The sequence below is a fragment of the Ostrea edulis genome, chromosome 7, assembly GCF_947568905.1.
Source record: "Ostrea edulis chromosome 7, xbOstEdul1.1, whole genome shotgun sequence".
Classification (NCBI taxonomy): Eukaryota; Metazoa; Mollusca; class Bivalvia; order Ostreida; family Ostreidae; genus Ostrea; species Ostrea edulis.
Genome location: NC_079170.1, coordinates 82,381,400 through 82,453,488, shown reverse-complemented (window position 1 = coordinate 82,453,488; position 72,089 = coordinate 82,381,400). Strand labels below are relative to the sequence as shown.

General features: G+C 35.5%; 4 protein-coding genes and 2 long non-coding RNA genes across 11 annotated transcripts in view; 4 read left to right on the top strand and 2 right to left on the bottom strand.

The window, feature by feature from the left end:
• Positions 1-16,788, bottom strand: part of LOC125654770 (neuroglian-like) — a 71,952-nt gene extending 55,164 nt beyond the window's left edge. The window contains exons 1-3 of one of the 5 annotated variants that reach the window (XM_056145508.1): positions 16,477-16,788; positions 16,063-16,291; positions 15,799-15,837 (exon numbers count right to left, since the gene is read on the bottom strand). The gene's annotated coding sequence lies outside the window, so the exon portion shown is untranslated. Of the gene's footprint in view, positions 1-5,957; positions 6,193-6,556; positions 6,734-7,432; positions 7,503-15,798; positions 15,838-16,062 lie in introns of those variants that run through there. The other 4 variants (XM_056145510.1, XM_056145511.1, XM_056145509.1 and 1 more) reach the window with 4 other exon arrangements.
• On the top strand, positions 10,973-14,531 carry LOC130048589 (uncharacterized). The gene is made up of 2 exons (XR_008797366.1): positions 10,973-11,414; positions 13,017-14,531. It is a non-coding gene; the product is annotated as an uncharacterized LOC130048589 (long non-coding RNA).
• A 1,750-nt stretch (positions 16,789-18,538) lies between the features above and the next one.
• Positions 18,539-21,847, top strand: LOC125654771 (uncharacterized). Its single transcript, XM_048884812.2, has 2 exons — positions 18,539-18,549; positions 19,997-21,847. The coding sequence occupies exon 2, from the start codon at positions 20,010-20,012 to the stop codon at positions 21,663-21,665; it is 1,656 nt and encodes a 551-aa protein (XP_048740769.2). The 5' UTR covers positions 18,539-18,549; positions 19,997-20,009; the 3' UTR covers positions 21,666-21,847.
• Positions 21,848-29,587: 7,740 nt separating this feature from the next.
• LOC130048588 (uncharacterized) lies at positions 29,588-32,264 on the bottom strand. The gene is made up of 3 exons (XR_008797365.1): positions 32,112-32,264; positions 31,727-31,876; positions 29,588-29,934 (listed from the first exon to the last, which is right to left on the bottom strand). It is a non-coding gene; the product is annotated as an uncharacterized LOC130048588 (long non-coding RNA).
• A 4,292-nt stretch (positions 32,265-36,556) lies between these two features.
• LOC125654776 (uncharacterized) lies at positions 36,557-44,201 on the top strand. 2 transcript variants are annotated; one of them, XM_056145501.1, is made up of 2 exons: positions 36,557-36,665; positions 41,613-44,201. In XM_056145501.1, the coding sequence occupies exon 2, from the start codon at positions 41,626-41,628 to the stop codon at positions 43,279-43,281; it is 1,656 nt and encodes a 551-aa protein (XP_056001476.1). In that variant the 5' UTR covers positions 36,557-36,665; positions 41,613-41,625; the 3' UTR covers positions 43,282-44,201. The 2 variants fall into 2 exon arrangements, with proteins under 2 accessions (XP_056001476.1, XP_056001475.1); XM_056145500.1 differs by lacking the exon at positions 36,557-36,665 and adding an exon at positions 37,865-38,019.
• A 20,631-nt stretch (positions 44,202-64,832) lies between these two features.
• On the top strand, positions 64,833-69,927 carry LOC130048587 (exostosin-like 3). Its single transcript, XM_056145502.1, has 4 exons — positions 64,833-65,240; positions 66,984-67,128; positions 69,020-69,148; positions 69,583-69,927. Exons 1-4 carry the CDS (start codon positions 65,122-65,124, stop codon positions 69,769-69,771), a joined length of 582 nt encoding a protein of 193 aa, XP_056001477.1. The 5' UTR covers positions 64,833-65,121; the 3' UTR covers positions 69,772-69,927.
• The last annotated feature ends 2,162 nt before the right edge of the window (positions 69,928-72,089 follow it).

Genomic DNA, 72,089 nt, shown 5'->3' with positions numbered 1-72,089 from the left:
AAACATTGAATAAAACGTGGAATAACTCCAGTCAGTTGCAACAAGCTCTTAAAGGACTACCTCTCTTCAGAGAGTGCCTTTAGCCTATAGAAATATTTCCACAGAACAAAAACACGGATATTGGAGTTTAAAGTTTTATAAAAATGACAGCTTTCCCTCCAGGATTTAGTCGGGATCATCACAAAAGCTAGCAGTAAACCTATTGAACATTTTAATGTCAAACCTGCACTCGGAATATTTTTCATTATGGACTACTTCAAAGGTGCACAAAGCCACTCTGTGTTAATTCATTAAGATCTACATGTGACAACATACTCAGTTCCTGAATTCTACCATTTTCCTCTCTCATTTTGAGAAAACAATTATCAGATTTTTGCTTTCTCTACTAATGACATTAAAACATATTCCATCAGATTCACTGGACCTTTGATACATCATATGTAATTCTCCTAATATCATTAAATAAAATTCTGTTTCAATACTTTTGTACAAATTTGTACTAAATTCTACATTAATTCATTTTAAAGAATTCCTATTCTTATATATATAATATGTTTATATTGTGATATATATATAATCTCCAATGTTTTGTGTCCATGCATGTTTCTTTGTTTTCATTTTTTGATAAAAGCATTAACATATTCATAGAACATAATTATGTAAGTGACCTTTGACACCGATGCCAAAAAGAACCTATATATACCTTACTTAAATCATGAATAAGAAACAAATATCTATAGTTTGTCTACAACATACATATAGGTGTATATTTCTGAAAATTACATCATGCATGCTTCCATTGTTCATAGAAACAAAATGGACATTTATTCCTTGATGATTAAATACTAAAAGACAACCAATGCAGGTACCGGCCTTGACAGAAAGACAAAATTTAACATTGGCAGCCAAATATGTTGTCTATATATGCAAAGTTTCAGCCATTTTTCATTGTAATATTATGATACCTTCCTACACATCTTTTAAAATGTGTAGATGTATCAACAATCAATAGTTTAATCCTTGGGAGTTTTCTTTCTTTATTTATTTCTATTATAAATCATAAACAAAAAATTCCCTCTTTAAATTCAAAGACAGTAATCTCACACTCAATGCATTCCTGGTTTCCTATGTAAATCAGAATCTTCGTTGCCAGTAATTCATGCTAATTGTCTCATTCCCTATGTACAGTTCTGTTAAATAGTTTTTATCTGTGCTATAAAGATGTGTGACGCATCCTAAAAACCATAACAGATCACTGAATCCAACTTAAACTGAAGCTGAATACAAATTAAAATCAAAAACTTAAAAAAATCCAAGCAATTTAAGAAACAAAATTGTAGGTTGATTTGAAATGTCAGTCCCAGCGCGAGTCCACCCAGGGGAATCTTACACACAATTTCCCACTGTTATATCTAGAGAAATGACAAGCACAGCGTAGAAAATCTATATCCTCTTTTATAGACACAGGGACTTTAAAGGGGAGATAATCCCTTCATGTTGCCCCGATTACGTGTACATGAAATGGCCATTAATGGTTGCTGTGTTCAGTGATGTGTGAAATCTTCTGTTTGTCCATCCCTGTATTATCTGTTCCTATATGTTAATGCTGAATTCTCTTCCATGATCATCACTTTGTGTTTTCTTCATTAATTATCATTAGTAAGTGAATTGGCGAGTGCTGATGTTGGATAAACATCTGATGTGTTTGCAAGCATTCACCGTCACAGTGTGCAAGACAAGAGCTTTAAAGACTAGGATGGGAATAGACAATCAACTTTCTCTCAAAGAACGAGAGATCTAGAGAAAGAAATAGAGAGAGAGATTACATTAGAAATAAACAGAAATATAGAGAAAGAGAGAGAATGAAGAGATAAAGAAAGAGAGAGAGAGAATGAAAGAGATAAAGAAATAGAGAAAAAGAGAACGAAAGAGAAATAGAGATCAAGAGAGAGACAGATAGAGAAACAGAGAGAAAGAGAAATAAAGATAAAGCTAGAATATATAAGAGAAAGAAACAGCTATCTGAGTGAAAGAGAGAAAAAATAAGAGTGAGAGATTTTACTTCCTATAAAAAATACAGTATTAACATGATCTACCATTAAAGATCATTCCTCAATAGTGACTTCAGAACAATTAGTACTTTGTCAGTCATTACGCAAGTACAGCAATAAAACCACAGCTCCTGTAGACGAAACACGAAGATTCTCCTCCAAGCTAAATGACCAATCAAAAAAAAGCCACCACAATTCCAGCATCATGCAGACCCATTATTTCAACTAGTTTTCTTTATTCTCAAAATTCTTATCCATGTAGAGACCGTACATTTTAAAATTATTAATGAATAAGCCCTACATCATACCTGATTGAAAATACAAAAGTACAACAAGTATAATTTTCTTTTCAATTTACATTCTAAAGCCTGGTCGTGAACTTGCAGAGAAATGCTGTGACCATTACCGTATTAATTTCCATGTGGATTGCTGATGAATTCCTATAAATGACGACAAAACTTGTGATAGCCATAGACTTCAGGCTGTCAGTAATTGTTTTCTACAAACCAACGAGAAAGTAATATCATCGCACAGGAAGCTGGCAATGAGACAATATCTCCCGTTCAAAAAAATTCATTAACAAGGCACAAAATTAAAGAGAAATCCCCAGACGTCTGCAACACAAATTAGGCTAATTAACAGGTATACTGCTTAGTACCTAGTTCCCCTTCATTATTAACGAAGGCAAGATTTACAGACCCTACATGTCTTTCACCCTTTATATCATTTTCCAGAGGTTCATACTCTAGTGGTTCATTCTCTAGTGGTTCATTCTCTAGTGGTTCATACTCTAGTGGTTCATTCTCCAGTGGTTCACCCTCCAGTGGTTAATCTTTCAGTGGTTCAATCTCCAGTGGTTCATCCTTCAGTGGTTCATCCTTTAGTGGTTCATTCTCTTTCGGTTCACCCTCCAGTGGTTCACCCTCTAATGGTTCAATCTCCAGTGGTTCATTCTCCAGTGGTTCACCCACCAGTGGTGGTTCATCATCTAATGGTCCAATCTCCAATGGTTCATCCTCCTGTGGCTCATTCTCCAGTGGTTCATTCTCCAGTGGTTCATCTCCTGTGGCTCATTCTCCAGTGGCTCATTCTCCAGTGGTTTGTAACTTATCATGAAATCATGTCACAATTTCAGAATATCCCTGATCCTTTTTTTTGTTTTTTTTGTTTTAACAGAGCAGTACTATGTATCAATAACTGAGCAATCCATATCAGAGCCCAGACTCTTTGTAGTATATGTAAATACTAATTACATTTATATGCACTTTGGGTGATTGATTTCTCTCTCAAAGAATTGATATCTCTCCAGTCTCTGACTTATCAATAATGTGGAGCTGCTGTTCTGATTATAACCTGTTATATCCTGTGTCAACAATAAAATCTTAGTATTTCAGTCTTTAACTTTACTATGACGTCATACGGACAAGATATAGAAACTGACTCGTCCTCAATGATAAACTCGATAATCAGATACAGTAAACTCAGCCTGATATACAGATAACTCTCGATAACTCGAAGTTCAGGGGACATCGATAAAACTTCGAGCGATCAAGATTTCGAGGGTTGAGTCAAATGCAGAAATTAAGATTTTACAGCAACGTGGGGTTCATATTTACATCACCCTGGCTTGGTTCTGATGTAATGCACTCACTAGTACATATTTTTTGTTTCAAATTTATTTACTCCATCAGAATAAAAAAGGTTTACTCATTTCATTTTCATAAATTTTGCAAATTATAATATTATAGTTCAGAAAGATCATGAATTCAATTTGTTATCTTGGTTATAATTAGGGTAAAACAAAGAAGTATTTCAATAATTTCTTGAAAGAAAAAAAATTGCACTCATTGAGATGCATTATTACTTCGTGATTTGAAAAGTCTAGTTTAAGCTAACCTCATTAATATCACACCCTGATAATGGCTCTTTTGGAATTGGTATAATGTTCTGATACAGTGTACAATTTCAGAATAAAATTGATCCCCACTGCTAAATGCAAATTTTTTTGTTCATTAATCAATTTGTTATTAATTCAAAATCACACAAGTATCTCATAATTTTCTCAATTTTAGTTCAGTCTTCATTCAATAATTATCTCACTATCACAATTTTAAATCCGTTTTTCGAAATAATTGCTTTTTCAGTAGTTAATTGCTAAATGCTATACATCAAAAACTCTAAAAGCCATGCATGGTCTGTCCATTAGATGACATATATTGTTCAATGATTTTCTGTATTTCTTTCCTTCCATAAAACTCTCTGTCTTGAAGAAGAAGCATTCTATAAATACATATTTTTGTTTGCATCGCTAAAGCTTGGGGATTCTAGTTCCCAATTCCATCATTATGCGAAACAATTCCTAGTTTTCTTCAAATCCCAAACCTTCCAACCAACTTGTTCTACCAAATGAATGCAACTGCTACACGTACGACTTCCAATTTCAGCTGCCAGAACGGACTTCGTTTTTAACAAATGACAATAAAGAAATCCCTGACTTAATTCTGGTTTTTGCGGTGAATCTGACAACATAGTCTTTGGAGGAATATATTGCCCTCCACATGGACACCGCAGTCTTTGATTTCATTGTAAGAGGAGAGGCTGACCTAATCGTATTTGAATTACGAATCAGAATTTTTCAACATCTTTATTTAAAATCAATAGCATGAGGGATGATGAGGTGCATAAGATTTGACTCCATTTACATAATTCTCCTCACTATATCCAATACTTCACAATCGCATTTACTGAACCCGAGTTCCCCTAATGAATTGTACGGAAATCTGAGAAATCCCAGCTAACCAGCATTATCGCACTTATAGGTTATTCTGCGACTAGACAGAGAAAAAAAGAGATTTTAGGAGTCATTATTCATGAAAATGAGTGTACATTCCTCTTCAGAATCTAATACACTTCTGCTTTTATTCAAAATCGGAGCAGAAGAATGCACAAGCATGCATCACATTCACTGAAGGAAATAACGGGCAAACAATAAGCAGGTATCAAAAGGAGAGTGCATTACAGATGTCTAATAAAAAGGAGAAAAACACACACACATACAGTATGTATATAGTATATTACTCGGAACTTGTTATGAGGACCACTACATGACATAAAATAACCAAGAGACAATTTATAAAAATCATACACAACATATTCCATCTACTGATTTTTCATTTTTCTTCCATTTTCCCCTTCCTACAATTTTGATCTCCTCCCTTAAAGTGGCCAGAAAAACCTGTTGTATTATTAAGTATGCCAGCCTCATGATTCGTGGAATTTTTCTATAAACATCCTTTAAACAATGGCTTAGGATACTTCATTTGTTACCGGGAGCTGGGCTGGTGATGGAATAGTTATTATAGACAGAGGGCACCTGTTTCACAGGTGTGAAAATTCTGTTTATTGAATTGGTTCAACATATATCAGCGTGCATTTCAAGGGAGACGACTCTTACACTAGTAATGGTTTCCAAATATTCCCTACATACTATTCAATAAACCTCATCAAACTCAATTATTTAGAGATAGGTATTAAATTGTATTCTTTTTAAAAACATTTTATGTGCCTCATGAAACCATAAGTGTACAAACAATATGATTTCAAAATTTTAAATTCATAAATGTAAGAAAATGTAAAATAGTGAATTAATATTAAGTTATCCATTTCACTGAAAATTTTATTTTTTATCTGACATTGATATTATCGAAGAATTTTCTACAGTCAGCAATAATTTCAGTATTTGGGTATAAATAAATGCATATCTAATTTATTAAGCAGAAAGTGAATTCAAGAATTTAATTGAATATTCATGAAATACTGATTAATTTACTATGTAAGAGATACATTTGTAATTCTGTATTTTCTGTGTTTGTGATCAAAATTAATTTATAATCGATGAAATCTTACCTTTTTTTAATATTCTACTTAATGTACAAAAGCCATATGTCTGATGATGCACTATACAATCCCAAACTTTCAGAGATCTCTGACTAAATTCTGTAATACTTAGTACAAAGCACTCACTCTTGGAGAACTTCCGAGAATGAGATAAATATCCACAGAGAGGAAAAAAGAAACAAAAATGACTTCATCCCATCCAATGACATGTGGTCTTCATTGGCGAAACCCATCAGATACAACTGCTAATGTTTTGAAATGTGAGAGACAACAGCTTGAAAATTAGCTGTGGGGAAGAAAAACACTGAAATCTCTGTTAAGTCCAACAAGTGCAGGCTAGCTCTGCAGGAGATTGGGGGAGATATCCCGAGGGACGTCGCCAAATGTCAGAGAGTTATGAGGGGTGCTGAGGTGAGAACAAGTGTTATACCAGCTGAAAGCATCAGGCGGAAAGTAAACTATGAAACCCAGCAAATTGAGGAATTTTTGTGAATGGTGCTCCGGCATGGTTTGGATTTTATTACATAATTTCTTCCAGATCATGTACACTGACTTTGATCAAGTTGAAAATTTACACATGTATCAAATGATCAGAAGTTCCTACTTACCTTGGGTTAATGTTTTCTTTTCAAACAATTCCATGTATTTCATTCTTTCAAGTAAAGTATGTGTAATCACCAAGCCTAGCGGTGGAAAGTTGAGGTGACGGGTTCGATACCCTAATGTGTCTGGCTGAAACCATTTCACTGACAGAATACTACAGAACTACTGCTAGCTGAGGGCCCAGACTAAAACCACAAAAAATTTTGTTGTGTCTCTAACTGTATAATCATTCAGCAGATCTCTGTTGCTGAAATCACTTTCTTTCATCATTTTAATTCAATTTAAGATAAGTTTTTCTGCATATGTCTGCAATATTTTAAACTATCATCTATTTCATGTAATACCTCAGTTCAGGTCAACTTTTAAACAATTACATATTTATCAAAGTCCTATAATAGTCCTTAAACCATGCTAACGTTTTGAAATTTTACATTCATAACCACATTTAAAGTTGTTAAACAAAGAATAAATAGAGAAAAACAAATCAAAAAATAATAGCATCATCCATTCCTTCCCTTCAATCATAGGGACATAAATATTAATGTCTATAAACTTTGTAATAAATTACGGTTTAATCTATATCCAGCCAATTTCATAAAAACCATGCTAGCTTTAACAGAAACCCTGACTTAAATAAAACATATGTCAGCTGTTTCTTGTTTTACACATTTGTAAATTCACAGTGCAAACAAATTGACAAAATCTTAAAAGAGCCAATTATCAAATCTTTCTTCTCTGTCTGCTCCTGAAGAGATGGTGATGATAAATAAATGAAAATGATAAAAAACGAGATTGCCCTCCTTTTGTATCACAGGGACCATTATCAGAGAAATCAGGGAGATAAGTGGGGGTGATAAAGACCTGATAGAGTTTAAATTAACCTTCAAAGGTGGATCTGTAGAACTCCAATCAGGAATCTTGTAACATCAACAGCTCATAATGTTCCAACAGCCACACACTTCAGGTTTGTTTTAATCACTAAGTATGAGGCCATAATGTAGCGATGATAATATTAAAATACTGTTGGATCTGTGGGAGCGCTGGCCAAACCCCCACTGGTGTCATCTGTCTATGCTCCTAACAATGAGTTCCACATGATGCTGGTAAATTATACTAATGCGAGTTCCTGTCCGAGTGCATGTCTGAGTGCTTTAGCAGCTTATAATATTACATATTGTACATATTCACACAGAAGGTGCCCCAAATGCTATGTCAACTGTGTCACATATATTCACATATAACATGAACCTGCAGCATGTGTAGCAGGGAAGTTACTGAAACAGTGAGTCGGTGTCACTATTTTTACTGTCAGTGCTATATACATATGTGTATCTTATGTAGTCTGAAATAATCATCCCATACAATGTATTTATGAAAATTGAGTCGCTTTTCTCATCATTTATGACATTTTAAAATTTGAAATTTGAAATTGACACAGTTTAAATGATTTTTGTGAATCAGTTTTAGTAAAAATAATTGAATGAAGTTGATTTATGAAAATTGAGTTGCTTTTCTCATTATTTATGACATTTTAAAATTTTAAATTTCAAAATTGACACAGTTTAAATGATTTTTGTGGACCAGTTTTAGTAAAAATAATTGAATGAAGTTGATAAACACAAAGAAAATCTCAGTATATGTATGGGAACGGGTATACACTGTCTAGGATGTTTAAACTCTCAACCACTGTAATAATTTTTTCTTTTGTGTAATGAGCATTTTTTTTTTTTTGGAAATGTTTCCTAAGTTTTCACTGTACATGATGAGAAACTGTCATTTTGGCAATTCCATGTTTGAAAAAACAAGTACTATAGTCAAGTAAAATAAGCAGGTTTTATGTTGCGCTGTCTGCTCTGTGATTTATGCTTCTCCAGCTTTCAAGTGACACATTCCCCCCATAATCCCAACCTACTGACTTTCCCAGTCATGGAAAATAATTCAGCAGTCGCAACTCAACATGCTACTGCTACATTAATCAACATTCCAAGGGTCAGCCAGAAAAAATCACATTGTCTAAATGAAAATCTCTTGATAGTCGGCCAGTATTTCTGTCACATCCGTCTTATTTATGTGGTGTTCTGTGGAGGCCAGACCCTGTAATAGCCCATTGTGACCCCTAAAATTACCCCCCTCTTTCCCTGCCAACTTCCAACAAAATTTGCAATGCCACACAAATCTGTCAATAAGGAATGGTAAGCTCCTCAAGGAAGGTAGATAATAAAATTTCTCCCCTTCCCTGATGAAGTACTGTGTGGTAATTTGATTTTCCTGCAAACGCTGGGGTTAAAACCAGCGTACAATGAAACAGAGGGCACCAGTAACCATGTTGGTGGATCTCTTTTGCCATGTTCATTTATTATTTACTTATCTTATCACCTGGCTGCAGTGTCGTTAATCAAACTATTGAGCAGCTCCATATATCAAAGGACAATGAAGGCTGTTAAACAAACTGAAGGTGAAAGCCTTCTCTTAGAAATCAAAATAACAAGAGGCTCGTGGGCCTAAATGGTCACCTGAAGTTCCACACACCAAAATCTTGCATGTATAAAGACACAAGTCCTGCATGATAATGGTGCGATGCAAGCATCTTATATGATCTCTGAGCAATGAGTGGCATTCAGGTTATTAGAAAAGGAAGTGTTGTACATTGTAGCCAATAAAAATTATTTTCAATCTTCAATGCTAGAAACCTTGACCTTGGCAACAGAGGATGTACAAATTCGACAGTTCCAATACCGTATTATACACAGAACTTGTGAGTAGAAATGTATACTTAAAGAAAATAGGATTTCATTCTGAACTGTGTAGTTGCATTATTATACCTCAGTATGAGAATTCTATGCAACGCGTAATCTGATTGGTTTAGACAGTCACGTGCCAGGGATGACAAAACTTCATATCTCCGTCTCAAACATCATATCTCCCCATCATATTTCGCCCCTTGGGTACCCTTGTGCATTTTCGATAAATTTAATGTTAAAGTAGATGAAGTGTATTATGATGTCACAATAAGTCCAAGTCATTCTACTTTCATAGTTCGAAAGGCACAAATTATGCAGGTCTCTGTATAGTTTTAAAATCGCCAAGCTGAATTTGGTTGATACAAAAACAAGCAATTAAATCAGCATTCATGGAGAATGCATGAAAATACCAAAATTGGTCATCATATCACTAATTTCGTTGTTTGTACCTTTTAATACGTCGACAGCGCGGTGTTAATGTTAGGGCAATCTCATATGTATATAGATGAGCGGACTCCAATTTCAAATGCATTTTTGTAGTCTTGCTTTGTTTCGGTATAATAAGTAATTTATTGCATGAATGTTCAGGCATTGCCCTAGGGGAATATGATTTTTCTTGGGTAAACAAATCTTCATATCTCCCTCACTATCATGCAATAAATGTTTAATATTTATCCAGGAATTATTCTTTAACTCACTTGTTCTGTGAATGTATTTTGTTGATATTCACATTTCCAATGTTTTTGCCTTCGATATTTTTACCAATTGAAATGATGGCCATTTCCTCTTGAATGTGAATAATATGCATATGGATCTTGATAAATGTACAATGAGAACATTTCGAAAGAAATGAAATTAAAATGTAGATATAGAAAATAAGTAAATTTCATTTTTGAATATATGACCCTCAGGGTATGAACAGCATCACTTCACACGATGAATTATGGAATAAATTATTCAAATAAAAAAATATATATCGTAATGAAATATATCAAATATTGGCTCATCATCTACAAGCACAGCAAATAAGAAGTTTAGTGATTAATTAGGAATTTTTAAATTGCAGGGGGAACAACTTTGGTGAGAAGTCAATCAATATAAAACTCTGAACTTTTTCTATAAGTCATCCATACAAAGATAATACAAACACAAATTTATCTCAAGAAAGTCTATAAATATATATGACACAACAAAGGACTCAGAAAGGGGGGAAACTACTATGTCCACACCATTTTATGGCCAGTGAAAGCATATAAATCTGCCCACAAAATACAAAGCATGTGAAGTCAGAAGATTGCATGAAGCCACATCCATTCTGTAACATTATGTCCAGAATAAAATAATATTATTATATATATACACACAGGATCCAAGTCATGGTATTTTCATTGTGACATCATAATCATGACTAATTTCCTGGCATTCTCCAAATACCTGCATTGCCAGCGAGTATATTGATAAAATGGCTTTGAAAATAATAGGTCCACAATATGTTACCTCCGCTATTTTCATATATATTAACAATTTGTGCCATTTTACATATCACAATTCAAACTGTGATGGTAAAATTCATACGGACCATATTTGATATTCAAAATTCTGTGACAAAAAACTCTATTTTCTACATATTTGATATTCAAAATTCCAGGACAAAACCCTTCTCTATTTTCAACAAAGGACTAAGACCATGTTTATCAAAATTCGGCCTAACGTCCAAAGTGAATAATTTTTTGTTAGAAATATTCTCTAACATGTTCTTTTCCTATAATGTACTGGTTTTTATATGTAGAGTTCGTGAAAGAACACTATTTTTAGGTTTACATTACTAGTATAAATCCTATAATTTGCTCTACTTTTTAAGATTGCGTCATACAACGTCGCTATATATTATTAGAAGTGGTAACGTATTGTAAAACATAATTATGCAATGAGCGGTTTAATATATAATAAGATCTTGAAAAAGAAATTTTCTTTCAAAATACGCAATAAGGTTATTTTACTTATAGCCCGAATGGCACACCATATTTTTCAATCCTTCATTCGGCAATTTTCACACGCCGCGCCGTTAGCCTGTTTGTACTGTTCGTGGACGTTGCAGAGGATGTACTCATCGCATTTCAACGTAAGTTTTAGAAATATGAATATACTTCACCTCTACTCGTTAAACTGTATAACGAAATAGGTGTACCAATTGCTCTTAAAAATAATAAACAAGTCGCATGGAACGAATAGTATGGTGCGCCTGTGGTGTGTTGACAAACACGTAATATTCACGCATTGGGCTGTTGGAAATCCCACAACAAATCTGTTAACTGTTGTCAACATATATTTATTGTTTATCTATTATAATTATATATTGTTAAGATTTAAAATTGTATGTATATCAGCTGATCAGAAAAATCAGCTGTTTCACGATCATGCCATTTTCAATTCCAAGTGCATGACCTTCTCGGGTCTATTTGAATTTTCTTACATGATGTTTGACTCACTTCACACTTTGAACTTTCCATGTATCATTGTATGGTCTAAAAAGTATTTGTATAGTTTAAAGAAACATATAATTGTATATAGATGTATATTTCCATAATGGTATATGTCTCTGGGGTAACATGTAGGCCTGTGGGGGGTTATAGGTTGAATAATTTTCGAATGATTTGGTATTCTACTATGTTTAAACTTAACTTAGTGATTATTTAGTAATCAAATAAAAGTTATATGATGAATCGATACATTTCTTCAATTTACTGTAAACAAAAACTGTTTCTGTGGTTTGGAATCTGTCTGGTATTAGTGCATAATAAATAACTTCATATTAAGTCAATAAATATATTCTTGTTGTAGTGATGACATTTGCAAAATCTGTGAGAATAGAAAAAAATGTGTTAGGGTCAACAGAAATTTTTAATTAGGGTAGGTCGGGAAAGTGGAAACCAATTAACATATATATATTTTTTGGCCTTACGTGGAAACATGGATTAGAAAAGTCGGAATGATTTTTACATTCAATAATTTTTAAATACTTAAAAGCACCATTAAGCCAGGAAAATCATAAGAACAGTTTGGTTTTATAATTTAAATATGCCTTATTTCAAGATAAATTGTAAACATGTCAAACTTAATTTCAACAATTACACTTACAACTTACATGCCTGCATTGGGATTAGATATAGAATCACTCAGAGAATGTTGAATTTCATGGGTACTACCATGATTTAAGCATATATTTTTTTGTTAGCTTATCTCCTTTATATTATTGAATATTAAATTTTTCCATACATCTACCACAAGAAAGAGCATGAAAGATAAAAATATTTTGTGAATTTGCTGATAATTGTGAAGTAAGATACATGTAATATATCAACATTAACTACAACAAAAATTATTAGATGGGGAATCAAATTCAAATGAAATGTTTGTGTATATAATTATTTATGCAGAAATGTACATGTAGCTAAACTGTCCTCTATTGTTTAGTTGGAGACATGTCAATCTCCCACCGAATACATAAATGTAATTTTTCTGAATTCTGCATCAATGAAAATACATGAGGGCATGAAAGTACAACTTTTATATGAATATTATAATACAGGGGTTCGTGTTTGCCCAACTATCTATTTTGTATTGCTTGTAGGTGTTATGAGATTGATCACTGTTTGTTATCTTCACCTTTCATTTATGATATAGTTTTGATAATGATATAATACTGGAGTAATTTGAATTTCAGGATGATATAATATGTACAGCAAAAATTGATGGCAAGGGTGACATGAATCAGATTGACAAGAATCCATATTCGTACTCCTCAATAATGCTATCATCACTGCCATCAAATTCATCAATGATAGTGGCATCAGTGACACATGCGGATAAGTGTTGGACATCACTGAAGGAATAGCTTCCTTGTTGTGCCTGCCAATAGCAAGGTACCAGATTATACAGCAGTTATGTGGAAACAGATTCCCACAATAGGGGGACCAGATTGACACCTACATTGTACAGTATCAGGCAGTTATATCAGAACTGGAAAAACTGGATCCAAACAAGACTATATTGCTTGGAAGAAACATGTCGACTCTGAAGTTTAACCCTTATTAACCCATGGCACTTCTATGTCATTTGAAATATACCTGTGGAGGTTTTTAAAGTGTTTTTTTTTTGGGGGGGGGGGGGGTTATGGGGGGGTTATTATTTGGAAGAATTCATATTTGATGATTGATGATTCAAATGAAAATCTGCATGTTGAATTATGAATGTCATAATGTACTTTTTGAATGATCAAAAGTGTAGAGTCAAAAGTTATCAAATTGTCAAAAACATTGGTCAGGTCTGAATTCATCATCTTGGACACCTTGCATTTGGAAGTATGATCTCAATGAAGAAATGCTGAAAATCTTGCAAAAGAGGAAATGACAAGTTGGGGTCCAAGGCACTTGCATATATGCATGAGAAGGTGTTCTATCCAGGCTTGAGGTCAATTACATAGCAATGTAACGCCTTACATTACCTAGAAAATTTCACATTACCATTACTCCTATTTTGAAATATAATGTATTACATTACTTGAGAGTGAATTTACATTACACATTTACATAACATACTGTCAGATATTAAAGAAATGGCAGAAAAATTATTTCTGTATTATGATTTTTAATTATACATTAACATAAGTACACAAAATATTCAGCAATGTTAGGAAACATCTATTAAGTTATTCATTGCATTTGATTGTCATCAATGTTTCAAATGCTTCAGTCAATCACTAATAAAATGAATTATTCTAAATCTTCGAAATATCATCAAATATTTGAAGTAGTGTAAATGTAATGAAAAATAATGTGCAGTACAGTATGCATTACATTACCATTACTTGTTATGCAAAAATGGTCCATTACACCCCCATTACATTGAAACTGGTTGTCATTTAATTACCATTACCCCAGGCCTGGTTCTGTTGAGAGGTATTGAAATTCTCTGTAGAGACTTTGTCTCAGGAAGTGGCCGAGATTGGTGGTGACAATTTTGTTGGATGTGAATTTACTGACACACATGTCTACACTTGCTACACAATATAGCATGTGGTGGTTTCAACAAGAAAGTTCTTACTCTGCAGGAAATGACGAATAGCTAATGGATTCACATTTTTTCTGACTTTTCTTCTGTACATTAGATGTATTGTAAAAACTTTCCTTTCCATTATCTTTTGCTGGTTCATTCTTTGAAATAAAATCAAGTCCGAAAATAAAGTATTTTGGTTTGGGTTTTTTCAATGAATTTTAAAAAATGTAATCTGTAATCCTTGCATATTTTCTTGGTGTTCTTTGATTACATAGGCCTATTGATTTTTATTTGTATTCAGGTATAATTTCATCTTCAGTGTCTTGAAAGAAATTAATTTTTCAATAACGCCAAGAAAAATGTAGTTAACAGTATGATTTAAAAAAAAATAAAAATATTGACACGGGTAGGAATTGAACCCGGATCTCCCGATCGAAGGACGGGCTCTCTACCACTAAGCCACGACATCTATGACGTCACACGCTTAAAAATCCTTCATACATTTACTTGCCCTAGTTAACGTTATACTTTCGATATATCGGCAATAGTTTTAGTTATATCAATGCATGTTCTATAAATTCTTTTCATTTTGATCTTAGTAATTCTGTTGGTGTCATCTAAATAAAAACTTTCTATAGCATTGAAGGTCCGATTTGTCGGACAGCAGATTCGTTTGTTTACGCATCAAAATTCTATAGCTTTTAGAATTCCTGCAAAAACCACATAGGGGTGTATTCTGCATGGAAATGATGTAGACTCCACATAAGTATGTTGTTTTAATTTTTCAAAGCAACATAATTAATAAAATACCCACAACTCTCACAAAAATAAATAATTCCGGATTGCTCTCGATTTAATTCAAAGTTGATATTCATCAACAGCACACCTTTCGATCCAAAAAATCGTTCGTGCAAAATTTATTTGTATTGATAGATTTTGATAGACTACAGTCAGTTTCTGGATCAAAGGTCGTGTTTTATATGAATTATATGACTAAATTTGAAAAAAGTGGAGATTTCTGCAGAAAACCAAACCGATACCGGTTTTGTCTTGTATAGAATTCCACAAGCTGACGTTTTGGCGGGGAAATCTTGGCACGTCGCGATGGTATAAAGATTATATTATCAAATGATAACAATTTTATTTCAATTCATTCTGCTTTATTTTTTAACACACCACAGGGCCGATAAAGCTAAACATGGTCTTAGTCCTTTAACAGCAAATATGACAAAACACTGAAAATTATGCATTTCATTCTTAGTTTGATCGAGGTGAACAAGTGTTTAATACTAAACAATAAAATGCTTAAACCTCATTCAGACCTAGCTACTTTAAAAATCAGATGTACACTGCAAAAGGGAAAATGATTCAAAAGCATGCATGAACACTCAGACAGTCATTGATGTAAGCTGAACAGTACCAGATAAAAGAACAACAAAAATGAATCTTACCTCCTCCACGTGGAGTCCACTCTTTCCAATGTTCACTGACTGACAAGAGAAAAACATCCAATGAGAGTAATCAGTTCAATCTTCAATAAACAGTGACCGATAAGACTGAAGTCAACCCATCTCTTTGACTCATATCAAAAATATAAACTGACCAACTCAATAAATATTCCAAGCATGTTTGTCTACTAATTAGTCTGTTAATCTCTCTCATCAATTCCTTATCATTTTCACATTTGTAACAATTACCCAGCCCTCTGTACTGACCCGCTGAAGCTTGGATGTCAATCTGAGAATCTCCCACCTGGCCATCATCTTTAATAAAGTTTCTACAAATGATACTGTCCATGGCTTTAATTAAGGAGGCCCTTCGGTCAGTTTCCTATTAAGCAAGTACAGAAGTGCATGGTACAGAAAAATTATCTTAAACTGGATTAAAGCTGTCCTAATGGAATCAAAATCCCCACTCACTGGACACACCCCATACTGTCAATATCTGAAAATTAGAAACAGCCTGTAGTCTTGTTAGTCAATGGTGTACATTTTACAATATGATCTCTCAAAGTAAAAAGTTTATAACTCAAATCCTAAGTGTATCCTTGATCTCTGATTGAAAGTTTATATCTCTCATCCTAAGTGTATCCTTGATCTTAAGGTAAAAGTTTAAAAACCCAAACCTACCTAAGTTAAAAAACACCTTCATATTCTGGAAGCTCCTCCAATACAAGACATTCTGGGAGTCCTCCAATACAAGACATTCTGGGAGTTCTCCAATACAAGGAATTCTGGGAGCTCCTCCAATACAAGGAATTCTGGGAGTTCCTCCAATACAAGGAATTCTGGAAGCTCCTCCAATACAAGGAATTCTGGAGGAACTACAAGGAATTCTGGGAGTTCCTCCAATATAAGGAATTCTGGGAGTTTCTCCAATACAAGGAATTATGGGAGACAGATTTTCAATTTGTTGAAAGATGATGAAGTGGATTCTTATTTCACTGTTTTCTGTAACTAAATAAAGGTTGATGTTGATTACAATTTGTGTTGAGCGTGTTCACAAACAACTTCCTTTTCTTTTTCAAATACATAACAAGTTTCGCAGTGGGGTTAAGGTGTCCAGAGCAAAGTAAAACAAACATCATCAAAATGTACCTCAGTGCACTTAACACTACATGACGTCACAATATAAAAGTACGTCACGACGTACATGTCTATAGTTATATCGCGGGGAAAATGTCATAATAGTTTGTCAAATAATTATTTACTTACCGTTATCAAATGTTCAAGCTGTGTATATGTGTAAATCTGTTTGTCAGATGATTTTATCAGTTCTATTTGATAATATATAAGTCTCACGTTTTTATACATAGTGTGCACTATAGTAATCTTAATATTACATTGTGACCTTGACATCGCCCCTGGTGTGTATAGTCATTCAGAATAAAGAAAAGCGTGTGCACATATCGTCTTGGCACAGGTGAAAGCTAGATGATGATATTTAATTCAATCAAGGCATATTCCAAAAAGCTACATGTACTAGTTGCATATTCAGGATTTGATACAGAAAGTAGGATTTTTGCCTCGCTTAAATAAGATTTGGCAGTGAAAGTGGAAAATGCCCGACATTTGAATCAGGATTATGGAAATTGCTTTATAAAGGGGGGTGGGGGTCTTTGTGAAAACTGTGTGAATTTAGTTTTTTGTCAGAAATTGAACTTTTGATCTCACCCCTAAGGATATCAAAGATCTTTTGATAATTCTGCTGCTGAGAATCTTAAATTCCTTCAGTTATGGTGGCATGTCAATTATATAATGGGGTCAAAGTTCATGAGATTTTAGTGATGTGATTCAGGTCAGCAATTATGTCTCATGGGTCTCTATATCTATCTATAACATGCACAAAGAGCAATAACTCTGAGTCAGAACAAGAGTGTGTGTGATACAAGGTCCTAGTTATCCAAGCGTTTATACAGGTAAATTACCCACTATCAAACCGAAAGTACTTCCCAGCCTGGTGAATATCGGGGTGGGGGCCATGGATTTGTTGTTCACATACTACTGGAGATTAGAAGTATAAAAGGTAAATCATTGTACAACAATTTACTAGAGCTTAGTAAATGATAAACATAAATTTTCTCCTGACATTATAATGTGACCTGAATAGAAGGATTTCAGAAAATAAACAGTAGTACACCCCGTGTGAAACAAATAGTTTTACACCTTGCTGTGTATGAAAGTTCTCTAAAGCGAAATAACTCAGCTGCATCTCAAACTTGCATATTGCTTCCTGTATAAATACAAACTTTTAGCAAATATTAAATAGTAAACCTCACAGCTAATATCTGTAGGAATAGCAGTAAAACAAGGTCACACTTTCCTTTATAACAATTTATTGAGGTCCAATCAAATTCGTTGGGTACATTCATTCTTTATAGCAAGCTTATATTTACAGTCACCGATGTTTTATGTGAAATAAATCTAGGCTGCTTCAATGTACGTGCTTTCTCCATTATATCACTGACCTTTCACCTCCTATATCCTACCTTCAGCAAATTTGTAATCTTATCATTTGTTTACATTGATCACGTGAAGACTACATATTTATACACCCTTACTGGTAGCCATTCGTGTTTGGTTAATAGATGAGTTACTTCCCTTCCAATGTTTAAAAAAGCATCAAATCAGACGCTAAAATTCTTAACATTCTCAACTATTTCCAAGGAAACACACAGAAATAAATGATTAGAAGTATAAAAGGTAAATCATTGTACAACAATTTAATAGAGCTTAGTGAATGATACACATAAATTTTCTTCTGACATTATAATGTGACCTGAATAGGATTTGATAAAATAAACAGTAGTACACCCCATGTGAAAACAAATAGTTTTACACCTTGCTGAAAATTCTCTAAAGGGAAATAACTCAGCTGCATCTCAAACTTGCATATTGCTCCCTGTATAAATACACAAACTTTAACAAATATTAAATAGTAAACCTCACAGTTAATATCTGTAGGAATAGCAGGAGTTAAAACAAGGTCACCCTAAAACTTTCCTTTATAACAATTTATTTAGGTCCAGTCAAATTTGTTGGGTACATTCACTCTTTATAGCAAGCTTGTATTCAGAGTCACCATGGTCACCAATGTTTTGTATGTAAATAAATCTAGGCTGTTTCAATGTATATGATGTCTCCGTTAAATCACTGACCTTTCAACTCCAGCTATGTCTTACCTCCAGCAAATTTCTCATCTTATCACTGGTTTACATCGATCACGTGAAGACTACATATTTATACACCATCAATGGTCGTCATTAGTGTTTGATTAATAGATGAGTTACTTCCCTTCCAATGTTTACTTCAAAGTAACGAACTGTTCCGTAACACAACTGACAACTCAAGTCGAGAAAATAAATTTCTAACTGTTAAAACTGAATGCGAACAATACTTAGAACACAAATATGTAAGCTACACAGTTTTTCACTTCACCTGTGTGTGGATGTCATTGTTTCAGGTCACTATGTATACCACATGTCGTGCAATTTTATTTCTCACACATTTATGAAATCTAAAAAAGGTTGTCAGTAAGATATATTCGCTACATATGGTTTGTAGTTCACCTATTATGGATTATACATGGTCAGTAAATTCCAATGGGGCGACATCAAATTTACTGACCATCTATAAACAAAATTAGGTCTACTACAAACCATGAAACTAAAACACACTTCAAAATAAACATGAAAAAAAAATAACTAGGTGGTTTGTATCGCCCTCCCATCATCTATAAACAGGGACTCCAACAAGAGAATTTGAAAAATTCTCAACATATAATCTACACCTTAAATCTGACGCACTATAGGGCTGAATTGATTCACCAAAATATCGATACTGTTCTATATAAACACTCGATTCAATGTTTGATTCATTGTTTTGACTGTACCAATCATCTCCTCTGATTTTGAATCAGTCACTCTACATGATAATTTTAATGCAAAAATATCAAATCAAATGCTAAACTTCTATTATTTACAGATGATGACTAGCAAGTCCTATAGAAATCCAAACACACAATTTTGAAGATCGAGCGACAGAAATTTTAACAAAACAACACATAGATCGCCCGTCCCTGCAGCCAACAGTAAATTCACTATCAGGTTCATGTTTTTATATAAAATGAAAATTATCTATTTAATTTCAGATTCTATTGGACTATGGCCATGGCCAACCCCCAGGCACAGGAGGTCATCACCTGTGACCTTTGTGTCAAGCCTACCCAGCAGTTCTGTAACAACTGTCAACTCAGTTTGTGTGTGGACTGTGTTAGTAAACACGTGGACAAGCTCAAGTACCAACCACATGACATCGTTCATTTCAAAGACAGAAAGGTGGATTTTCCCGAGTGTGAATTTCACACCAACCAGAGATGTGAGGTTCACTGCCAGCAATGTGATGTTCCAGTTTGCCTGAAATGCATAGTTGGTCCCCATAATGGACACAAAGTCAAGGATATGCCAGAAATTTTCAACGACAAGAAAAAGAAACTTGAAAAGGAAACCAAAGAAATTGAATCCACCATTATTCCACAGTACAAGAAGAAAAATGAAGAAACAGAAAGCAAACTATCCATTATAATGGCCGAATTTGATGAACTGGACAAAGAAAAAGAAAACCACAGAATATCCTGGCACCAAGAAGTCGACACCATTTTCAATCATCTGGGTTCTTTGATGAAGTCCATAAAAGAGAATCTCCTGGCTGCTCTAAACTCTCATCAATCAAAAATCAAAAATCAAATTCCAGACATGACCCAAACAGTTCAACAAAACAAAGAAATTCTGAAGTCAAACAATGTGTCTGCAGTCACTAACTACAAATCCAAACTCCAGGAATACAGGAACATGCCTACTGATATTGATGTCAAACTGCCATCACTCAAAACCAACACAGTCCAAGGGAGAGAACTCAACCTGGAATTCGGAGAATACAAGGCTAGCCTGACACAGACAACACTGTCCAGTCTGACAGAGGAAGTCTTCTATTTATCTTTACAAAAGCTGTTAGAGCAAGCTAAATCAATTACAACCATTCCTACTGGAGTTATTCCTCTAGGCCATGTTGCCTGTGTGGGAGTGGATGAAGCCTGGGTTAGTGGTGGAGATAAAACCATAAGACGTGTTGACATACACGGGTCTGTACGGGACACTGTCACCACTACATGTGAAGACTGGCCTAATGACATCACAGTGACCAGACAGGGAGAACTGGTATACAGTGATGGAAACAATAGAACTGTGAACATTGTCAGACACGGGAGAACAGAGACACTGATAACCACACCACAGGGCTGGCATCCAGACAAACTATGCTGTACTAAGTCAGGGGACATCCTGGTCAGTATGCTTACTTCTGGTAGAAGCCAATATAAAATTGTCCGTTATCAGGGACACACAGTAAAACAGGAAATAGATAGAGATGACGATGGAGAACCAATCTATAAAGGAGGGAGATACACACTGTTTGTGGTGGAGAACAACAATGGAGACATCTGTGTCTCTGATTGTAAAGCTGACACCGTGGTCGTGGTGGACAAGTCAGGAAGAGTCCGATTCCGATACGACGGTACACCAGCCAGGAGGAAGAAGTCATTTTATCCTGCACATATAGTGACAGACTCCATGAGTCAGATCATTGTGGCAGATTTCAACAATGCCTGTCTACACATCCTGGATCAGAACGGACAGTTCCTGAGATGTGTAGACAATTGTGGACTAGATAATCCTCATGGACTGAGTGTGGACAGTGAGGGGAGGTTGTGGGTAGGGTTAGGTCTATCAGGAGAAGTGAAAGTGATTCAGTACATGAAATAAACACATGATATCACATACAGACATCAGATAATGACAGAGTTCACACAGTGCTCTTGATACAGACATGTTTTAGTGATATTTACACAACAATGTTTTCTTATGTATTTATTGAAAGCTTTTGTCAAATTCAAACATTGCTATTGAAAACTGCTGTTTCTCATCTGAATATATTTACTTCAATACCTCTGAATATATTTACTTCAATACCTAGTGTTTTTCTTTTGATGACAAGATTTTACTGACCAGTGTCCAGTGAAATACACACATAAAACCAAACCAGTACAAAGACACGTATGTTTGTTTTAGTTCTGATCAGTTAAACAATTATTTTAAAACTGGAATTACACAATTTACATTTTACATAATACTGAACAATCCCATTGTCTGACCTGTTTACTCATAATCCAGTTTGATGAGGCGTGTGGTAAAACATAGACTTGAGCGGAATGTTGAAGACGTGGAGACTGGACTCGATCAATAGTATCTAGCTCTCCTGTCCTCCGTGATCTGTAAATACGTAATACAGTTCAATTCTCCATAAATGTGTCTCGGGTTAAACAGTTAGTAATGAAAGATCAACAAGTCACTATTAAAGAAATAGTCAATGATCTTGACATGTCTTAAAGAACAGTTCAGGAGATATTGACCGGTGAGCTTGGAATGCGACGATTTTTTGAAAGGTAATAAGCATGCGGGTAAATGTGTGCCAGTCTTACGTCAACATATACACAAAAAAAGAAAATCTGTTCATGAATAGAATTACAACGTGTGACTTTAACATGGGTACATTTCCATGAACCAGAAAGTAAACAACAAAGTTCAATTTGGAAGCATCCATCCTCTCCATTGCCATTGGAAGCATGTGTAACGAAGTCTGCGTGCAAGGTTATGTGCATTGTTCTTTGCTAAATCAACGAAAATATTCTTAATCATATGGTTTCCCCCTAAAACTCCAGTTACTGGAACTGCATATATGTTATCAAATCAAATCTGGTAAGGGGTATAAAGAGACCACCTGCCTCTGGCGAGATCTGATCCAAACTGCATTTATTCTACGCACCTAGCCATACAAGTCAGATTATGAGGGACGTCACCATAGAAACACTGGGTATAATCCTAACCCAATCGGATCAAGCGCTCGTCCTTTTCCGTAACTGTTAAGAAGACTCGGACGTGGATCGGCACAAGAATTGCCTCAAATCGATGCATTCTTTCGCCGAAAGTGCGCCCGTGGATGAGGTTTAAAGGCCAGAACCGAATCCCTGTATAATGTGTTATTTAGATTTTCACCACAAATTAAGTTTTGGTATCATTAACATCTTACTCACTCTAATATAATATGTTGTACGGTGTGACCGTTGAGACGAGCGAAGCCCATTAACATCTTGCAACATAACTTTTATCCGCCTCTTCATTTAACACGGGAAATATAACGTGGTGAGTGTAAACAGTTACAAATTGTGATGTCATATTAGCTGCAATGTTTTTTCTTCTCTCAAACCAAGCAAAAACAAAACGTTTGAAGCTATGAGAAAGCTTGTCTGGAATTTAAAAACATTAATTGTACTTTCTAAACAATCTAATTATTTTGATTACGGGATTGTCAATGAAGTATACCGCAGTGACGGCGACATTTTTCCGGAGGCATTATGGGTAGTCCCTATCATTTTTCGGCTGATGAAGAGCAAACCCCGCGACTCAATTGCGTTATCATTGGAGCGAGCTCGTCGCTATAAACATATATCAAGTGGAAATTGACAGTGGTAGAATACCTTAGATATGTATGATATCTTAGATGCATTTTAAAGCTCACGTTCCATACTATAACATACTACTGTGACATCATAGTGACATTTGTGTACACATGGCAACAGACTCTGATGGCGTTGATCCACATACGAGGTTCATTTGCGTTTCCGAAATAGCAGAGTAGTAACGATTGATCCCCCCCCCCCCCCCCCCCCCCCCCAATTACAGCCCCGATCTGGCAGTTTATGTTTGTGACTTCTGGCTATTTCCAGTTTTGAAAGATAACCTGAGGAGAGAGAAATATGAGATTTGGGAAGATCATGGTACTGCTGTAAACAGTGTGCTATGGAGCATGTCACGTGATGGCTTTGATCACGTTTTAGGCATGGGCAGATTGATGGCAGAAGTGTATCAAAGCTGGAGGTGCCTACTTTGAAAAAGAAACAAGATGTGTTTGTGAAACACAAATGCCCCCGATAATGGCCAATTCCGAAGATGGCCAAGGTCACAAGGGCAAATATCTTGGTACCAGTAGAAAGATCTTGTCAAAAGAAATGCTCATGTACAATATGAAAGCTCTGATATTTACCATTTACAAGTTATGACCAATGTAAAAAAAAATTAAAGTAGGTCAAATGTCAAGGTCAAAAGGTTCAATACCAACGGAAAGATCTTGTAACAAGGAATATTCAAGTGAAATATCAAAGCTCTATCTCTTACTGTTCAAAAGTTATTAGCAAGGTTAAAGTTTTCAAAAAGTAGGTCAAACTCCAAGGTCAAGGTCACGGGATCAAAAATGTTGGTACCCACGGAAAGGTCTTGTCACAAGGAATACTCATGTGAAATATCAAAGCTCTATCACTTACTGTTCAAAAGTTACTAGCAAGGTTAAAGTTTAAGACAGAATTACAGAATGACAGGACAAAAACAATATGCCCCCCTGATCTTCGATCTCGGGGGCATAAAAATCACACAATCCATGTCGATCGGCGTGAAGCATCACAGTTCATACCCATATGTGTTTTCTAAATATGTGTTTTCTAAATTGAAATTTATATTTTAAATATATGTTTTATATTAAACGTTTAAGCAATGGAAAATTTATTGTTGAATATTAGACTTACATGTAGCATGAAGAATTGTACAGTACTATACCTATATAATTGTAATCAAATGCCTTCATATTTCCTGTAATAAAAGCATTTTATTTTATTTCTTACTGCTCAGTCACAAATAGGTCAAAGTTCATACTGCTTCACATGCAGCTGGTGACATTTGTAAAAAAAATTCTTTATTACCTCAAAAAATTACCTTATACAATCATCATAAGCATAATCGAAACATGAAAGGGGACAATTCATAAGAAAATAAAAGTTGAAGATCCCCATAGTAGATTAACAACATAATTTTTTTATTATAAGGGGAAGTGTATTTCCAGTATTTCTGTCTTACATTGAGAAGGACACAAAAAGTGGGCTTTATTTTTCTTTGTTTGTTATATGTCCAAAAAGAAAATTCAACATTGTGCCAGAACGTTCATAGTCAGTGTAAATGCAGTAAGTATTCAATGCCAATCAAATAAACAAACCTTCACATACAGCATCAAGTGTCGAAAAGAAACAAATGTCTAAGCCATATACCACACACAAAATGCTTATGGGCCACATCGCTGGCCTGAGCAGACTTCCTTTTCCTCATGTAAAACTTCATGCTCCCTTCTCAGGTTGGTTGGTTGAATATTGTTTAACGTAGATACTGCTTGAGAATATTTCACTTATTTGAAGACGTCACCACTGCCAGTGAAGGGCTGCAAAATTTAGGCCTATGCTGGGGGCTTACAACCTTTGAGCAGGGAGGGATCTTTATCGATCCACACCTGCTGTGACATATGGGACCTCGGTTTTTTCTGTCTCCTCCAAAGGATTGCCCCATTTAGTCACCTCTTGCAACAAAAACAGCCCTGGACACAACAGAGGTGGGATCTGAGGTACCAAGGAAGAGTAAGCATTCCATGTTGACTGGTTTTACCCATCATGAGCCCTATATGGCTTGATTAAGTAAATGGAGTAATCTGTATTCAAAATCAGTATTTAAAGAACGAACTAATAATTGATATATGAAACATGACTTGAAGAAAATGAAACACAACTTACGATGCATTCATTTCACTTTGACAAATAGTGCAAACCGGGCCTCAGGAGTCATCATCATGAACAAACTAGAAAGTACACAACCCAACAACGTATATCAAACTGATCAATTTAGCTGTATATGGATCATAAGGAAAGAATTTTTAAAGAATTATACCTCAGTTACTCCCTATATAAAATTTAGGTACATGAATTGATACCAAAAGAGGATCCTTGCATATCAATGTGATAAACCATAATTTGACTATGCCTCTACAAAAGAAGATTTTTTAAAGAATTTTCTACAATATTTCAATGTAGAATTATAAAATCCCACAGACTCTGATTGTTTGAAAAAAAATTGATCTATAATACATGGAATGCTTGTAATTGAAAGGGTATACATGTGGTCCATTGAAATGAACTAGAATGTACACAACACAGGGATGTTTGCAAAGTGATAAATGTGTGCAGTGCTTAAGAAAAGAATTCTTAAATTAAACCTTATATATTCCTACATCAAATTTAAGAATACAAACTGATACTACAAGAGGGTGCTTGCACATCAATTAAACAAACCATAACCTCTTTAAAAGTTTACAGTGCCATCCATGGGCAGCAGAAATTGTTCACGCTGTGATAAAAAGTGCCAACCTTAAACTGCCCCATGTGTTAATATAGTGAACTTATAAAACCGTATTGGAATTCCCAAGTGAACAAACCCCATTAGAATGAAATGGAGCTAAGCGTCAGATGAGTAAAAGAAGGAAAGACCTCGGGGTATGCAGCCACACATCATATGTCAAGTATAATAAACATGGAAAAACGCAATTTCCAAAGATGTCAAGAAAGCGCTTCACAAGAATTCATTCAAAAATGTATGAAGACATCAACAGTGCTGCAGGAATTGAGATTCGATTTTTTGGAGTAGTTAATTCATCAACAAAAACCACGCCTGGCAAACAAAGCTATATCTAGAAATACAATTTGCTGAAAGTGTAGGAAATACATCTGAAATAGTCACGTCAGTTTTTACTGAATACTTTTCAACTGTGTATCAGCACGAATAAAATGAAATATATGACATTATTATAATGAATACTACAATCACACTATTCAGGAATACAACCGTATAAAGATACAAGAAACTCAAACTTTTGTTGACCTTCCAGGGGGATATCAAGGTATAGAAAAACAAGTGCTTGATTTTTAACACTATTAAAATCAAAGAAAACCCCTACCCCCGAAAAAATTCAATCAGAACATTTAATTCATGGAAAAAGTGCCTTATCAAAATATCCACGTGTATTATTCAACAGAATAATAAGGAAACAAGGTTTTATAGTACCAATTTTTAAGGGTAAAAACAAAGAACTTCTGACAGCTACCGACCCATTTCACCATTGTCTATAGTATTCAAAATAATTGGATTTTTTTTATCTACACAAGGATTATGAACATAACATTCAATGAAATGTAGTAATTAGGGCTATACAGACCGTGGATATCAGACTGGGTAGCTCAGTGGCTAGACCACCCGGTTAGTAATGCAGGGGTCCCTGGTTCGATTTCCGGTCTAGCCAAAGATTTTCTCCTCTCTTTATATATTACCCTGGTACAGAAATATACCCTAGTCCTCAACAACGTGGTTCTCATAAAGGTTTAAGCTCAATCACAGCTGCATTTAACCTTTCGGTGCATCATCTGTACCATGACTCGAAAGTATCCCATGATGCATCGCGTCAGAATTAGCTTAGTTTACATTCCAATCCAAGACACCAACTGTGGTGCCTCAATGAATTGGTGATATCCTCCCTTGTAGTGAAAATCTTTTTGGTTTGCATTTCTGAGCCATAGGTGAAGTACCAGAAATTTACTTAGCACTCGGTGCCATAGCAGTGAGGGTTCCTTATCATGCCCATACCTGTCGCGACACAGGACCTCCGTTTTTAAGGTCATATCCGAAAGTCCAGTGATTCTCATTTCTTAATTAATGCTGAGCGTTTGGCGAAGGAGCGATCACTACCCATGTAAACATCTTACATTTGATGCGGCCATGGCACAAGCAGGGTTCAAACTCATGACCTTCTGTTACCAAGCAAATACTCTACCACTCATGCAGTTACCACAACCGAGATACCACCAACTACAAGCTAAAGGGTTCTTTGTTGTGAGGTTACCATGATATGGGACCTCTGTATAGTCGAAAGTTGAAATTCCCGGGATCTATAGAGGCTGCCATGATGTGCAACTCTTTTGTATTCAAGACCACAAAAATCATCCACAGGTGCTTGGGTTGAAACCCCCCTCCGAATAAGCTACATCAGCTGATTTAATTATTTTTTTCTTGACAAGATCAACAATGTCTTGCATACCCATAAAGTCCAAAATAAGTCCTCTAAGTAAAATACTCTCACTGGTTATTATAACAGAACTTATAATAACCAGGGCCCATATTTACTAAAGTTTGTAGACGTAAACGTAGCGTAAATCTAGACGTAGCGTACGTTTACGTGTAGGGCGGTATTCACTAACAGTCGTAGATGTAGATTTACGTCAGAAATAACCCCAACACTACGTGTGCTATACTAGTACACGTACGCTGATCGTAACTTTAAGGATCAACAAAGCAAATGGCGACTTGTCATTTTTATCGATAATTTCTTGCGTAAAGACCTTACAAACCCTCTAGATTCATATAAGCTGGTTAGTAATACACAAATTAATTGTATTTATCCAGATCATCGTTTTCTTTGAGATCATCTGCAATTGTGTGACAATTTTCAAACTTTTGAGCCCGATCTAATTTACCTTGTGGCGGATCTCAGTCTGATTTAAAATCAAACCTCTCACTTCGCTCGATATAAGGACAGTCGCTGCGTGCTCCCACGCAACGACTGTCTGTATATCGATCAAAGTGTGAGATTTGATTTTTATCAGACTGGGTGGATCTAACCTTGCCTTTAGAAATAATGGGTGGATCTAACCTTGCCTTTAGAAATAATTGGGAAGCTTTTTATTTTAGTCATGCAGGATATTTAAAAAATATATATATATTTGCCATTTATCTTATTATATAGGGTAGATTTAGCGTCTTTCAGTGAAATACATTTTTTTCAATTTTCCAAACATGGTGGAATTATGTATATATATATATGCAATCAAGCATGCAATGTTTTAGATTTGAAAAGAAGAGAGTCACTGTGTGTACAAGAATACATGGTAATCGACAGCTATAGAAAAGCTATTTCTACTTATAGATATGTGATCTTTACTTTGTGGTTATAAGCAAATACTGGTAGTTCAAATAACTATTTGTTACATTGTAACTTACACAACAGGGAAATGAGCCTCTAAATAAATATTTCTTTAAAAAAAAAAGATATGCATTTCATTCTAACAATACAATTTTGTGAAATTTGTTTCAGAGAGCAATTGTGATGCCTACTAGTGTAGTCATGTGTAGACTTTCAATCTTTCAGAGTGCCATTTCCTACTAACTATAATCCTACACGAGTCAAACCTTCATTGATAATACATGTACCTCTGAATCTTTCTACCATTCACAATTTGTATGCAATTGACCTTTATATGTGATCAGCTAGGTAAAAGTCTTTGCAGTATATATTACCAAACTCCAAGGATGATGCCTTCACCATACATATTTTTTGTTAAAGCCACACCCCACCCCACCAATTTACAAAAATCTCACTGATAAAAGTTCATTCTGAAGGCTTCTCACATTAATCCGACATATGTGCAAATGATCCCCTTTACAAATTTTAACCCACCAGACAACTTTGTTGACAAGTATTTAAGATTTATTTATATTAATTGTCATCTTTTTAATATCAAGATGTTAATAGAAATGGCTTATATAGGCATTGTGTCTGCTGCCTAATCCCATTTATGCATGTATTTTCTATATATATATATATATATATATATATACATGAATAAAATACTGTTGAAATCGAAATCAATATCAATATGAAAATTCATCTAAAAATTTATTTATTAACAAATATAATTACATGTACATAATTGTATGCATAACAATGCATGTACTTAATTTCTTAAACATGTATTGTAACAAATTTTATTTTGGTGATTATCAAACTTTTTTTTAAATTTTACTGTCAAATGTCCATATGATATAAATGAATAAATAAATATATAAGATGACATCAATGTAGCAGATGGACCATCAGCATGGATTGGTCAGTGGGTAAAGTACCAGACTACGGGTCATGGGTTGGATTCTCAATCCTGCCATATATTTTTTAATCATTCCTCTGCTCGTCCTTTCACACAATCATGGCAATGGAAGATGAGCATTTCTCGGTTTCGAAAAAGATTTTTCAGGCCATTACAGCATTGTACCCATAGACCTAAAAAATAATAGTATTACATTGATTTAAATAACTGTCATTAGACTGCAATCAAATTTCACAAGGCTTGAAAAATACATGCAACATAATTGTTGATAAATCATAATACTGATTTTATTGTATATTTATCTACACCATATCTGGGAAGATATCAGCAAGTAGCACCTACACTTTCTAATTTCAATGATTTATAACCCAAGAGCCCATATTAAGAAAAAGATCTCAAATGACCCCAATGTCAACTTTAGTATTTCTTCATTACCCATTCCCCTTGTAATGAAATTGGCTTCTTTCCAAAACATAAATAAATACTCTTTAACCAAGAATGGTAAGTTTCAATTAAAGACCCCCAAAAAACACCATATGGTTTCTCCACGGATCAATGAATGTGGGCGGAGCTTATCCAAGGTCAATGTTATTTACCTGGAATTTACCTGGCCAAGAGATCAGTTGTGTATATTTTTATGATATACACAGGAAACTTCTCAGGTTATCACAAATTATGCTTAGTGTCTTGATTTGTGCAACAACAACAAAAAATAATGAAAATTTCTACCTACATGCATACCGCATTTCTATTTCCCGTAAACCTTCAAACTTGGTCATATTTATGTATTGCAAATAACAGGTTTAGCCCATTTCTAAACCTGTGCTTTTTAAAACTTCTAATTAAACTGTTATATATCATATATAAATATAATTTCCTAAATGTAATATTACCCGGCATTTCCGGGCACTTCCTAGTGTCCCGGGAGTTCGCGGTGTCGTGGGTGTAGTAGGTAAAATATCCATGTTTCGAGAGAATTAATAAATCCAAGTAGATCTGTGTACATGTACAACCAAATGAAGAATGATCAAGATACCCCTCAATATGGGCCGTCTGTAGGGTTTCTGTGGCTGTAGTATTTGTGTAATGGTGGTATCCCAAACAGAAGCTGACTCGAAGTCTATACATGTACCACTACCCCCCCCCCCCCCCCCCCCCCCCTCTTCCCTCTCTAGGGTTTCTGTTATCAAAACAACTTTCTCAGGTAGAGGTAGACCACAGTCTCTGTAAATGTCAATCAAACTAAGCTCTATTGTTAAAAGTTTGATTGACCAGGGGCTTATCATTGATCACCACACAGGTAAAATTTGGGGGCGTTAACTTAAAGTTGGGTCTTTAAAGACATACACGTTTCTAAATAAAAAATAATTTTTCATGATATTTCTGGTACAACTCACTTAAAAGCATTCTATTTTGTTTCTACAAAATTCTCAGGTTTGATTTAGTCTAGAGTTAATATATTTTGATAGTTCCTGGTTGTGGCAACTAAAAATGTAATATCAGCTAATATGTACTGCAGTAAGGTATATAAATGGGATTTTACTGTAGCAAAGAAGGTGAGAATTGTTTGCATTACTAGTTAGGTGATCTAACCACTGAGCTACTCAGGCTGATGTGTAATGCATGGTAGTACAACATTATAAATTTAAAGGGGCATATTTGGTGTGAAAGTGATGGCAACCATTTTTATCTCTCGAAATCTCCCAATGGCAAAGGAATATGTATTACTGACTAAATTTATATTCGCCAAAAAGGTGAAGAGATACTAGACAGACAGGTACAAAACATGGAAAATAGACAAACTTTAATCATAAAAACTCATAAATTTATGTTCTTAAGTCTTTGTCTAAGGTTTTAATCATCAATGCATTAAGAAAATCAATACATGCACCATAATTGATTTTCATTTTTTAAAACTTTATAAGTACATAAATGATTAGATGTACAAACAGTGGATATACTTACATCATATATATGTACTGTACATCCTGCATCCCAATCCTAACCCCGAGACATCATGGAAAAACTTTCAGGAGAGGACATGAAGAGAAATGCATCTAAATCAAGGAATGCTGCTGTCTGTTGGCAATTTATTTCCTGACCACCTTTATGACCCTTTGAAAAATAATAATAAAGTCAGCTAACTTGGATATCTAGTGCATGTTACATGTATATTACACCTAATATCTCCAATAAATATATAGTCAATGTTATTCTAAATTAAATAAATTTAGAAAGTACAACTGTATTTGAATGCTATTTTGTTTCACAATATTTTCTAAAAGTTTTGCACATGGATGTGCACAAACAATAATTGAAATGATGCTAAAAGAGACTGTAATTGTCATACATGCCAACTTTCCCGATTTGTGCGGGATTCTCCCGATTTGAAGCAACTGAAAAGACAAGTCCCGATATCCCGATCGGGATTGCAAAAATACCCCGAAATCCCGATTTTCTAAAAAATATCTCCCGTTTTACGACAACAAACCCCCATTTCCAACCGGAATTTGAAATCCCGCATCATTTCTGAACTGGCCAATCAGAAATCGGGACAATAGTCAGCCATTGCTGTTTACCTGTGTCGCATAGTGTCGGGTTGGTCTGCCTGTGTCGGGGTGTTTATTGGACAGTACGAAGCATGTTTTGATAGTAATTAATCGGGAAGACGGATTTCAAATTGACAAATCCTTTAAACAAACATTAATGACAACGATGATAGTGTCACCACCAAACAATCGGACATTCCCGATTTTTGCCTCTCGCTGACAGCATTCAAAATTTGCAATAAGGTACGTCAAATATATATTTTTTCCAACTATAACAATATAGGTTACCCAAATATATCTGTCTATAGCGATGTATTATATAATCTATATAGTGAAGTATTCATTAAATATACTTTGTGATGTGTAATTCACACAAGTCTGTACTGAATTCTATATTTAGCAAGTAGCCTTAATTTACAAGTAAAATCGTATATTTTGATGTGTTTTTTTCCTGGTAATTATTTCAGATGTCATGGGTGCAAAGGTTTTGTTCGCAAACTTCATAGCAAGGCAGATCACTCCTTTTCTGGTTGCAATGCAGATTATCCCACCAGACTCTGCAAGCCCATGTTTACAGACAAGCAAGATTGCCTTTGTAGTCATACCTAAATGCATGTGCTTTAATTCAAATTTTGATACATAGACCAGCCAATGTTTATTGTATGGTGTAAAAGGATGCAACCTAAAGTATTACTTGATAATATGTATGCGACTTGTTGTTGGAGAGGATTTTTTTTGCTGAATAGATGATTTTAATAAAAGATTTATGTATATCTTTCAAAGTTTTTTTTTTATATAGTTAATGGTCAAACACACTTGATGTTGTGTTCATATATGATACATTTACAATGATTTTATTGATATTTTATTTGAAAAGACAAATATTTATTTTCATGCTTTAATGTCGTGAATTTTGAGCTTTGAAAAAAGGTTGTCGCACGCAAAATCACCCATGGGGATTTTTAAAAGTTGGCATGTATGAACTGTTCTCATCTGGTATCGAGTCCATTCGGTCTATCTACCTGTTCGCCCAGAGTATGTATTGTTAAAGCAATAATAATTTTCATATTTTATAACCAATGGAGGGGCACATACAAATCACACATTTTAGAATTAGTGCCTGTATATATAATGTATATTTTAGATTCATTTTTCACCAATATTCTTGTTTTTCTTTTTGCAAAATGATGTGAAAGCATGTGCGTACTTGTGTACAGGTAGCTATGCTACTGCTTTGATCTTATCCCAGTCATGAAATAAAAAAATGGGATAAATAATTTTGAATTTCAATTATGGTATTGTCAAAAGTTTGAAGTTACCATGTACACAAATGAGCTTGTGTCTTAATGTGTTTAAAATAGTAGGCACATATAAAATTGTAAATAACTAACACATATGTATATGTGCTCACTATTTAGACATTCAGATCCAAGCATTATAGCAGCTACATTGGTGGAGAACAAAATGGACAAGGAACTGTAATCCAAGCAAATGTGTGTCATGTACTGAATCTGTTTGAAGTCAATTTAATATTATTTAGGGGCCTAGTGACGAGTAGTCAGTGGTAAAACAAAGGTTATTTCTACACAAACAACTTAACTTACTTGTCAGTCCATGCCGACTTCTTTTTGAACACGTACAGCATCGTAGATCCATGCACAAGTCAAATGCGTTAAATTTGATGAACCTTCCATTTGAATTTGCAAACAACACTGAATAATGGTACAGTTGATCGACATGCCGTAGACAGGCATACGTGTACGTTGAAATTCGTTGCTTTCTCACAAGGTTCTGAGTTCTTTTGCGTGATATTGCGGCGGTAGCGCAGGGGATTCAAAGTAAATGAGCAAATTCACTCTTTTTAAGTTTCGAAGTGAAAATAGCCACTGCGCACACGTAAGTGCAATCGTACATTTAAGAATTCGTAAGTTACGTTTGCGGCAACGAACGGTTTTGTGAATACCATTTTACGAGTACGTAACTCTAATCTTAAGTCAGACGTAAATCCTACGTTTACGTCTACGAACTTTAGTAAATATGGGTCCAGTGGCCTAGGATATTTTTTTTAAAAGGGCTTATTTTGAATTATTTTGCACTTTATGGGTATGCAAGACATGCATTAGAAATATTTTCAACAAAAAATTAATTAAATCAACTCTTGTAGCTTATTCGGAGCGGGGAGCTGAACCCAAGCACCTGCGAGATCATCAAAGATGTGCATGTGGTAGATCTTACAAATAAATAGGTTGATGCCTTCCTGGCAAGCAGTTTATTACACTAATGTAAAGAGGAGATGTGAAAAAAGGTTATTTTTGGAAATTCCCGACTCAACCAAGTCATTTGAGAAGAAAAGACTACGTAAACTGTGGATCCATCATTTGCGTAATGACAAGTTGAGGTTCGAGACATTTGTATGAAGAACATGTACCGTCTGCCTGGTCTGCGACTCGACTGAATGTCTTCTTTTCTCACTTTCTTCTTGCGAAAGAATGGGCTCAAATTTATATGGCTCCAAACTTAACTGTTCGTGACTTGTCATGTTTACAGTGCTGCTGATGAAATAAACCGGAATAGACGGTGTGACGTCATACATTAAACTTCAATGGCCGCTGTCTTAGCGGCGGGTAATTTAAAATACATGATAGATTAATATTGATTTAATTGTTAAGCAAGCATTTTTGTTGTCAAAGACTGCCATTTACGATATCAGTAAGTGATACTTTATTCATAAAAGCAACTATGTGGTTAGGGTTGCCTTTCCCTTTAAAGCATCGAGCTCAAAATCACAACTCTGGTCGGTGCGGGTTCGAATACCGCTTGCACAGGTAAGTGAGAAAGTTTCCAAGTTTACTTTCGGAAGGTCGGCAGTCTCTTCCCAGGTACATTGTATCTGGGTTCTCTCTTCCACCAATAAAACTGGCCACCAGATAACTGAATAATTGTTGAGTGTGGCGGAAAACATCAATCAATCTTTGTTGTGAGGTTATCATGACACGGGACCTCTGTATAGTGATCACAGAGAGGGTTCTTTGTTGTGAGGTTACCATGACACAGGACCTCTGTATAGTGATCAGACAGAGAGGGTTCTTTGTTGTGAGGTTACCATGACATGGGACCTCTGTATAGTGATCACAGAGAGGGTTCTTTGTTGTGAGGTTACCATGACATGGGACCTCTGTATAGTGATCAGACAGAGAGGGTTCTTTGTTGTGACGTGGTTTCATATCATATCCTATAGACCCGTGATTCGTACGTCTTATACCGAGTGGTAGCCAAAGTTGTGAGTATATCATGATGAAAAATAAAAAACTAGGACCCCATGTTATGATACATGTAAGTGCTGACATTCAAAGAGCCCTCATTCAGTAAGATTCCATCGTAATGATCTCAAGTTTTAGCACTTCTCTAATCACATATCAAAATTTACAAACATGAACTTCCTTGGAAAATTTTGTACATGAAAACAAGACCCAACTTAATAGCTACACTTAGTCTGTGCTGAGTCGGTGAGTCGTCAATTCAACTGTGAGTTTGACAATATGTGAGGTCATATCCATCTTAAATCCATTCAACTATCACGTCAGATTTAAATGCTTTTCATAGCAAAATTATGTTTGAAAGCAAATTTATCCCTCAGTGGTAATTCATTTAACATCATTACCTTACACAATGCTGAGATGGACATTTAACATCATTACCTTACACAATGCTGAGATGGACATTTAACATCATTACCTTACACAATGCTGACATGGAATTTGCATGACTTGGACTCGGCTCTTAATGGGAACCAGGCGGGTTTTCTGTAACCCACACAGGAAGGAATTCTGGGAGACAGATTTTCAATTTGGTGAATGATGATGAAGTGGATTTTTATTTCACTGTTTTCTGTAAATAAAAACAAAGGTTGACCTTGAATATAATTTGTGTTGAGCATGATCAGTCTGTGAGGAACCAAATTAGCAATATGCATCAAGGATCTTTTATTAATTAACCTTAAATTCCTTGAATTCTGATGTTGAGTCAAATATAATGAGTCAAAGTTCACAGATTTTTAGTGATATCATTCAGGTGAGCATTACGTTTCGACATGGGCCTCTTTATCTAGTGACAGTTTGTTACATCACAAGACCTGTACAAAGAACAATAACTCTGAGTCAGAACAAGAGCCTGTGTGATACAAGGGTACCTATGTGTTTATATCAGGCCCTAGTTACCCAGGTGTGTTTATACAGGTAAATTATACACCAGGAAGTATAAATAACAAACCGAAAGTACTTCCCAGCCTGGTGAATATCGGGGTGGGGGCCATGGATTTCTTGTTCATACACCGCTGGAGATTAGAAGTATAAAAGGTAAATCACTGTACAACAATTTACTAGAGCTTAGTGAATGATACACATAAATTTTCTCCTGACTTTATAATTTCACCTGAATAGAAGGATTTCAAAAAATACACAGTGGTACACCCTGTGTGAAAACAAATTGGGTTTCAGATCATATATAGACATGCAATTTCTACATCTTTTACTGAGTGGTAGCTGAAGTTGTGAGTATATCATGATGAAAACCCCATGTTATGATACATATAAGTGCTGACATTCAAAGAGCCCTCATTCAGTAAGATTCCATCGTAATGATCTCAAGTTTTAGCACTTCTCTAATCACATATCAAAATTTACAAACATGACCTTCCTTGGAAAATTTTGTACATGAAAACAAGACCCAACTTAATAGCTACACTTAGTCTGTGCTGAGTTGGTGAGTCGTCAATTCGACTGTGAGTTTGACAATATGTGAGGTCATATCCATCTTATATCCATTCAACAATCACGTCAGATTTAAATGCTTTTCATAGCAAAATTCTGTTTGAAAGCAAATTTATCCCTCAGTGGTAATTCATTTAACATCATTACCTTACACAATTCATCCCTCAGTGGTAATTCATTTAACATCATTACCTTACACAATTCATCCCTCAGTGGTAATTCATTTAACATCATTACCTTACACAATTCATCCCTCAGTGGTAATTCATTTAACATCATTACCTTACACAATTCATCCCTCAGTGGTAATTCATTTAATATCATTACCTTACACAATGCTGAGATGGATGACTTGAACTCGGCTCTTAATGGGAACCAGGCAGATTTTCTGTAACCCACACAGGAAGGAATTCTGGGAGACAGATTTTCAATTTGTTGAATGATGATGAAGTGGATTTTTATTTCACTGTTTTCTGTAAATAAAAACAAAGGTTGACTTTGATTACAATTTGTGTTGAGCATCAGACTGGGGAATTACATTAGTAATATGATAAAGCATTATCTCAAGGATCTTTTATTAATTCTACAGCTAAGGGTAATCTTAAATTCCTTGAATTCTGATGCTGAGTCAACTCTAAGGGGTCACAGTTCACGAGATTTTAGTGATGTCGTTCAGGTGAGCATTACGTCTCAGGAGTCTCTTTATCTAGTGACAGTTTGTTACATCACATGACCTGTACAAAGAACAATAACTCTGAGTCAGAACAAGGTTACCTATGTGTTTATATCAGGCCCTAGTTACCCAGGTGTGTTTATACAGGTAAATTATCCACCAGGAAGTATAAATAACAAACCGAAAGTACTTCCCAGCCTGATGAATATCGGGGTGGGGGCCATGGATTTCTTGTTCATACACAGCTGGAGATTAGAAGTATAAAAGGTAAATCATTGTACAACAATTTAATAGAGCTTAGTAAATGATACACATAAATTTTCTCCTGACATTATTAATGTGACCTGGCTAGAGGGATCTCAGAAAATACACAGAAGTACACTCCGCATGTAAACAAATTGTTTTACACCTTGTTGTGTATGAAAGTTCTCTAAAGCGAAATAACTCAGCTGCATCTCAAACTTGCATATTCCTCCCTGTATAAATACAAACTTTTAGCAAATATTAAGTAGTAGACTTTACAGTGAGAATATTTCGCTATAGGGGAGGTGTTTCCAACCTGTTAATATCTGTAGGAATAGCAGGAGTACAAAAAGGTCACACTAAAATTCACAATTTATCAAGATCTATTCTGGGTACATTAACTCTTTATAGCAAGCTTGTATTTATATATAGTCACCAATGTTTTGTATGTAAAAAAAATATCTAAACTGTTTCAATGTTAGCGATTTCTCCATTAAATCACCGACCTTTCAACTCCTGTATCCTACCTTCAGCAAATTTGTAATCTTATCACTGGGTTACATCGATCATTTGAAGACCACATATATTACATACATTGTCAGATTTAGCCATTAGTGTTTGGTTAATAGATGAGTTACTTCCCTTCCCATGTTTACTTCAAAGTAACGACTGCTCAGTAACACAACTTCATTGTTGTTCTCTGTCACACAAGTCAAAGAAATAAATTTCCGACTGTTAAAACTGAATGCAGACAACACCTAGAACACAAATACATCAACTACGCAGTTTCTCGTGTCACCTGTGTGTGGATGTCGTTGTTTCAGGTCACTGTGCATACCACATGTCATGCAATTTTATTTCTCACATATTTATGAAATCTAACAAGAGGCCCACAGGCCTTATCGGTGACCTGAATACTAATGAAAAAGTATCACTACTTCCATGGGCTATGAAATCTAGAAAAAAATTCCTGTTCTGAGTATCTAAGCTAAATTCTAATGTTCAGTAACAGTATAAACAAGATGTGTTCTTAAAACTTCACTGCCCTCAAAAGAGAGTTGTCGAAAACTGTCGGTCCTGTCGGCAAGGCTGGTAAAAAATTCCCTGGACCGATAAGTTGTTAGAAAATGTCGGTCCAAATGACCGTTTGAAAATATCGGGTGTGATCCAATTATTTTAGAGCTCGGGTTCGGGATGCGCAAGTGAAGGTCACTCAAACAACATGGCCGGGCGCCCGATCAAATTTGTGAAAGATTCTCTACACACGAAGAAAAGATTGGTGTGGTAACTCAGAGGTAGAGTGTTCGCTTCGTAACTGGAAGGTCGTAAGTTCCGATTTCTGCTCATGTCATGGCCACGTCAAACCTAACATGTAAATATCAGAATATATCCTCGCCAAACGCTCAGCATTTAGCAGTGAGAGTCACGGGTCTTTCGGATATGACCTTCAATGTTGCAGCAGTTGAAAGAATCCTAACTACTACTGCCTTGATTCAGAGTAAACAGCATGTCTAAATTTGTGGTATTTCACCTACAGCTGGTGACGTCTCAATATGAGGGGATATTCCTGAGAGGACGTAAAACAAACAACTTGGTAAGAAAAGGGGGGGGGGGGTGCTGAACTTGGACCACTTAAAAAATTACAAAGGTTTCCTTGGTGTTCATAAGTTCCAAGCTGGTTGGAAAACTGACCGTATTTGGCTGGATATGAGTGGGAGATGCATTGCTGTTAAAACAATAAAAGGCATTTTGGTGCAGTTCTTTTTTTCCCTTCGTTCTTTCTATGCAATACAAGGACAAGGTACATGTATCTGGTCTGACAAATCTTTGTCCGGTCTGACAGAACCTTTAACTCAGTCAGACCAAATGTCTGACAGTGATCTAAAAATTTCAACAACTCTGATGAAAGGCTTCAAATAATAGGTGTATTGACTTTAAAATATCAAAAGATATGACTAATTTGGACTCATCCTAAAGTCATAACCCTGGGTTATGAAATTCACCATTTCTTTTTGTACATCCTTTCTGCTATCTCTATAAGTATGCATTTAGATTTTATACAGTATCAGCAAACTTACACAATACTCTATACCAAGTTTGGCCCCACCCTGGGGTCAGAACCCTTACTCTGGAGAAAATCAAATTTACAATTTTGGTAAAAGACTACCTGCTCTATCCATTTAGCTCAAAATCCCAAGTTTGGCCCCGCCCTGAGGTCAGAACCCCTACCCCGGGGCTCATGAAATTTACAATCTATGTCCTCCTTGTTCCAAATATGCTTCATACCAAATGTGAAAAAAATTGGAATGATAGTTATCAAGAAGTTAAAAATATCTATTGTTCACATATTTAATAACTGATCATTTTGGCCCCACCCTGATACCAAAACCTCTACCCCTGGGATCATCAAATTTACAATATTGGTAAAGGACTACCTGTTCTTTCTAAGTATCTATTTACTTTCAATTTTGTATCAATAGCACTATCGAAGATGTTATTTACGTATTTTACACATAAACACTATATACCAAGTTTAGCCCCGCCCTGGGGTCAGAACCCCTACCCCGGGGATCATGAAATTTACAATTTTGGTAAAGGCCTACCTGCTCTACATCACCATGCATTTAGTTTTTCTTACATGTGTGTGGTTCTTGAGAAGAAGATTTTTGAAGAATTGGTCAATTTTGGACAGTTTTTGCCCCGCCCCTAGGCCCCAGGGGTGCTGGAGTCCTGAAATTTACAATTGATGTCCCCCTTGTCCAAATAATGTTTCATACCAAATTTGAAATGAATTGGACTGGTAGTTATCAAGAAGTTAAAAATGTTCAATTGTTAACGCATGACGGACGACGCACGACGGCGGACGACAACCAATTGCACTAGGTCACCTGAGTTTACTAAAAAGGGTTGTCAGCAAGATATATTCACTACATGGTTTGTAGTTCACCTATTATGAATTATACGTGGTCAGTAAATTCCAAATGGGGCGAAATCGAATTTACTGACCATCTATAAACAAAATTAGGTCAACTTACTACAAACCATGGAACTAAAACACATTTTAAAATAAACATGAAAAATAAAATAACTAGGTGGTTTGTATCGTACTGTTATTTAACCCCGCCCTCCATATCTATAAACAGGGACTCCAACAAGAGAATTCGAAAAATTCTCAACATTTACACGGTAAATCTGACACATGCTGACTAAGGTTGAAACGACTCACCTAAATATCGATACTGGTCTATATCAACACTCGAGTGTTCGATTCATTGCTCCCAACTGTACAAATCATCTCCTCTGTTTTTGAATCGCAGTCGCTCTACATGATAATTTTAATGCAAAAGTATCAAATCAGACACTAAACTTCTAAATATTCCAAACTATTTCCAAGGAAACATACAGAAATAATGTGATTATAAAATATCTTATACAAAAGGATGTAAATTGTTTACAGACGGTTAACTAGCAAGTCCTATAGAAATCCAAACATACCATTTTGAAGAGCGACAGAAATTTCAACAAAACAACACACACACATAGATCGCCCATCCCTGTGGCCGACAGTAAATTCACTATCATGTCTTTATCAATGAAAATTATCTATTTAATTCCAGATTCTATTCGACTATGGCCATGGCCAATCCCCAGGCACAGGAGGTCATCACCTGTGACCTTTGTGATAACTCCACCCAGCAGTTCTGTAACAACTGTCAACTCAGTTTGTGTGTGGACTGTGTTAGTAAACACGTGGACAAGCTCAAGTACCAACCACATGACATCGTTCATTTCAAAGACAGAAAGGTGGATTTTCCCGAGTGTAAAATTCATTCCAGCCAGAGATGTGAGGCCCACTGCCAGCAATGTGATGTTCCAGTTTGCCTGAAATGCATGCTTGGTCCCCATAATGGACACAAAGTCAAGGATATGCCAGAAATTTTCAACGACAAGAAAAAGAAACTTGAAAAGGAAACAAAAGAAATTGAATCCACCATCATTCCACAGTACCAGAAGAAAAATGAAGAAACAGAAAGCAAACTATCCATTTTAATGGCCGAATTTGATGAACTGGACAAAGAAAAAGAAAACCACAGAAAATCCTGGCACCAAGAAGTAGACACCATTTTCAATCATCTGGGTTCTTTGATGAAGTCCATAAAAGAAAATCTCCTGGCTGCTCTAAACTCTCACCAATCCAAAATCAAAAATCAAATTCCAGACATGACCCATACTGTTCAACAAAACAAAGAAATTCTGAAGTCCAACAATGTGTCTGCAGTCACTAACTACAAATCCAAACTCGAGGAATACAGGAACATGCCTACTGATATTGATGTCAAACTGCCATCACTCAAAACCAACACAGTCCAAGGGAGAGAACTCAGCCTGGAATTAGGAGGATACAAGGCTAGCCTGACACAGACAACACTGTCCAGTCTGACAGAGGAAGTCTCCTATTTATCTTTACAAAAGCTGTTAGAGCAAGCCAAATCAATTTCAGCCATTCCTACTGGACTTAATCCTCTACACCATGTTGCCTGTGTGGGGGTGGATGAAGCCTGGGTTAGTGGTAAAGATAAAACCATAAGACGTGTTGACATACACGGGTCTGTACAGGACACTGTCACCACCACATGTAAAACCAGGCCTAATGACATCACAGTGACCAGACAGGGAGAACTGGTATACTGTGATACTAAAAATAGAACTGTGAACATTGTCAGACATGGGAGAACGGAGACACTGATAACCACATCACGGGGCTGGTATCCAAACAAAGTATGCTGTACTAAGTCAGGGGACATCCTGGTCAGTATGTTTAATACTGATAAAAGTCAATATAAAATTGTCCGTTATCAGGGACACACAGTGAAACAGGAAATAGATAGAGATGAAGATGGAGAACCAATCTATAATGGAGGGACACACGCACTGTCTGTGGTGGAGAACAACAATGAAGACATCTGTGCCTCTGATGGTAATGCTAAGGCCGTGGTCGTGGTGGACAAGTCAGGAAGAGTCCGATTCCGATACTACGGTACACCAGCCAGGAGGAAGAAGTCATTTAATCCTGTACATATAGTGACAGACTCCATGAGTCAGATCATTGTGGCAGATTTCAACAATGACTGTCTACACATCCTGGATCAGAACGGACAGTTCCTGAGATGTGTGGACAATTGTGGACTAGATAATCCTTATGGACTGAGTGTGGACAGTGAGGGGAGGTTGTGGGTAGGGTTACTTCATTCAGGAGAAGTGAAAGTGATTCAGTACATGAAATAAACACATGATATCACATACAGACATCAGATAATGACAGAGTTCACACAGTGCTCTTGATACAGACATGTTTTAGTGATATTTACACAACAATGTTTTCTTATGTATTCATTCAAAGTTTTTGTCAAAGTGGAATTCAAACATTAAATTGCTATCAAGAATATAAATGTGAATCTAACTTTTTCTCATCTTAAGAATTATTTACTACTTAAGCGTCATTTTTATTTTGATCTGAATTCACTCGGACAATTTAAGATCTCATCAACCATACCAGTACATGTTTGTACATGAACAAGTTCGGGGCTAAATCAAAACTTCATGTCTGACAAAAAACTAAATTCACAAAGTTTTCACCAAGACACCTCCACTCACCCTTAAAACTAGATATGAATTGATGAATGTTCAAACTAATCGATTAGCAAGTAAAATCATATGAGTATAAATAATACTATATATATATATATATATATATATATATATATATATATATATATATATCTTTTCTATTGTTTATTCACAAATGAAAGTCACAGTACATTAAAACTTTAATGTTTATTAAAATGTAATATAAATATTATGTAGTTTTTAATTTTCTTTGTCCACCAAAGTGTAATTGAGGTCGGAAGATAGAAACTTACGGGAAATTCTATCCCCCTCCCTCCCCCTAACTATTTAACTTTAGATTTTTATCCGACACCGATCTTTTGATCTCACCCCTTAACAATGTTTGTTTTAGTTCTCACCATGCAGTCAGAGAATAACCCTTTTCCACAATTTAATCTATTTTTTAAATGTATGCTTTATCAATCATTATGGTAATTCATTGTCAAATGTTTATGAAACTTAGCATGAAGAATTGTACCACTCATATAATTGTAATCGATGCCTTTGTGATATTTCCTGAAATAAAAACTTGGACATTCCATCTTATTTCTTGCTGTGCAGTTACAAATAGGTCAAAATTTACAATACTGCTTTACCTACAGCTGATGACATCTGTAACAAGAATATATTACAAACGGTACAACATATACACCCGATGGACCTTATAAGCATATTATGCACTCTGAATTGATATCAAACACATTCTGAATAGAAAAGCCTTAAAGAAGTATGCTATACCAGAAAAAGTTGATATGGATGAAAAGTGGAGTATATATACAATAATATTTTGAAGTTGATTTTTCATATTTACTTTATTTTGTCAAAAAATACAGTTTTAGTAGAAGATAATCTGGGAAAAAAACAATAAAATCCCTGCTAGACTCGAACCTGCGACTTACAGTTCAGCAGTCGATATGCTAACCTACTGAGCTACTCAGCTAGGTATTTAGATTGAAAAGGAAAAGTCAAATATTGCTGATATAAATGTGAAAAGTTTAACGACAATGCCGACAACAGATAACAGACAAATTTTGATCAGAAAATCTCACTTCAGCCTTCGGATGAGATGAGCTAAACAAGAGGCCCATGGGCCACATCACTCACCTGAGTCACCTTGGCCCATAGCTGAAGACTTTCAACATATATTTGCATGTAAAGCCTTAGTCCCCATTGTGGCCCCAACCTACCTCTGGAGGCCATGCTTTTTACAAACTTGAATCTGCACTATGTAAGAAAGATTTCATGTAAATGTCAACTTCTTTGGCCCAAGAAGATTTTTAAAGATTTTCCCAATATATTTTTATGTGAAACTTTGATTCCCTATCGTGGCCCCAACCTACCCTCGGAGGTCAAGATATGAACAAACTTGAATCTGCACTATGTCAGGAAGCTTTCATGTAAATCTCAGCTCTTCAGGCTCAGTGATTCTTCGGAAGATTTTAAAAGATTTTCCCTCTATATTTCTAAGTAAAACTTTGATCCCCTATTGTGGCCTCAACCTACCATGGGGGCCATAATTTCAACAAACTTGAATCTGTACTATGTCAGGAAGCTGTCATGAAAATGTCAGCTCTTCTGGCCCATTGGTTCTTGAGAGAAAGATTTTTAAAGATTTTCTCTTTTTATTTCCATTTAAAACTTTGATCCCCTATTGTGACTCTAACCTACCCCCGGGGGCCATTATTTGAACAAATTTGAATCTGCACTATGTCAGGAAGCTTTCATGTAAAAATAAGCTATTCTGGCTTGATCATTGGTTCTTGAGAAGAAGATTTTTAAAGATTTTCCCTATATATTTGTATGTAAAACTTTGATCCCCTATTGTGGCCCCATCCTATCCCTGGGAGCCATGATTTTAACAAACTGGAATGTGCACTATGTCAGGAAGCTTTCATGTAAATGTCAGCTCCTCTGGCCCATTGGTTCTTAAGGAGGTATGCTACACCAGAGAAATTTTATGTAGATGAAAATTGGAGGATAAGTACAACAATATTTTGAAGTTGAAAATTTTCAAATTTACTTCATTTTGTCAAAAAATAGTTTTAGTAGAAGATATTCTGAAAATAATTTAAAACGCTACTGGACTTGAACCTGCGACCTACAGTTCAGCAGTCGGTATGCTAATCTACTGAGCTACTCGGCTAGGTAATTAAATAGGAAAGGAAAAGTCAAATATTGCTGATATTGATTTTTTCATCCATGTTTTAAAGGGAGTCGGCCATTATGACGATGTAGAGTACCTCCTTAAGAAGATTTTTAAATGACCCTACCCTAATTTTGCATTATTGTGATCATCTCCCATTTAAAGGAGGCATGGCCTTTCATTTGAACAAACTTGAAAGCCCATCACCCAAGGATGCTTTGTGCCAAGTTTGGTTGAAATTGACCCAGTGCCTCTGGAAAAAAAGATGAAAATGTGAAAAGTTTACAATGACGACGCTGCACGACGACGACATGCAGACAACGGACAAATTTTGATCAGAAAACCTCAATTCTCAGTCTCCTTCACCTACAAATGCTACATACCAAATTTGGTCAAGATTGGCCGAGAAGTTTCTGGAAAGAATTTGTTAACGGACGACTCACATTGCACAATGCCGGACCCAAACCAATTGCAATAGGTCACCTGAGTTGACTCAGGTGACCTAAAATTACAATGTAAAACTTATACGGTACCAATTTTGATGCACCAGATGCGCATTTCGACAAATAATGTCTCTTCAGTGATGTTCAAGCCGAAATTTTGGAAATCTGAAATAACAATAAACTTGAAGAAATAAAAGCAAAAACAGAGTGCCAAAGACTGGAGTAAAATTCGTATAAGGACCAGAGCTATGCATGAGGGAGATAATCCTTAATCTTGAAATGAATTTCTAAATTTTATCACAGCAATTAAATATATAGAGGATATCTATATTGCGCGTTTTGATATTTGGTTTATCCATCGAGTTGATATGGTGTATTTATTCGCGAGGCTTGCCGAGCGAATAAATACACCATATCAAACGAGTTGGATAAACCAAAATATCAAATTACGCAATTATAGATGTTCTATTTATCTCATACGTCTTCTTTTCGCTTAATTTTGAGATGATCAATCTTCCTTACGCTGGAAAAAATAGTGCCCATTCATATACAGTACAAAAGGGCATTTTTATAAAAGAAACCATGGATGTAAATTGTTTTAGAAAGGATTATAGTTTATAATTATATAATGGTTTTGCCATTCCAACAAAGTAACAACTATTGACCGAGTATTTATTTTTTTACGTAAGCCCGACCTTCTGATGAAAGTTTGATGTCGTCGTCTTTTTTGAAATAAACATGTGTAATAACGATCAATGAAAGTAATATTTTAATGCAACGTTATTAGAATGTTCAACAGTTTACAATGAAAAGTAGAAGTGTTTGTGTATTTGGATTTTATTTGAGTGGTTTCTTTGGATCTGAGGACGAGAGGAAATCCTGAGGCACTTTAGGCCTATAGTAAGTAACTTAGCTGTTGAGATTTATTAGGCATATGGCTCCAGAGAAGAGACTCAGTGCTTCTGAGTACATGGTACCACAGCATGTCGAGGTACTTTCGATGCTTGTCCAGTAGGCGGTTGATCCTTTGTCGATGATAATAGTGTGGACATATACTTTTGTTTTCTGGTCGTAATTTATATATGTCAGTGGGGGTAACATCATTTTAATTTTGCTACAAAAGAACTTCTAAATAAACACAGAATAATTAGTTATATGCTTTATTTCATGCGTCGATATGAATAAACACAGAAAATATGTCATCCAAGCGGGGACGCATGCAGTGTCAAAAGTAGTTCGGACCACAAGTGCTTTATCAAATGGGCATGTGATAAAGCTAATGCTTTATCTCATTTTCAATATACACCGCACATATGAAATAAACATCCGTATTTTCAAGCTAGTAATTAACTAAGTACTTAGCTACTGGGCTGTATAGAGACCCTCGGAGACTAACAGTCCACCAGCAGAGACCTCGACCCAGGGGTCGTAATGTCAAACTTATTCGGTACCAATTTTGATGCACCAGATGCACATTTCAACAAATGATGTCTCTTCAGTGATGCTCAAGCTGAAATTTTGGAAATCCGAAATAACAATAACTTTGTAAGAATTAACTAAAAGGAAAAACAGTGCCAAAGACTGGAGTCAAATTCATCTAAGGATCAGAGCTATGCATGAGGGAGATAATCCTTAATTTTGAGATGAATTACTAAATTTTATCACAGCAATTAAAATAATATACATCCTTATTTTCAAGCTAGTAACGAAGTACTTAGCTACTGGGCTGAAGAGACCCATGGGGACTAACAGTCCATCAGCAGAGGCCTCGACCCAGGGGTCATAATGTAAAACTTATACGGTACCAATTTTGATACTGAACAGATTTATCAGATATTTCTGTTTAATTTGGAAACAATCAAGTTGAAAGAAAGGTGAAAAACAAGAGGCCCATGGGCCACATCACTCACCTGAGTTACTTTGGAACAATTATTTAAAGATTTTTCCTATATATTCACATGTGAAACTTTGATCCCTATTGTGGCCCCAACCTGCTTCCGGGGGCCATGATTTTTACAAACTAAAATCGGCACCATGTTATGCCTAGGTCACACATTCACGGATTTGATGCCTAATTAGCTATGGATACGATCCAGGATCATTCGTGGCAATCTGTATTGGTCCGTGGCTTTCCGTATTATGGCCGTAGTTAAACGTAGTAGTATTTGTATATCCGGGCAAATTTTTAACATGTTCAAAAGTTTACCACGGATTAAACACCCGTAGTACATCCGTATAAAACCGTATTGATCCGTTTTAGTCCGTATTAATACTGTATCTATTCGTAGACCTGGTGTCACCAAGGATTCTTACGGTTAGTTACGGTGTACTACGTACTAGTACGGTTACACCACGTATTGGCTAGGGATACAATAAGGTTTGTTACGAATTTGTAACAGAACGGCACGATACCATATGTTTCATTGTGGATAGGTAGAGTTCAACAAGGTTTACCGAGGTAGCTTTGACAGTTGACAACGTAACGTCACGACAAAATACGGAATATCACAGCTCACGACTGTTTACTATGAAGAAATACCACTATATGTGTTAAGGAGGTATCGTCACAAGATTGGCACCAAACTGACAGGAACACAAGGGTTATGTATAAATACTCCCTGTTTAGAGGGTTAAATGTAGTCTGCATCTTGCCCAAGGTGTATATGTACAAATATTATCTAACATAAACAGTCAACAACTGATGCTTGTTATTAATTGGTTGGAACTGGATAGTGATGTGGCACAAAACATAAGGGCTATGATCAAGGTTGTTGAGGACAGAATTGGAGGTGATCGGAGACAGAGGAGATGGTGGACTAGGGACTGGGTTCTTAGAATATGAGGCTCTCATGGCTGAACTTAGTGCGGAAAATCCAGCTGCATTTAAGAATTTTGTACGAATAGACCCACATGTTTCAAACTTCTACAAGATATAGGTCCAAGGATTACAAAGAACGTTTAAGAGATATTCTCTTTTTAGCGCCATCTTGAATGCATGAACGGATTGGTTACCTGATTCTGCTCGTGCGCACTCCGCAGTGATTTGTACTATCCCATATCAGACCGTTCTTATACGTTCTAACCCTCACTTATGCCATAACAAACTGTAGTTCATCCGTAGTGTACACGCCCTGATATGTGTCGTTCTGAATTAAACCGTGTTGTTTCCATATTAAATCGTGGAGTTCCGTACCAAATCGTAACTAATCGTATCGCTCGATCATGTCTCCAATTGACCCTCTTCCTACATTTTCCTTGGTAGATACATCACAAACCAGTCTAGCTGATTGATTGAATATTGTTTAACGTCCCGCTCGAGAATATTTCACTCATATGGAGACGTCACCATTGCTGGTGAAGGGCTGCAAAATTTAGGCCTATGATTGGTGCTTACCGCCTTTCAGCAGAGAGGGATCTTTATCGTGCCACACCTACTGCGAAACGGGACCTCGGTTTTTGCGGTCTCATCCGAAGAACCGCCCCATTTAGTCACCTTTTATGACAAGCAAGGGGTACTGAGGACCTACTCTAACCCAGATCTTTGTATCCATATCAGGTCCATATCAGACTACAGAAATCAGTATTTCCGGGGTCATCCGTAAGATTTATTCCGTAGTGGAAACGGCAAGGTAAACCGTGAATGTGTGACCTGGACATTAGGACACTTTCATGTAAATGTAAAATTCTTTGGCCCAATGGTTCTTGAGAACATTTTTAATGATTTTCCCTATACATATATTTGTATGTAAAACTTTTATCCCCCATTGTGGCCCCATCTTACCCCCGGGGACCATGATTTTTACAAACTTGAATCTGCACTTTGTCAGGAAGCTTTTGTGCACATGCAAATTTCTTTGGCCCAATGGTTCTTGAGAAGATTTTTAAAGGTTTTTTTTCTAAATTACATTATCAGTATGTAAAACTTTGATCCCCTATTGTGGCCCCATCCTAGCCCCAGGGGCCATGAGTTTAACAAACTTGAATCTGCACTATGTCAGGAAGCTTTCATGTAAATATAAGCCTTTTTTGGCTAAGTGGTTCTTGAGAAGATTCTTAAAGATTTTTCCTATATATTTCTATGTAAAACTTTGATCCCCTTTTGTGGCCCCATCCTACCCCCAGGGGCCATGGTTTTAACAAACTTGAATCTGCATTATGTCAGGAAGCTTTCATGTAAATTTCAGCTCTTCTGGCCCAGTGGTTCTTGGGAAGATCTTTAAATGACCCCACCCTATTTTTGCGTTTTTGTGATTATCTTCCCTTTAAAGGGGGCATGGCCCTTCATTTGAACAAACGTGAAAGCCCTTCACCCAAGGATGCTATTGGCCAAGTTTGGTTATAATTCAAGTGGTTCTGGAGAAGAAGTCTAAAATGTAAAAAGTTTAAAGATACACAGATGGACAACAGGCGATCAGAAAAGCTCACTTGAGCTTTCAGCTCAGTTGAGCTAAAATTGACTTCAAAATCCTCAAAACTCTGACAAAGATGACAGTTCCTATCAATAATTTCATCAGTCTATAATAGTACAGTCCCTGAAACATTCTCAACTAAGTTCAGTATAACGCAGCATTTGCCATTTAGAGATAGCGAAAAAATAATCTATTGAAGATAAATATTAAGAGTCAAATATCATTTGAAGTCATTTGTTTCTAACTATTTGAATGGTTTCTTATCACTTTGATGCAACTTTTTTAGTTTATGTCAACAATATCAACAGAAATTTTCCTTTTTGATTTTACGTGTCGAATGTAATGAGCATTCCCGTAAGCAAATTGTCAAATCCTAATTAGCACGCCTTCTTGCTCCCTCCTTTGCAAGATACCGTTCATTACCCCTGTTTTCAGTCACTCGTGGTAAGCTTTCTGAATTTCAGCCCTGGATTTGCTCATATTGAAATCTGAAATGAATAAAATGTTTGTTACCGAGAAATAAAATGTTTGTTACCGTATGGTTTCATTAAACAAACAATATATTGAAAACGATTACATTATATAGCATACTTTGAAAGAAAAAAGAGAGCTATATTGGGTCTTCATTTGCTGAAAATGTATTGCGGTTATTTTCGAAAAGATGAAAACAAGAATCTACGATTATTTCATATTGATCGATTGTAGTTTCTATTCATTATCCAAGTATACAACATAAGTAAACAAATAAGCATTATAAGGAAGTATCGATCAGATAAAAAAAATCTGGATATTTTGTATGTATTTCAAATTCTATCAGTGTTGAAACATAGTAAAATGTTTGTTAAATTACCAAAAGTAACGAACATTTACATCTGAATAATGTTGCATATAGGCAATGGATCACAAATAGTTTATTTACCTCTTTGTAAAATTACAATCAATTGGAACCCGCACAGCATATTTTAAGCACCTAAAATGGTATAATTTAGTTTGTGATACTACATGTATATAATAAAACACTACTCATTACAATTTCATACAGCTTTCAAAAATGTACCACAGAATATAAGATGCAGCTTCTAAAATTGAATGGCACCTCAGGTACTTTAGGGACCACGTACTTCAATGGCGAAAATGTAAAACATCAAACCCGATAAAAGCTATTCGGTTTTCAATCACTCCTCGATTGACGTAACGAACATTTGAATAGCGAACATTTTTGTCACATTGTTTTTTGCTATATGTTTCAAATGTTTAGAGTGTTTCCTCTTTTGATTTTTTGATTTATATTCAGTTTGAAGTTCATTTCTTAAACCGTTAACATACACACAATCGAAATATAAGAAGGTACCAGAAATTATATTAACAAACATAACAATAAGATGTAGTATTAACTTCTGAACTAGAATAGCCTGTAATCTATGGATAAATGTTATATTTTGTACACATGTAGGATAGTTTTACGTTTATTTGACACACAAGAAAGTTGCATGTATATAATCATTCTCACTAGATAATATGCCTGCATTTCCAATTCAACGTAACGGACATTTTTCAATTCTTTTCAAATCAATGACACATCTTCTACTACAAATATTTCAAATATCGTCACTCACGTACGGCTAAGCATTATTCAAATTTCAAAGAATTAAACATCGTATGAAACATTATTAACAAAAACGAAGCTTAATATATACTGTTTTATTCTGAAGTTATAGATGCATTGATATGATTTCGGCGACAGTAACGAACTTTCCGTACATTGAGACCGAAATTGCAGTAAAAATGAACATTGCGGTAAAGGACAATATATTTTCGATAAAACTTGTGAGGAAAACTTTCTACTGCAATATTAATCCCAACAAGTTTTAGTTGGTAGTCTCAGGAAAATGACAGGGACATCAAATGCTGCTTATTAGTGAACTTTAGTGTCTATACTTTCCCACTTGAACGGTGAGCGAACGGTGAACGCACGGTGAGTGAACGGTGAACGTACGGTGAGCAAACATGCAGTGAACGCACGGTGAGTGCGTGGTGAACACACGCAGAGCAAACGGTGAACGCACGCAGATCGAACGGTGAACGCACGCAGATCGAACGGTGAATGCAAAATGGTCTATTCATTCTGTATATTTTGGATTTTTCCCTTGGATTGCATGTACTTACTTTAAAATGAGGTAGAGAATATAAATATATGAATACATCTGTTTGTTCATTTTAGTGCAAGTACAGGATGTGTATTTCTCATGAAATGATTGTAAATTTCACACCAATGCATGTATCAATCATGCACAAACAAAACAATTTTTTTTTAGAATTCTTAACGTTTTCATAAATCATGAATATTGGTGCGTCATCTTGGTATTTATATACTACATGGATTATATATTTTGACTCAAGATACATAGTATTTAATTTGTTAATACAAGAGTATAAACAATGCATGTGAAATAAAGATAGTCTAGTAATTATAGCGCCAAGAATTTACAGGTGTACATGCATGATTTCAAAATTTATGAACACGGCCGTTTGGACTACACACATGCCAATTAAAAAACACCCCGAAAGAAGTCAGGAGAAATGCATGGGGGAAAAAACACAGGTATAGTATTAAGGTACCTTGTGTTGACACCTGAACGCTTTTAAATAGTATTTATAAAAGGTTTATTCCCAAGCAGATTTTACGTAATTCACTATTGCAAATACATGTATAGTATATCAACCTGAGGAAATAATCCAAGAATGTGCATTGAAATGTAGCATCGTTTTTTTAAGGAAGAGAGTGTGGGGGGGGGGGTGTTAAGGAAAATAATTGACTTATATAAAATTCTTGTCAAGTTCATTCTTTCTTTATTTCCTCCCATGGGAGATTGCATGAACAATTACAGAAATTACATCATTAGAGTATTACACATATTCATATATACAAAGGAAAAGGATATGAGATTTGTACATAAAAAGAAAGTTGAGTACAAAATAAGTACAGGCGATATATAGCTAATTAGAATTGAACACCGGAAATGGTGAAAAACCTGCAGTTATGTAAGACGTAACTGTCTGTTGTAACATGCTGCTGCATCCCTCAGGAAGCGGAAGTTCAGAAGATGCAAGCCGGGTTCGTCATAATGGGAAAGATTAACTGTGAACATTCTGGCACCTAATAGAAAAAGATATAGATCTTGATGACAGAGACCGCAAAGTTCAGCACTGAGCACAATATCAAGGTCAATTACTGTATTCCACCAAGCATCTTGGATAGCGACTGTTCCTACGCAAGTGGTCGAAACGTGTTCAAAAACGTTTGTAAAATATTTGCCACAGATGAGACAAGATGTCGGAGGAGAGTGTGGAAAGGACCATAGCTCAGTGATAAATTTGCAAATCTCTATTTCATGAATGTCAGATGGAATTTTCCAGATAGACTGTGGAGGTCGCCCTGCCGTTATTTTGTTGAATTGTTGAAAAGAAGGATCCGAGAGCATCCGTTTGTGCCTTGAATCTAGATGGAAATCAATTATTGCTGTTTTGACGCTTGTTTTCCACAAACTCTTTGGAGGAAAGTAACCATCTTGCAGATAGAGTAGAAAATGCCGGTGGAGGTTATACTTATAGAGTAGATTAAAAACATCATGGATAAAACCAAAATGTTTGAGTTCCGGAGACTGTAGGTAAGTAAAAAGTCGTTGAAGAAATATCTTCTTGGTAAGGGTTTTAGTATCTAATTCACATAACCGACCAAGAAATAATAGTTTTCTTTTGTCTATTTCAGAAGAAATCGGAAGAAGTCCAAGTAAGGATTCACAAATGTCAGATCGAGTAACTTTTGGTAAACCCATTGCATGCTTGCAAATGAAGTGCTGTAAGGTATTAAGGGCCTGCAGATCTCGTTGGCATAAATCGCTCCAGAGTTCACATCCGTATAGGGTGGAAGGGAGAACAATTCTGTTGTACAAACGCGATACGGTATCAGGGTTAAGGTGTTCTTGTATTTTGAGTGCATAGTAGGCTTGTCGACCTTTCCTACACGCGTTGGCAATTTTCTCAGTATGAACAAGCTTGGATTGAAGAAGAATTCCAAGATGGTTATAGGTTTTGGATAGGTAGACAGGTTCAGTGCCGAGATACCATATGGGGGAAGCATTGTTTTTTGCTGTTGAGGGGGAGAATCGAACAACACTAGATTTGTCGGCATTAAATTGGAATCTCCAGTTTTTGGAGTAGACGAACGCTGTATTGAGAATCTTCTGGATGGCAGAAGGCGATAACGCAATGCAGGAGATGTCATCTGCGAGAGCAAGAGTAGAACTAGCAATGTTGTAAATACCCATGTTCGGACATTGATTTTGAATTTCATGAAGCAGGTCGTTGATGAACACCAGATAGAGGAAAGTAGAAAGTATCCCTCCTTGGCGTACTCCTTGAGAGACAGGAAACCAGCTGGAATTTATGTGATTCACTACAACAGAACAGGAGGTATTTATATGACAATCATCAATCAGAGTCCACAGACGACCGGAAATTCCCAGACGGCTAAGTTTACACATGAGACCGTGTCTCCACACAGTGTCAAAAGCCTTTTGTGTATCTAGAAAGGCGACATATACGGGACTACCCTGTTCAATATTATGATGTATAGTTTCTTGTAGGTTGAAAGATGCTGTAAGACAACCGAGTTTCTGTTGAAATCCTTGCTGCTGAATATTGGGAAATTCTACAGTTGAAAGAATGTGCGACTTTATTCTGTATAGTAGCAATTTCTCAAAAATCTTCAACATGCAGGGAAGCAGGGCTATTGGTCGATAACTGTTGGGTGATTTCTTTGGTTTATTGTGTCCTTTGTGTATGGGGACGATAATGTCTTTTTTCCAAGAAGTTGGGATTTCGCCAATTTTTATAATTGAATTAAATAGGTGTTGTATGCACAGTTTGAGTCCTGTACCGCCATAAATGATATGTTCACTCTGTATTCGATCTATACCGGGAGCTTTTCTGCGTTTTAAATCACTAATAATATTAGAAATTTCATCAATAGTGATGTCTCCACCCGGAAGAGATTTTTCGTTCAGAAGTTTGGTCACTGTTTTTAATTCACTATAAGAATTTTCAATAGAACGGAAGAAATCGTCGTTGAAGGTTCCAATGTCTTGTGGATTGTAAATATTTTCGAAGTGTTTCGCGAAACAGTTAGCAATATCTACAGGGTTTGAGTAGGAAACGTTTTCGGTTTCTATTTCTGAATAGATTCGAGAACTAAGAGGTCGCTGGCGTTTAATCAGCCTCCAAAAGAGTCGAACATCACACTCTGAAGCCTCGTCGATGTCCTTGAATACTTTAGTCATGAAGTCATCATGTGCTGATTGCAATTCATTACGAAAATTACGTTTTGCGCGTTTATAATTTCTGTAAGATTCATGACACATGCCGCGAGGTCGACCCTCACTTAACCAAATGTTGCGTTTTTGTCATTCTGCATTATGTAGTTGTTTCACTTTTGGCGTCCATTCCGGTTTTAAATATGGCTTGTACTTCGATACAGGGATGTATTGGGATGCAGCATCATGCAACAGACAGTTAAGATCTGAACAAAAATCATCAGTATCATTTACACACTCAAGATTTCTTTCTAATAATGCAACAGAATCTTTAGAAACAAAACTTTCATACTCTCTGATTTTACACGAATCAGCCTTATGCCAAGCCGGTAAATATTGAAAATGATTATCTGCAATTCGGTTTTTAACATCGAAGTCTAGAACCATGAAAACAGGAAGTTGATCTGATGTACAACTATGTGAACCTTCCTCAAAAACATGATACAGTTCAACATATTTACAAAGAGAATTGCTACAAAAAATAAAATCAAGTGTTGACTTTGTTTGGATAAAAGTATACTGTGAACCAGTTGATTCAAAATCGACTCGGGGACTTCCTATGTAATTACGCATGATAAAGTCTTTAAGCAAACTCGACTTGTACATATTAACTCGACCAGAGTCTATATTGTAACAACTAGCGTTAAAGTCACCTCCTACAATAACATCCCCTATGGAAGAAAAATGTGCTACAAGATCTTCAAGTAAACCCATTTCAGCTGCATATGACTGGATTACATTATCTGCAGGAAGGTATGCACCAAAAATGTACAAAGGGCGGTCACTGGACCGTTTGATTTTTAGGCCAATAATACGTGATGAATCAATGTCTGTTAATTCACATATAGACAGTTTGAGTTCCTTTTTATACAGAATGCCAACACCACCCTTACCTAAGTAGCGCGAGAATTGTGTGCAAAATCTGTTCTTTTCAGAACTACATGTATGTTCTGTGCGTACAAAACTGAGATAGTTAGGGTGGATTGAATCCATAAAGGAAATATTATTTGGTTTGAGTTTGTGCTCGGATACAATTGCTATATCACACTTAACATGACTAAGCATATCGGAAAGACAAATTGATGATGACATAATGCCTCTGACATTCCATGATAAAATATTAAGATTATTTGGCATTTATATAATTAATGTTAAAAGACATAGATATTGTATATTACAGATACACACAGATATTGCATAACATATCGTTTAGTCATGGTCATGATCTTGAGACTCCCAGTCTTCATCATCATAATTAGCATCCTCAGAGCGAGCAATTTTGTCCTGCCATTGTCTGTTGCTTAGCCAAGGTCTGCACGAAATGCCCTTTGGCCAAAAACCAATCGACTCTATCACATGTGCGTCGCTCAGGGCCACATTAATTTTAGCGTTACGCCGAGAACCTACCCTTTTAGGTTTGAAAAATACACACAAGGAAACAGATATTCCCTTATTTTTGAGAAAGTTTGTCATGCCGAGTTGTGTAGACCGCGGGCCTATTCCGGAAATGTAATAGCGTGCGTTCCGTCGGTAGGTAACACCTTCGAATATATCATCATCCACGCAAACGTCTTCGGAGTCGTTTTTTTTATCGGGGTATGTTGACTCGTCTGGCATAGTAGAGTAAGGTATTTTCGAGGTATGAGCGACATTAGAGTGTTTGGATGACTGTTGTTGCTGCGTATTCGATTGGACATAGATCCGCTCCTTCGAGGTGTTGGTCATTTGAGACGTTTCGAAAACGCTTGGTGTGTTCATGGAGGACACTGCATCCGCATATGCATATGCAGTTGAAGCTTTGGAGTGGTGATTATTATGGAATACTTCCACTGACGGATTTGGTACTACTACTGGTGCACAAATACTCGCTTCGGTTGTTTTCTGGGCTTCACATTCAGACAGGTGCAGGTCATTCAGCTGAGACGGACCGTTACAGGTAGACTGTGTTTTTGATATTGCTCGAGAGGCACACGGAGGGGTAGTAGGTTTGCTGTTCTTCATATCACTGATCTGTTTCTGAAAACCGCTGCAGAGTTTTGTAACTTTAGATATGTCGTGTTCGAATTGATGACATTTGGCTTCATACTCAATAAAATCAAGACCCTGAACAGCCTTTAGTCGTGTATTTGTGAGTTTGCGATAAGTCTCAAATCCAGTTGCCAGAGACTCTAAATCGCTTTTTAATTTTTCGTTTTGCATTTTTTGTGTTGAATGTTCAGATTTCAGACTGGTAACCAATTTTTGAAGGGTTTCAATTGTTTTGGCCTGAGTAGATTGTATCTTTTCTAGTTCAGTAACTCGTTGTAGAAGAGCTTGAATTGATGACCTCATTTCGATCACAGAACTTTTTGGAAGATCAGTAGTTTTTACTTTGGATTTGTCAAAAACCTCACCAAGATACGTATCATCACCGTTACAAAACATACTCAAAGCAAAACAGTCTTTAGCATATCTAGTTACACTTGGGTTGTTTTTGGTGGTTTTACGCAGTGTCAATTTTCCTGTGGGACACCCCTCAATAGATTTTGCTTTGGAGCACAGATATGTTCTGTAATCAATTACAAAATGTTCATTGGTATTTGTGAGTTCTAAAAGTTTCTCCACATAGAGTTCTTTGGGTAGATTTTGCAAATTTGAGTCCAATGAAGTAAAATCAACATTGGGATCAAAAGTACAGGGGACGTTATAGCCGTCGATATCAGTGAGTTCATCATGATGAACTTGAGAGCCTGGCGTTTGAGATTGGGAAGAGAAGGTTTGATTATATTTTGATCCAGCTTGATAATTTTCTGAGCTGTCAGATGACGACAGAGAAACACTCACCGGGCACAGCTCCGTATACGTCGGAGTATCCTCCTGATTCCCAAATAGTTGCTCCGAGAGAGAAACAGAACTGTTCTCCTCCATTACCGGAAGTATAAACAAGAGTATAAACAATGCATGTGAAATAAATATAGTCTAGTAATTATAGCGCCAAGAATTTACAGGTGTACATGCATGATTTCAAAATTTATGAACACGGCCGTTTGAACTACACACATGCCAATTAAAAAACACCCCGAAAGAAGTCAGGAGAAATGCATGGGGGAAAAAACACAGGTATAGTATTAAGGTACCTTGTGTTGACACCTGAACGCTTTTAAATAGTATTTATAAAAGGTTTATTCCCAAGCAGATTTTACGTAATTCACTATTGCAAATACATGTATAGTATATCAACCTGAGGAAATAATCCAAGAATGTGCATTGAAATGTAGCATCGTTTTTTTAAGGAAGAGAGTGTGGGGGGGGGGGGGGGTGTTAAGGAAAATAATTGACTTATATAAAATTCTTGTCAAGTGAAACAAAATAAAATATAACAAGAGGTACTGTGAGCAATGCTCACTAAGAATACCCCCCGCTTACCCCAATCTCCCAAAGGGTGTTGGTAATAGGTATAAACTACCTCTTTTCTGAGTGTAAAAAACAAATGGCATGACAAACCGAACCATATTGCTACTTTGATGTCCAGTGTGCATGACCTTTGACCTTTTGACCCCAAAATCCATAGGGAACATCTTCATCCCATGGGTAGTCCATATGTATGATATGGTGTCTGTAGGTGGAAAGGATAACGCTTTAGAGCCCGGAAACCATATTGCTACTTCGATGTCCAGTGCGCTTGACCTTTGACCTTTTGACCCCAAAATCCATAGGGAACATCTTCATCCCATGGGTAGTCCATATGTATGATATGGTGACTGTAGGTGGAAAGAATAATGCTTTAGAGCCCGGAAACCATATTGCTACTTCGATGTCCAGTGCGCTTGACCTTTGAGCTTTTGACCCCAAAATCAATAGGGAACATCTTCATCCCATGGGTAGTCCATATTTATGACATGGTGACGGTAGGTGGAAAGGATAATGCTTTAGAGCCCGAAAACCATTGCGTCTACAGACGGACGGACGGACAGACAGACGGACAACCCAATTCCAGTATACCCCCCCCCCCCCCACAACTTGTTGCGGGAGGTATAATAAATTGTGCTTTTGCCCAAACTTGAAAATGTTAAAATGATAATTTGAGTGGGGGTGATCAAGGCATTTATTAACTGAAACTGCCTCATTTTCATACACGTACCAGCGCTTGTTGCTCATTCTCTGCTACATGTACATGTATATAAGGGTTGAATTCATAACTGCAAGCTTTTACATTTTCTCTCATTCAGAACTTCTCCAACTTTTTAACCAAACAATACTTATGTTTTGTAATGATACATTTTGCATATGCTTATGCCACGAATCAATAATTTCAATAAGACACAGTTTACAGAAGAAACCAATCCCTGAAGAAAAACTTAAATACCAAGATTCACAATCATAATTTTAATAGCAAAATGTTTCTAAATTGCCAAACGGTAAGATGCCTTTTAGTTTTGTCGTTTAAATGGAAAAATTCTAGACTTTGGTTCAGCTCAGAATTTACAAAATCCAAAAACAAGAGGCCCATGGGCCTCAGATCGCTCACCTGAGTCACCAAAATGGCTCATATTCAAAGATTTTCCCTATATATTTGTATGCAAAACTTTGATCCTACCCCCAGGGGCCATGATTTCCACAAACTTAAATATGCACTATGTCAGGAAGCTTTCGTGTAAATATCAGCTCAGTGGTTCTTGAGAAGAAGATTCTTAAAAGACTTTTCCTATATATTTCTATGTAAAACTTTGATCCCCCCTTGTGGCCCCATCCTATCCTTGGCGGCCATGATTTTAACAAACTTCAATTTGCACTGTGTTAGGAAGCTTTCGTGTAAATTTCCACTTTCTTGGCCCAGTAATTTTTGAGAAAAATATTTTTAAAGATTTTCCCTATATATTTGTATGTAAAACTTTGATTCCCCCCCTTGTGGCCCCATCCTGTCAACCGGGGGCCATGATTTCTTCAAACTTGAATCTGCACTATATTACGAAGCTTTCATGTAAATTTCCACTTTCCTGGCCCAGTAGTTTTTGAGAGGACGATATAAAGATTTGCCCTATGTATTTGTATCCAAAACTTTGATTTCCCCCTTGTGGCCCCATCCAACCCCCGGGGGCCATGATTTTAACAGACTTGAATCTGTACTATGTCAGGAAGCTTTCATGTACTAAAACAAGCTTTTCTGGCCCAGTGGTTCTTGAGAAGATTTTTAAATGACCCCACCCTATTTTTGCATTTTTGTGATTATCTCCCCTTTGAAATAGACATAGCCCTTCATTTGAACTAACTTGAAAGCCCTTCACCCAAGGATGCTTTTGGCCAAGTTTTGTTGAAATTGGCCCAGTGGTTCTGGAGAAGAAGTCGAAAATGTGAAAAGTTTACAGACAGACGGACAGACGACGGACAACAGGCGATCAGAAAAGCTCACATAAGCTTTCAGCTCAGGTGAACTAAAAACAAATATGACATCCGAGTGATGTGCAGAACATGTGAATTTTTATGAAACAAGAGATTTATATAATCACTAATGTGTTGGAAATTAGCATTTTCACTACTCAGATACTAAAAGAATATGGTTCGCCAGGTCATGACAGTTTATCTTTACATGACATGTAACATTTCTGTCAGTGATGGGGTGAAATTAACATTATGATAGATTATAATGACACAGATTAGCAAAGCACATCTTAATATCATAGGGAAAACATTCTAATTCATGTAAATTTATAGTCGTGCCAGAACAGCCTTAGACTAGACACTAATATAGGAACCAAGGAAGACAGAAGGAAACATGGAGAGAAAGGAAACAACTCAGGTCGTGAGACGAAGCCAACAGGCAAAAAGAACCTGGGTTGTGTGTGTCATCGAAGGCGAAGACAAATTAAGAAGGGAGGAAAGTAGTAATCAAATAAGCTTAAGATTTTCTCCTCTCTCCTTTATATACTACCCCTGTACAGAAAATTACCCTAGTCCTCAACAACATGGTTTTCACGAAGATTTAAGCTCAATCACAGCTGCATTTAAGGTATCACACCTGTAATTGTCCAATCAAAATGAACTTAGTCAATCGTAGTTCCATATATTTAAAGAAATATTTTTTTTTCCTTGCGCGATTTTTCTCATTTCCTCTTCTTCTTTTCTCTTAATTTTTGTACCCCTGATTAGGAAATTTTGTGTAATTTGTAGAAATAACCAAGTGTATACAAAGGAACTATTTGCTGTTGGTAGCTGAGGCTACTTCCTGAGGTGCACTCCGGCTGTTTACACACATGTGAAAAACACGTGGATTTGAGGGTAGTCTTGTTTGCAGGTAATTTTTTTTTGAAAATGTCGCGTAGGGTGTTGTTTTTCTGGTGTCGGCAGACGAGATAGGTAACATAGAACGTGTCTGACTGCGTTATTCGGCATCAATTTTGTAAACTGATTTTTAATGATTTTTTTCCCTCTATAGTAATATATAGTAATATATAGTGAAAATAATTACCGGTCTGATACCTTAAAGGGACTGGTTCACGATTTTTTTGAGAAAAATATTTTTCATTTTTGATGTAAAACATTAAAAATATAACTCATTTAATGTTGACAGCCAAACTTTTGACTTTCTGAATGCAAGAATAAGAGCAATATTTTAGCCTTAAATCTGTGTTATGTAAACAAAGACTCGAGTCTTTTAATGTATACAAACAAACCAGTGAAACAATAGTTTTGTAATATAAAGCATCTTAATTCTGCAGAGTCACAAATTTTAACTTTTAAATGACACATATTTTACCCAAAGAATGGTTGAAATGTGAAAGATATGATAAACTTTGATCAATATCCATTTCTTTTGAAAATTTCGTAAACAATAACATACCACAATCTTTGTTTACAAAACAAATATTAAACTCCCTAAAATGAGCTTCTGTGATAATATACATTATTAACTTTAATTCTTATGTGAAATATTTTAAACATATTAGACAGTAGATTTTGATCATTAAAAGTGAAAAACAAAATTTACCTTAATTCCCCATACCACATCTTTTAAAATATTGAAAAAACGACAGATTTCTATCAAAATTGAGGATGTATATGGACGATATTCATAAAAAAAATGTGTTTCGCTGACTTTTCAAGAGTTCAGTTGCTTCTAAAAATAGAACACCACTCAAAAACACAAAGTGACTCAATATACACAGGTTTTGGACAATTATCTTTATCTAAACAGTTGAAATATATTTCTTTTATATGAATTGACGAAAATGGATTGTTTTTGACTGTTTTTAATAATTTTACATCTACTGAACCATACTGTTGGTTTCAAAGTGATGAAAATGCATGTATAGTAGTCCAAATTTTGACTTCATAGCATATCATATCCGGAAAATTGTGACTTCTAAAACCCACAGATTTTTGAAACATTTTGATATATTTTACCTTTACACTCCAGCAATCATTTGACATAATTCCCATCCCTGCAAAGATGTTTAATTCATAATTTACATTACTAAATTGCCATTTTAAGAAATATTACAGGATGGTTTTTGAAACACAGTTTAAAACATTAGAGCTTTAAGTAACCAAAAACCACTTTCATTGATTGCCATAAGCTTTAGGGATCGGGCTTGAAGTTTGGAAAATCAAAACTGAACCGTGGAGCTTAAAAAGATGCACGACAATGCCGTGCCTGTGGCTAAGAGAAAGATAGTATAAATGACCGATGATATATAATGATGAATTCCTGTTTCGCATTGTGAAATAATAAATCTAATAGTCGAATCACACAGTGATTCACTTTCCATGAACTTGAAATTTCAGACTAATCCATAGACTACGTCCCATGAATACTGACATGACGTCACAATAGGCCTAGATGAAAAAACAAATTATGTTGTCAGATCGATGAAACAAACAAAGTTATGCAGATCGGAATGATTTTTACATTTGTTAACGCCCAGTCAGAGATTAACAACCTAGGCTCATGTTACAGTGCAAATGGGAAATTCGAATATTTTAAAACACCAAAAGTTCTGCATTCCTCGTCCCCTTGGTAATTTTTAATTCCCGATAGTTTTTTAACATTAGATACGATACAGCCATGCGATGTGAGTGTTAATGACATGTAGTATCGCGTACATGCCAAATCAAATAAACTTCACTAAAACATCAGAGAAGGTCATGCCGACCAGAAAGTTTTTTAGACAAAAGAAAATTACAGTTAACACCCATGATCCATACGTACAAGAACACAAATGACACCTAGTCAAGATAAATGAACTACAAATCTGTCAGTGTGTGATCTACAGTTTACCGCCCTGAAATCATTATACACATTAGAGATACGCGACCCTATTTACTATGGATTCGAAGGACCTCTGAAGCAATTTTTGTCATGTAAATAAATATAAAAAATACTATTTCGTAGGGGGGGGGGGTTACAAAGTCATAAAGCTTTAGATTGTGCATATATTTTAAGGTCATGACGACATCGCATTCTTTCAGGTTTAAATAATTTATCAGGAAAACATAACAAAAATATGTGAGTACATGTATCACACAAAAAATTGCATTTTGTTGTAAAAGATTCAATATTGCTACCCGACGTTAATGATCCGCAATCACACAAAAGAAATGGCCTAGAATAGATACAGTCAAGGTTGGCAACACAATTGAGCATCATAATATGTAATATTTACAGACATATAACGGAAATTACTAAACGACTTAATCGTAACGCAATGTGTATGAAGAGTCTAGACTTCACGATGTATAGACCTAACTATAAGCATTCTCTCTCCAGAGTTTTTTTTATTATTATTTATTTATTTATTTTATATCTATATAACCGGCTTAATAATTGTTTGTATTTTTTTTGTGTGTATATAACTGGCTTGTATGTAATATTGCGATTCGTAAGAAATGTGTATGCAGTCACGTAATATAAAATGTACACATAGTGTTGCGAAATATTTGAATCTGAACCAGGGTTTACACTTTTTTCTTTATATTAAATCTTTTCAATGATTACGTTAACACACATATATTAATACGCTACATTTGTATATACTGTGACTTCTCACACATATATCAATACACTGTGTGTGTACTATATTAATACGCTGTGTGTGTACTTCTCACAGGTTCTGAAGATGGAGAAGAATAGCCTGAACAACAGATTTCTTCCATTCAGCAGTATTGAGACGGAGGCCATTCTCAGTGTAGACGATGACGCCCATCTTAGACATGATGAAATTGTGTTTGGATTTCGGTAAATTTACAAACCATATTCATCACAACAGAAGTGATTGCATCAATCTTTCTGGACTCATTTTTAGAATTCATGAGCCTCATATTCCATTTTTATCTGATTGCATAGAAGTTGTTTATGGGTCAAAAGGTCAGAGGTAAAGGTCAAAGTCATACTTGGAAATAGGCAAAGATGGTCGTTATAGGTCAAGATCACAAGTAGTGAATGAATGTGTTGTTGACCATAGGCACTCGGCGTTTTGATTATCTATAATAAAAAATTGTCTTCCTACAAAATAGTTTGTTTATAGGAAGACAATTTATATCATAGATTATCAAAACCTTGAGTGCCTGTGTTGTTGACATCATGGGAGTTTTCCGTCTCGTGTTTGCGTGATAATAATAAGAGAAGAGAAAAATTATTCAAATGATTTCTGTCTCAAAAAGTTTGGATGTATAATAAGTGTCAGTCAGTAACTAAATGCAGCAAATTTAGATATAATTAAAAGAATAATTAAATTTTATGATTTTTCACAAAATTGAGTGTAATATGCAAGTCTAGCCTTCTCCTGACTGATAAGACTACATATGAACAACCTATTTTGAAAAATACCATGGGGTTACCAAGATGTTTGGAAGTTGTTTTGGGGCTCAAATTTGATCCCGAAAGCTAAATTTTAAACCAGAATTCATAATTTCAATCAAAAGATCAGATTTGTGTTGTGCATTGTACTTTCTTCCATTTAGCCCAAAGTAAATGTTCTAAATCATTTGATTATATGATTTGTCATGTTTTCCATTCCTACATGATATGAATGGTCATGTTTTCCATTCCTACATGATATGATTTGTCATGTTTTCCATTCATACATGATATGGATACAGAGTCATGCACATAATCATGAGAAATACATTGATGATAAAATACTTGAAAAATCTTTCAGTAGAGTAGACCCCAACATTTCCTCTTTTTCTTCAGCAAAAAACGTAGTCCTTATCGGAAGCTGCCACGATGTCACAAAATGACCTACTTTGTAGCTGTATAAGGAAATGACCAGCTGAATATTTCTGAACCATAGTAGAATAGAAATAAAGTCCCTGTTTTCATTGATATTGCATGATAACTTCCTCAGTCTCGAAATGTTGTTAATATTAATGCTGATCAAGGGGTTTTATATTTCAAAGTAATATTTCTTGACCCCAGACATCCACCAAAATGCATGCATGTACTTTATTTCGTAGACGCCCCTTCGAGCACCAGTGGTTAGTTATATTGCCGTAGGCCCTATGCTGCAGATATTTTCAGAATTTTTTTATGACATAGTGAGCAAAAAATATTGGTGGAAGAAAGATTAAGTGTTTTTACATCAAAGATTTTGTGTCATTTTCAACCCTAATTTGCAAATTTATTTGAGAATGAGTAAATTAACTGTTGTCAGAATGCATTTATACAATACTGATCAATGGAGATTATTTCAAATTTTAAGGCTATAACAAAACGAAATTCATTTTTACTGTCTTACCATTTATAAAGCTTAACAAGAAAGTGAGCGAAAAACACTAACATGGGAGACAACTCTTCGCCTCGTAGGTGACTGAACAGTAAAAAACACAAATTAGCCTTTTATATAGAAACAGATATGCTCCTTCTGTGATAGAAAACTGTGGATTATGGGGCTTTAGATGTGTGTTGTAGTTCTACAATGTATTATATATTGCAGTGTATGGAAAGAGGAGAGAGATAGAATTGTATTATATATTGCAGTGTATGGAGAGAGGAGAGAGATAGAATTGTGGGGTTTCCTGGCCGGTACCATGCCTGGGACGCCCAGAATAAGATGTGGTACTACAATGCTAATTATTCCTGTGAGTTGTCCATGGTCCTAACTGGGGCTGCTTTCTTCCGTAAGGTAAACAGTTCAGCAAGGGGCACAATTTCACGTTAGGAAATGCATCATGAAATATACATTGTACATGTATTTCATGCAATAGTCTCGATCATCCAGATGTTTGTGTATACTACCTCAGATGTTCATAATCTCGATCATCCAGATGTTTGTGTATACTACCTCAGATGTTCATAGTCTCGATCATCCAGATGTTTGTGTATACTTCCTCAGATGTTTATAGTCTCGACCATCCAGATGTTTGTGTATACTCCCTCAGATGTTCATAGTCTCAATCATCCAGATGTTTGTGTATAATCCCTCAGATGTTCAGTCTCGATCATCCAGATGTTTGTGTATACTCCCTCAGATGTTCATAGTCTTGATCATTCAGATGTTTGTGTATACTCCCTCAGATGTTCATAGTCTCGATCATCCAGATGTTTGTGTATCCTCCCTCAGCATTCATAGTCTCGATCATCCAGATGTTTGTGTATACTCCCTCAGATGTTCATAATCTTGATCATCCAGATGTTTGTGTATACTCCCTCAGATGTTTGGATGCTTTCTATAGAAAAATTGGTGCTGATCTAGTAAACATAAATTAATTATTGAAAGAAAATGTGTTTGCAAAAGTGCCAGATAATAGTAGTATGAACTCGTATAAATGTACTTTATCATGTTTATCAGGATCATTTGAAAATTTTGCATTTTAAACCAGGGTCATCTCGGGTGTCATATTCAATTTTTGTAATAATTTTTCAAGAAAGAATCCAAGCAGATCTTTTCCAGAAGAAAAATGTTCTAAACACTGAATCTGTTTTTCTGTCAGTGGAAAATGCTTCGACTCTCTAGAGTTCAAAGTGTTTTCTATCGGTGCGGGTATTACTTTTTAGAATTAGCCTATCAGCATCTTTATCATAATTTCAATAAGCCTTGCTTATACCGAAGAATGAATTCAGACATTTGTGGGGAAGTATACATAAATGTGTAGGTGATCAAGACTAGCAATAGCAAAAAATTTATATTATCGTAAATTATAATTATTATGAAAATGTTTGTCGTTAGTGCTACAGACATGGCCTTTAATCAGGTATAAATAGATGGTATATATACTGATACTGTGTGTATAAACCACAACAGTCTAGGAACTAAATTGTTAATCATGCCGTAGTGATGTTCTTTATTATTCATAAATTATATTGTTCTGTTTGGTTAATTCAACAGAATCGTGTATATCGGTACACATTTCTATTGTTCTATTTGATTAGAATTATGCATACCTACACACACATTTCTATTGTTTTATTTGATTAGAATTATGCATACCTATACACACATTTCTATTGTTTTATTTGATTAGAATTATGCATACCTACATACACATTTCTATTGTTTTATTTGATTAGAATTATGCATACCTATACACACATTTCTATTGTTTTATTTGATTAGAATTATGTATACCTACACACACATTTCTATTGTTTTATTTGATTAGAATTATGCATACCTACACACACATTTCTATTGTTTTATTTGATTAGAATTATGTATACCTACACACACATTTCTATTGTTTTATTTGATTAGAATTATGTATACCTACACACACATTTCTATTGTTTTATTTGATTAGAATTATGTATACCTACACACACATTTCTATTGTTTTATTTGATTAGAATTATGCATACCTATACACACATTTCTATTGTTTTATTTGATTAGAATTATGCATACCTACACACACATTTCTATTGTTTTATTTGATTAGAATTATGCATACCTACACACACATTTCTATTGTTTTATTTGATTAGAATTATGCATACCTATACACACATTTCTATTGTTTTATTTGATTAGAATTATGCATACCTATACACACATTTCTATTGTTTTATTTGATTAGAATTATGCATACCTGTACACGCATTTCATGCCACAAGCAATTCGAGAGAAGGTGGATGAATATATTAACTGTGAAGACATCGCCATGAACTTTCTTGTTTCTCATGTGACCCGAAAACCTCCGATAAAGGTAGGTAACTCAGAATAGTCACTGATCAGTCTTATGTCTGTTCTTACTAATCAATGTGGTAGAAAAGAATCGCTCAATACAAAACACTTTACATATATACTGTAGATACCTTATTTTACACGAGTACTTAATGTGGCGAAATGACTCGTATACATAAAATTGTATAAACTTGAATTATCTCATGTCATCTGTCAATCAAGAGTTTTCTTATATGTATTTTAAGAGCAGATATGGGGTAATAAATTCCTTGATAAATATTGAGGAATTGACAGTGAGCTTGTGACAGGTGTATTATTTGTGTACTTACTATTTCAAGTTCTCTTGTTTTAAACTAACTCGGTAAAACTGTTAAGATAAAAAACAATTGTATAAGGTTACAAATAATTTTTTTTTAAAAATATATTCTATATCTTTAATTTTTTTATGTTTACAAGGTAACATCAAGATGGACGTTCCGGTGCCCAGGATGTCCCGAGACATTGTCCAGTGACATTGAACATTTCACAGAAAGACATAAGTGTATTAACTTCTTTGTACAGGTGTATGGCTATATGCCATTGTTGTACACACAGTACCGAGTGGATTCAGTTCTCTTCAAAACGAGACTTCCCGTGGAAAAGTAGAAATGCTTCAAGTTTATTTAGAACAAACCAGTATTCTGCCAAGTTGTATATTTACACGCATCTTTAACACATTTTGTTATTTAATATCATTGCTTTCAAAATTCACCAGTATGGAAAAAGGTTGTTTTATTTTTTTAAAACTTAGAATTAGGAAAAGGAAATGCATTTATCAAATCTTTAACAATTTTATTGAATTTATATCATATAAACCCATTTTACAATTGTCAAATTTTTGTGGTATAGGCATTATAATACTATTATGTCAATCAGTTTAAATTTAGTTTACATGCGATGCACCACCACAAATTAAGATTGCTCAGTTTTGAAATGAAGTCTCACTGGTTCAATTACGATATATACATGTAATTAACGTTTTACTAGTAATTTTAAAACTTTTATATTTGCTGATTCATTGCATTACAATTTGATAAAATCACCACAATGAACACAAGATATAGAAAAAAAATGTGTACAGTGCTTTTGTTTGATATCAGAGTAACAATTAGGGGTTGTTTTTTGTTGTTGTTATTTTTGATAAATGATTTTATATAAGGAATTTACAGTGTATTTGTACACCAAAATCCTTATTGTTTCATACTTGTGTGTATTTGTACAAGAATTCAAATGCAACTCAATTAATATACATAATTCGATCAAATTTACATAGAGTCAGATTTACGACATCATAAAGGCGATGTTTTACCACCTTTTCCAGTATACTCACATTAAAAACGGCAGTTTTTCTTCTAGAAAACATCAAGCACAGACTTGGAAAAACTTGATACCCGTTCATATTTATGACAGATTTATCTTTCCTGTATTCACAAGTGATAGAAACTTTATTTGTCTAAAGCTGTGGTGTATGTTACCACAAAGAAAAATCTTCAGGAAAATTAGCATTTGAACTCAGATTGAGAAATTGCAGGGTTTGGGTTAGAGTTAGAGGGTTTGAGTTAAGGGTTGCTGGGTTTGGGTTAGGGTTGCTGGGTTAGAGGGTTTGGGTTAAGGGTTGGGTTAGGGGGTTAGGGTTGCTGGGTTAGGGGGTTTGGGTTAAGGGTTGCTGGGTTTGGGTTAGAGGGTTAGGGTTAGAGGGTTTGGGTTAGGGTTAGAGAGTTTGGGTTAAGGGTTGCTGGGTTTGGGTTAGAGGGTTTGAGTTAAGGGTTGCTGGGTTTGGGTTAGAGGGTTTGAGTTAAGGGTTGCTGGGTTTGGGTTAGAGGGTTTGAGTTAGGGTTGCTGGGTTAGAGGGTTTGCCCAAACCATTTTGATGCTATGCATATTTTGATACTAATTTATATTCTAAATGACTGTAAAAATCAAGAGTCAAATTAAGTGAAACTGGAAATAAAAGAAAGTTGTGAGTTTCATGGTGGCCCATATATAGGCTGTTCTCATTCTTCACTTTATATTATTTTAATTATATTTTTAATTTAATTTTAATCATTGTATATAGCCTCGACGCCCACAAGAGCTTATATTGCTTGCACTTAAGGAAAGGGTATTATTTTACTCAAATGATGAACATATATACATGTGCTTTTGAATTGCTGAGCCCTGATGCTCCCAAGAGCTTATATTGTACTTGCATTTATGGAAAAGGCATTATTTCACTCAAACGACACACACACATGTATGTACTTTATAAATAGATTTCCTGTGAGGGACATTTCATCATGGGCTGTATTTAAGCTCATCATAACTACGCAGAATATATTACTGGTATGTTGAAAATTCATAGTCACATAAATATCCATTTTTGGCTCCCTTTTGCAGTATGTACATTGGCGACTTGTGTGATCTGCTCTGTAAATACTAAATTCATTTCCCAGTGATGATGTACATGTATTAGATGCTTCTAAATTATTGTTCTATATAAAGACCTTAATTTGGTGAGTACTTTTTTAAAAAATGAAATCCATGTGTACAACTTGTATATGTGAATAATTTGAGATATTTTCTGTTTAATACCATTTCTTCATGTATTGGTAAATCAATGAATGTGTACATAGATGGGTTGTACATGTAATACACTTAACTGTTGTTTGACATGAAATGAGTTATATTGTCAGAGACACTAGGTTGAGGGGTAATCATTTTCATGTACATTGATTTCTTGTTTTACACATGTAAACACTCTGTAATGAAATTTGATAGCTGACTCGAAACTCATGCATATTTCATTGTCCAGAATGAAAAAAATGTTTGCAAGAAGAGGGGAGCCCACAAATCTTCCAGATTTTTTTCGCATGTGAATAAACATAGGTGTACAGTATTGAGTTTAGACTCTGATAAGGATAGTATCTCTCGTACACATGACATTC

Bases quoted from the DNA above. Each gene is read 5' to 3' on its own strand.
- LOC130048587 (XM_056145502.1), top strand. From the start codon at position 65,122: ATGGAGAAGAATAGCCTGAACAACAGATTTCTTCCATTCAGCAGTATT. The intron at 65,241-66,983 runs GTAAATTTACAA...TATATATTGCAG, and splicing joins GAAATTGTGTTTGGATTTCG to TGTATGGAGAGAGGAGAGAG. The intron at 69,149-69,582 runs GTAGGTAACTCA...TATGTTTACAAG, and splicing joins CCCGAAAACCTCCGATAAAG to GTAACATCAAGATGGACGTT.
- LOC125654771 (XM_048884812.2), top strand. From the start codon at position 20,010: ATGGCCATGGCCAACCCCCAGGCACAGGAGGTCATCACCTGTGACCTT.
- LOC125654776 (XM_056145501.1), top strand. From the start codon at position 41,626: ATGGCCATGGCCAATCCCCAGGCACAGGAGGTCATCACCTGTGACCTT.